At 37.6% G+C, this 72089-nt stretch overlaps 2 protein-coding genes across 2 annotated transcripts; one reads left to right on the top strand and one right to left on the bottom strand.

Annotated features, from left to right (window-relative positions):
• Positions 1 to 29452: 29452 nt before the first annotated feature.
• Positions 29453 to 54773, bottom strand: LOC114294465 (receptor like protein 27-like). The gene is made up of 3 exons (XM_082923138.1): positions 54536 to 54773; positions 33262 to 33405; positions 29453 to 30843 (listed from the first exon to the last, which is right to left on the bottom strand). The coding sequence occupies exons 1-3, from the start codon at positions 54771 to 54773 to the stop codon at positions 29453 to 29455; spliced, it is 1773 nt and encodes a 590-aa protein (XP_082779264.1).
• Positions 54774 to 68821: 14048 nt separating this feature from the next.
• On the top strand, positions 68822 to 69941 carry LOC114294466 (uncharacterized). Its single transcript, XM_028238597.2, has 3 exons — positions 68822 to 69137; positions 69264 to 69329; positions 69448 to 69941. The coding sequence occupies exons 1-3, from the start codon at positions 68822 to 68824 to the stop codon at positions 69939 to 69941; spliced, it is 876 nt and encodes a 291-aa protein (XP_028094398.2).
• The last annotated feature ends 2148 nt before the right edge of the window (positions 69942 to 72089 follow it).

Genomic DNA, 72089 nt, shown 5'->3' with positions numbered 1-72089 from the left:
ACAAGGCAAGACAAGGGAGATATCTCAATTCAATGGTGTCGTTGCATTATAGTCCCCTGACACTAAGGACTTGTGCTACTAGTGCTTAGAGTCCCCTAGCACGTACGGACTTCCAAAACTTTGTGCTACAAGTGCTTATAGTCCCTTAGCACGTACGGACTTCCAAACTTTGTACTACAAGTGCTTATAGTCCCTTAGCACGTACGGACTTCCAAGAATGTCATCAAAACAGGATAATATAATGTATGTATTTTCCAATTAGGAATAACCATTCATGCTTACAAATACTTTCCAAAATGAAGCAAGACAAGACTTTTATCAAAGCATTATAACATAACTTTATTAAAAATACCACTCACATGGTTCTTCAAACGTCGGGGTCAAGGCGAGTCCAAATCCTACAACACATGGCAACGTCTGTTGAATGCACTTTCAAACAAGTTTCACATGCATGTAGATGATCTCGGCATTCCTCAAGACTAAGTCGAATCAAAACAAATACAGTTCTTTATCTCGGGGAAACATGCTGGGCAACTACCAGATTTAGGCCGAGGTTCCACATCCCCTGGCCGAGGTGTGGCCTCGATGGCCACATTCAAAGGAATGAAGTCGGGAAAAATCTGGTTTTCCCTCTCTAGAAGAACATGAACATAAGGAAGATGAATGCAAAGATCGTAATTTGCTATTACAAATCTGAGATTTCATGCTATGAGTTCAAAAACATGGACCTGGGCACCCATATCCAAGGATCTTGTGAGAACAAACACAAAAACATGAATCTTAATGCAGACTTTCAGATCAAACAAGACTTTTCTTTCAAAAACACATGAACACCATTTTCTCTTTCTAAAACCAACTTTAAATCGATGCATGACATGCAAAATGGGTTCGATCATGCAATGCAGCTAGATGATCAATAAGAATGACAAGAGTAGATCAAGAATCTAACCTCAGTACGCGAATCTAATGGTTTGATCTCTAGGAATCAAGCTCGAAACTCACTCTCTCACTCTAAACTTCATCTTCTCCTTCTAGAGCTTCTCTCTCCTCACAAACAAGAACATATAGCAAATGACACATTTTCTAAGTCTACTGGCTGACTTAACCCTCTACAGAGGCACGTGGCAGCAGCTGGTTGGTGCTACACAGAAAGGTGCCTGAGTGACAAGACAAAACTATGACAAAGTGCGTTCAACAAGCAATACAGCATGGGCACTCTGGCGAGTAATGATCTCGGCTAATAACAAGACATCGGCAAGTAGGGAATAATGACCTCGGCTAGGAAGGACAACATTTGACTAAGCTGTGCCACACCTTGGCCTAGATGTGCCACACCTCGGTCTAGGTCATACCTTTCCGAGACAAGATCACTTAGGTGCAAAGGTAACATCTCGGCCTTGGTGATGAACATCTCGGCCTAGATAATGACATCTCGGCCAGTATGTCAAAGCGAAGGTAGAGGTCAAACAAAGTGGTTCCAAGGAAGTTCTAGACTAAAGACACCCTCGGCTAAACTCACACCAAGCAGGGTACAAAACATGTTGTACCACTTAAACGAACAAGGACAAGACTCGAAATGCAAGTTTACAAGGCAGAATCACATGAATGCATATAAGTATGGTTAGGATAGCGTGACGGTTATTACAGGTAAAGTGCGCAAAACAGCGCGATGCAATGCACAAACAAGTGCAGGAAAGCTGCGCGAAATAGCGCGAACAATGCACTAACAGGTGCAGGAAAGGTGTGCCAAACAGCGCGAGCAATGCACTAACAGGTGCGGTAAGGGTGTGCTAAACAGCTCAAGCAATGCACTAACAGGTGCAAGAAAGGTGTGCAAAACAATGCGAGCAATGCACTAACAGGTGCAAGAAAGGTGCGCCAAACAGCGCGAGCAATGCACTAACAGGTGCAGGAAGGGTGCACCAAACAACGCGAGCAATGCACTAACAGGTGCAAGAAAGGTGAAAAACAATGCATGGGAGAAGGTGCATAACAATGCAGGTGAAAAGGTGCACAACAATACAACTGGAACGTGCATGACAATGCACGTGAAAAGGTGCATAACAATGCAAGTAGAACGAGTGCATAACAATGCAGGTAGGGTGTGCATAATAATGCAAGTGAAAGGGTGCACAACAATGCAAGTGAAAAGGTGCATAACAATGCAAATGAAGTGTGCATAACAATCCAGGTGTAACGTGCATAACAATGCAAGTGGAACGGTGCATAACAATGCAAGTGTAACGTGCATAACAATGCAAATGAAGTGTGCATAACAATGTAGGTGAAGTGTGCATAACATTGCAACTAGAACGTGTATAACAATGCAAGTGAAAGGGTACATAACAATGCAAATGAAGTGTACATAACAATGCAGGTGTAACGTGCATAACAATGCAAATGAAAAGGTGCATAACAATGCACGTGAGACATGCATAGCAAGACAAGTGCAAGAAATGTATGCCCCATCCAACATTAAGATGCGCATTTCATGCCAGGGTAAGAAGTGCACATTCTATGCAAGCAAGGTTAAAACGTGCTCCATGCAATGTACATACTCTATGCAAAAGGATCAACGACGTACATCCAATGTAACGTGTATATTCTATGCGACAACAAGAATAAGTATAGTACAAGATGCATTTATGCAATATGTGTGATGATATGATACATGTTACAAGCAATGTAGAGCATGATGTCTAGGGAATGCAATAAAGAAACAAAGCGGCGCTTTAGAAAGCACCTCATGGGGTGAGTGGCGATGAACCGCTCTACTCTGATGGGGATCTCCCCTTGTGTTCCTCAAACTCTTACCTTGCGTTCTTCGAACTCTTACCTTCAACTCACAGTACAAAGGTCCTGAAATGCTGACAAGGGATAACCTCTGCATGTAGAAGCTACGGATGCCGCTTCTCTTCCTGATCATATTCACAGCTTTCCCTATTCTCCAATGGGGTGGGAGACTAGGTTGGTTCAGTATCCAAACTTGAGGCGCATACCCACTACCTCAACCTATGAGGCTTCCATATAGATTTCAAGCCGGGGATACACCCCTAGGTATTTAAAACCAGGCTTTAGTCTCAGAAATCCCGAACCTTTGCATTCTAGGCAACAACCATTCGAACTCTAGTTTCAACCGTCACAGTTGGTCTCCTAGGAACTCATTGCAAACACAGCCAAAATGCCCCTGGCAAGGAATGATATTCAGGGAGAGCACTTTTGATCACCATTCTGGCTCGAAATAGGTTTGAGCTTGGAGTAGAGGCACACTTATACTTTGGAGCATTAACAAGGCCAGAAGGGACACATTCGGAGTACAATCCCAGAATCTGAAACAAACTTGGATGCTCCGATTTTCCCTCTTTTCTTTTGCTTTGCAGTCTGGAACTTATGTAGCTTCAGATAGGTCCTGGTTTTATTGTTCTCACATGACCAGGGTTGAACCCTACAGGTTTATGAAAGAACAAATCATGTTTTGCATACATGTAGAGAATGACACAGCACTCTGAGCATAAAACAATTTTATTTTTGAAATTGAAATGAGTTCTCGACCGGGTATTGAGCCTATGACTGAACACAGCGCACCACGACTCAATAAAGGAAAACAAAGGTAAACAACCTAAACACATCTATTGACACTTAAAATGACTCAAAATAAGAATCGAGACAATCAAAACAACACACACGACACTCAGACGTATTCCAATGGCAAGAGACCTCTCAGTTTACGAGAAGCCAGTTTCTTCGGGTATTGTTTCCCACTCTTTTCTCATTTGTGACTCTAACATCACTCTGTCATTCAATCTCTTTTTCTCTGAAAACCCCTTTCCTCACTTTTCTCTCAGTGCACATCTCTCTATTCTTCAATCTCTTTTCTTTTTTATCCCTTCCCTGGGTGGTTGATGAATAAGTAGGAAGTTGCGGGCTCTTGCCCCGAACATTCTGCTAGATTCTCCTTCTTCTGCTCACAACAGTGAACTTTTCCACAGAGGGGTTGTGCTACAACTGGTTGTGTAGCAAATCTGCAGCTGACATCGGTTGATGATGCCCTTGGCTAGTTCGGATGTGACCAAACCTGTCCAAATGAGGGAGTGGAATATCTTGATCCATTCTAGTTCGTGCTTCACATTTAGCTTGATACCTCGCTGCTTGGAGCATGAGAGAGCTTTCAGCCCTTTGTTGTTAGCTTCAGTAGTGCCCTTTTCTGGCAAGTGCAGTGCCCTTTCTGGCAAGCATGGTGCCCTTCCTGGCAAGTGTGTTGACAATGGGAAAAAGACAGAACACCTGACTCAGTTGTGCCCCTAGTTCATCATTTTGAACATTTTTTGTTTTTGGTTTTCTACTAAAACAATTTTGACCAACATGAGAGTAAGATTGACATGCTTGTTTGATTTTCTAATTTAAAATCATGCAAGTTAGGTTATGAGCACTGGAAATTTTCCTTTTTTGGGACCAAGAAATGGTCTAGTTTTGGAAAGAATGGAATAATTTTCGAGAAAATTAGTTAACCTCATTAAAAAAAATCTCAAAACTTGTTTTTACCAATGGCCACTGCTCGACCAACATAGAATTTACTCTTGAGATGCACAACCTCAGATCCAAAACAACAGAAAATTGCCCCTTGTCTACATGGCACAACATGGCAACGGAAAGTTGCCCCTTGTCTGAATGGCACCACAGCGCACTGTAATCAGTCCTCAAAGTGACGATCATAACCAAACTCTCAGATACAGAGAAGACAAAGATGATCAGAACCATTATATGGACACAGCCGATTTGGCAGTGTTTATGGCTGAACTTTAGAATGAAGTTGCCTACGTATCCCAAACATGGGAATCAAGCCTAACGTAGTTCCTGGTTAAGGTACTGTCATGACCCGAACTCGCCTCCATGAGTTTAGGACATAACCGACCAGTAATCACGAGATTACCTACGACCTCAAACCAAATAAGACATAACTCATCAAAGTAAAGGGGCCAAACGGAAGCAAATTTAAAACTTTGTCCTTAGAGCTGCTCTTCTATGGCACGTCATAACAAACCATACATATACACGTTAATAACTCACATCAAAATATGTACTAACACAAAGTTCTGTACATACAGGATCATTCAAGTCTAGGTCACACAATCAAAACTTTATACAAACGTATCCAAAGTCTTTGCCAACATGACAAAATAAAACAAGGTAGCAAAAGAGCGAAGGCGAGTCTCGTGCGTGAGACGTAAGGGCTGACTCTTCAAAACCTTGGTTGTTCCATACAAACTTCACCGAGGCTGAGTTTGGACCTCCCTTGGCTCACCTACAGACACATGAATGAGCGGAGCGAAAGCCCAATGAATAATATCAATAAAGAAGTTACACAAACGGTATTTAGAACAACGTGCTTCAAATGGCCTTGGGCCCAATTCGTATTTCTATCTAGCATATATATAAATATAGGTCAAGTGACTGTGGTTTCAAACGCATCATACGGCCTCGGGCCCAATTCATTCCTGTCATACATGACATACGGCCTTTGGCCAATTCATTCGTATCATTCATGTCAAACGGCCTTTGGCCCATTCATTCTTCCATTCATGTCAGACGGGCCTTTGGCCCAATCATTCTTTCATTCATGTCAAACTAGCCTTTGGCCCATTCATTCTTTCATTCATGTCAAACTAGCCTTTGGCCCATTGATTCACATCATACGGCCTCTGGCCCATTCATTCATGTTAGACTATTATTCAAGTTAGACTATCATTCATGTCAGACGGCCTCCGGCCCATTCACTTATAACGAACGGCCTTAGGCCCAACCTTATGGCATAGCAAACATTTGTCCACAATTCAACTCAACAAACTCATAAGACTTATAGAGAAATAAGTAGTTGGACAAATAACATATTTCAAAATATCTTTATTAAGATATTACTCATAGTGATCGGCTGGATGATTTGCCCTGGAGCTCGACCCTACACATTCCATGAACACAATGGGTCACAAACAATTCAATCATTTCCTAATTCATACATCCCTCTTAGGCTTCTTTCTTATTCTTTCAATTCCTTCATAATGCTCAATGCATGCCTAAGAGTACCTAGAAGTAAAAGAGAACGGAAAATGAGACACAGAACACATTTTCAAAGTTTCAGAAACAGGGGTCCCCGATCGAGCAGACCCATTAGGTCTGCAAAAGTGCTGGTTACCTCATTTTTATGCTCGAGCGTGAAGTCGGGCGCTCGAGCTGAAAGTCTCACTACATGGCTCCTTGCTCGAGCGGACATCCATGTCTGCCAAACTTCTGGGAGCTCGCATTTCCTGCTCAAGCGGCGACTTCCCCGCTCGAGCGGACATGCCAAATTCTGGAAAATCCAGAATTGTTCCTCAAGTTCAAACTCAACCTCCAAAGGTTCAAAACTCATAATTTTCGTTCCAAAACATGCAATTACATTATATATCATGAGTAGATGAGGTCAATTGCTCAGAATCTTAGTCACAGTCCCAAATTATTCAACACTTCTTTTTGTATAATCAAACTCATGCCTTCAAATCTCATGTAAGCTCCGTGCCTTCAATAATCAAACATGCATGTCACAAATATGGGGCAAATGGTGTTCATTCTTATGAAACTCAACTAAAACCATGCTTGCATGTATGATCCAACCCACAATCTTTCATAATTCACATATTACATGCTAGATTACGTAATTTCATAGGAATTCTTTACATGTATGCACACATGGACTTCAATCTCAACTTAATCAACTCAATCATGATCTAACTCACCATTTAATCTTCAATTCATAAAATCACAACCCAAACTCATGAATTAAGGGTTGATTGCTCACCTAGGAGCTTTAATCTTCCAAACTTATGCTTAATTCTTGAGTTGGTCTTCAAATTATTCAAGCTTCAAGATCCAAACCTCAATTTGAGCTCTCTCTCTCTCTCTCTCTCTCTCTCTAAGCCGGCCTCACTCTCTCCCAAAGATATACAAATCTGATTTGAGCCTCCAAAACAACAAAATGAGAGTGTAGTTGGCCCTTTATAAGCTCATTCTCAAACACATTTCTTTAATATTAAATAATTCAGCACCATTTCATTAATTTAATCTATTTAATTTGATCCGAATCAATTTTCAATTAAATTTCACCGTAGGTTCTAAAATTTATGCAAATCACAATGGCGTAATCAATTTTGGGTTCTGCAGCTGATAGGGCCTTCAATATAAATTCCAAAGCAGATAATCAAACAGATATTCCAACGGTGAACAGATAAAAATTCAAAACTACATATTTTCAAATAAATGGCACACAAAATCATATCAAACACATAATCACATTCATAATAAAGACCAATTAGCATAATACAGAACAGGGTTGTCACAATCTTCCCCCCTTTAGGAAGTTTGGTCCTCCAAACTTATTTTACCTTTGTTGGGAAACAAATGTGGATAGCGTAGGCGCATTTTATCCTCATTTTCCCACGTGGCATCCGCCCCATAGTGTTCTTTACATTCCACTTTCACCATTGGGATGGACTTGCTTCTCAATTGTTTCATCTGCCGGTCAATCATTCGTTCCGGCCACTCGGTGTACTCCATATTTTCATCAGGAGCTACCCGGTGACAGTCAATCACATGAAACGGGTCTCGAAGATAACCCCTCAACATCGACACATGAAACACATTATGGATTTGTTCGAATCTCGGTGGCAAAGCGACTCGATAAGCAACTGGGCCAACCCTTTCCAGAATTTGAAACGGCCCAATGTAACAGGGCGACAACTTATCATTCTTTCCAAATCTGACTTGGTCTTTCATTGGAGTCACGTGAATAAATACATGGTCACCAACCTCATACTCAAGAGGTCTTCTTCGAACATCTGCATAATTCTTTTGTCGGTCCTGAGCTGTTTTGAGCCTTCACTGAATGGTTTTGATCTTCTCAGAAGTGTCTTGCACAATTTCAGGCCCAAGTAAAGCTCTATCCCTGACTTATGTCCAACAAATTAGTGATCTACACCTCTTACCGTACAAAGCCTCGTATGGTGCCATACCGATGCTGGAGTGGAAGCTGTTATTGTATGCAAACTCTGCTAGTGGCAAATAGTCTTCCCAACTCCCCTAAAAATCCAAGGCACGCATCGTTAGCATATCCTCCAAAGTTTGTATTGTCCGTTCTGATTGTCCGTCTGTCTGTGGATGGAATGCGGTACTAAACCTCAATTCCGTCCCCATAGCCCTTTGTAAACTTTACCACAATCTATATTAAAATTTCGGATCTCTATCCGACACAATAGATACCGGAACTCCGTGTAAACGTAAAATCTCATCAACATATATTGTAGCCAGTCTATAAGCATCAAATGTAGTTCTAACAGGTAAAAAATGTGCAGACTTAGTCAGTCTATCAACTACAACCCAAACAGAATCCATACCTCGAGGAGTCCGAGATAGACCGACAACGAAAGCCATAGTCACATACTCCCCCTTCCATTCAGGAATAGGGACAGGTTAAAGTAGACCGCCCAGTTTCTGATGTTCAGCTTTAACTTGCTAACATTGAAGACATTTGGACACATATTTTGCAATCTCTCTCTTCATTTTAGGCCACCAATAGCTTTGTTTCAGATCCCGATACATTTTATTGTTACCCAGATGCATAGCAAACACTGATTTATGGGCTTCATCTAAAACCCTTTTCTTTAGTTTCGGGATATCTGGGATAAACCTTCGGTTTCGAAATCTCAACACTTCGCCTTCGATGCTGAACTCTGCTTTTGGACTTGTCTCAAATTCATCAATCACTTTCTTGAGGAATTCATCCTCTTTCTGTTTCTATTTAATTTCACCAATGATTGCCGGTTCGGCTGGAATAGCGGCTATCAATCTGCCCTGTTCACACAATACCACTTCAATTTCAGACTTCTCAAAATCTTGCAAGATCTCTTTCTGTTCAGTAAGCAACCAAGCCATACTCCCCGTTGATTTTCTGCTCAAGGCATCAGCAACTGTATTAGCTTTCCTGGGGTGATACTGAATCTCAAGATCATAGTCTTTTATCAGTTTGAGCCATCTCCTCTGTCGCATGTTCAACTCCTTCCGCGTAAAGAAGTATTTCAGACTTTTGTGATCCGTGTAGACTTCACACTTTGCCCCAAACAAATAATGCCGCTAGATTTTAAAAGCAAAAATAACTGCGGCCAATTCTAAATCATGTGTTGGGTAGTTCTTCTTGTGTGGTCTCAACTGTCGGGAGGCATAAGCAATAACCTTTCCGTTCTGCATTAGTACACAACCTAAACCTTTATAAGATGCATCACTAAAAATTACAAAGTTTTACATACCTGTGGTCATTGTCAATACTGATGCAGTGGTTAGTCTTGTCTTTAGTTCATGAAAGGCAGATTCTCTTTCGTCATTCCATTCAAATGATTGCCCCTTGCGTGTCAACTGGGTAAGAGGTACAACTATCCTTGAAAAGTTTTCCACAAACCTCCTGTAATACCTGGCTAAGCCCATGAAGCTGCAGACTTCTGTCCCATTTGTCAGTGTAGGCCAATTCACAATTGCCTCTATTTTCTGTGGGTCCACTGAAATCCCTTCCTTATTGATCACATGACCCAGAAAGATAACTTCATCCAACCAAAATTCACATTTCTTTAGTTTGGAAAATAAGTTCTTTTCTCTAAGTGTTTGCAGGACAGTTCTCAAATGATGTTCATGTTCAAGTCTATTCTGGGAGTATATCAAAATGTCATCAATAAAACCACAACAAATTCGTCAAGGTAGGTTCCAAAAATTCGGTTCATTAGGTCCATAAATGCTGCAGGTGCATTAGTCACTCCAAATGGCATAACAAGAAATTCAAAATGACCATACCTTGCTCTGAATGCGGTTTTCTCAACATCTTTTGCCTTTACTTTCAACTGATGATACCCGGATCTGAAATCAATCCTGGAAAATACTTGTGATCCCTTCAACTGGTCAAACAGATCATCAATACGCGGTAGGGGATATTTATACTTTATTGTTTCCTTGTTCAGTTCTCGATAGTCGATGCACAAACGCAAAGTTCCATCTTTCTTCTTCACAAATTGGACTGGCGCACCCCACGGTGAAGTGCTGAGCCGGATAAACCCTTTGTCAAGCAGGTCTTGCAACTATTCCTTTAGCTCTTTCATTTCAGTAGTAGCCATTCTGTAGGGAGTTTTAGAAATAGGTTAGGTGCCTGGCATAATTTCAATCGCAAACTCTATCTCCCTGTTCACCAATTCCCCTGATAATTCATTTGGAAACAAATTTGGAAATTCTCTAACAATAGGGATACTGTTCAATTCGACATTCACAAATGGTTCAGACAACACATAACACAAATAACCGTGGCACCCTTTCCTGATCAGTTTACAAGCCTTCATTGCAGATATTAAATAAGGTGGAGGTACTACTCCGTTACCCACAAATACAATTTATTCCTGTTCTGCTGGTTTAAGCACAACCCGTTTTGTTACACAATCAATGGTAGCACAATATTTGGTTAACCAATCCATGCCCAGAATTATATCAAAGTGCCTATAGTTCAAGGGAAACAAATCCACATACAAAATGGCATTCCCAACACGCATGTCACAAAAACGATATACAGATTCACACAACACAGATTCTCCGAATGGAGCAAACACACATAGCAGATATGACAATAATTCTTGAGGTCTACTTAGTCTAGATGCAAATGCACATGTCACAAAAGAGTGTGTTGATCCGGAGTCAATTAACACAAAAGCATCCTGCTTACATATAGAAATAGTACCTGAGACAACTGAGTTAGCATTCCGTGTATTGCCCAGAACAAGCGCAAAAACTCTCCCTTGCCTCACGGTATCTCCGGTGGTAGTAAATCTCATAGTATTTCCCGATTTTGGGATCGATGCAGTGGAACTAGCAGCTATCTTTCCACTGTTCTGGTTACAATCTCTGGCCATATGCCATTGTTTACCAAATTTAAAACAGGCTCCTGACACATGGTAACAAACCCCACGATGCCTTTTACTACAAATATTGCACATAAGAGATGTATCTTGGGAAGAATTTGAAGTACTTGAGGAGCCCGTGTTTTGCTTTTTCGAGAATTTCTTCTTTGAGAAGAAGCCTTGTCTTTTGTTCCTTTCCAGTCAGTTGTTGACTTAGCCTGTCTAGCAATGTTAGATTCTGCTATTATGGCCCGGTCTAGCACCCCAATATAGGTTTCCAGCTTCAGGACATTCACCCTTTCTAAAATGTCGCTTCAAAGCCCACCTTCAAAATGCCTCGCTTTCTAATAATCAGTATCAATCACATGTGGTGCAAACCTGGCCAATTCAATGAATTTGGCCTCATACTCAGCCACTGTCACGCTGTCTTGTTTAAGTTCCATGAACTCTGGCACTTTCCTGTCCCGGACACATTGCGGGAAGTACTTACCATAGAAAATTTCTGAAAATTTGGTCCAATCAACATCCTTATGATTCTCACGCTTTAATATCCACCATCTTCTTGCTTCATCTTCTACAATAAAGGTGGCTAGAAGTACTTTATGTGTCTCCGAGCAAGGGACCACTTCAAATAGCTTTTCGATGCCGATGGCCCATGCTTCGGCTTTCAACGGATCTAATCCCCCATGGAACTATGGTGGATTCATTTTCTTAAACTCTTTGGTGAGAGCTATTATTCGGTCATCATTCTGATTATCTGGCACGGGTGGGGCCGGTGGAGGAGGTGGAGAATGTAGTTGCTGCCACTGTTGTTGCCACTTTTGTTGTTGCCTCAATGTTTCTGCCATTTCCTGAATCAACCTTTCCATTCTATCCATTCTAGCAGTAGAAGACTCCACTATTGCATCACCTCTTGTTCTCACCATCTGATTAAACTTGCATTATACTTTATACAAAAGATTCACAAGTATGCATACATCTTAGTACCTCCCGGATGCACCGCAAGGCGCGAATGATGAAACTCTCGGAGTACTTCCTCCCGGCAAGACTCCGGTACAAACAAACGGTCTCGGTATCTCACACTCAGGTCGGGATAAACCGTCAAACCCTTCTCAACTGTCCCACTGGAGATCTTCTCTCGGAGGGATTCTACCTCAAGGTCACCTCTCTGTGCCTCTAACACTCTAGTCACAAGTGTAGGCTGCGCAACAACAGAAAACAAGGCCGCAGCCTCAACAGATTCGCCCAGTAGCAAATCAAACTCGCCAAGTGCTCCCAACATCTCCCATTCCCGGATGGCTATACTAGCTACATCACTAATGGCTTTCCTACTAAGGGCATCGGCCACAACATTGGCCTTTCCCGGATGATAGTGCAACTCAAAATCATAATCCTCGATGAACTCCATCCACCTCCTCTGCCTCAAATTCAAGTCCCTCTGTGTAAACAGATACTTCAAACTCTTGTGGTCCGAGAACACCTCGAACCTCTCACCATAAAGGTAGTGCCTCCAGATTTTCAAGGCAAAGATCACTGCCGCTAACTCTAGGTCGTGTGTGGGGTAATTCTTCTCGTGTATTTTCAATGGACATGAGTCATAAGCTACCACTTTTCCTTCTTGCATCAACACACAACCCAAACCCTCTCGTGAGGCATCACAATAAACCGCATAACCCAACCCTCTCTCCGGAATAATCAACACCGGAGTGGTGGTCAATCTAACTTTCAGCTCTTGGAACGACTTTTCGCAAGTCTTACTCCACACAAACTTGGCTCCCTTCCAAGTCAATCTAGTCAACGGTGACGTTAGCCTAGAGAAATCTTTCACAAACCGACGGTAATACCCAGCTAATCCCAGAAAATTGCGGATCTCAAACACACTCTTAGGCTGTGCCCAATCCTGCACTGCCTCAACCTTGGATGTATCAACAGACACCCCTTCCCCGGATACCACGTGACCTAAGAATTTGACTTCCCTCAGCCAGAACTCACACTTCCCAAACTTGGCATACAACCTATGGGCTCTAAGCAACTCAAGCACCACTCTCAAGTGTTCCTCTTGCTCCTCCTCTGAAGGCGAATAGATAAGGATGTCGTCTACAAAGACGACCACAAATCGGTCTAAGAACTCCCAGAAAATCCGGTTCATCAAGTCCATAAAGACTGCCGGTGCATTGGTAAGCCCGAATGGCATCACCAGAAACTCGTAATGGCCATACCGCGTACGGAATGCCGTTTTAGGAACATCCTTCTCCCTGACCCTCAACTGGTGGTAACCCGATCTCAAGTCTGTCTTAGAGAAACAACGGGAACCCTTCAACTGGTCAAACAAATCATCTATACGGGGCATAGGATACTTATTCTTAACCGTAGCCTGATTCAACTTCCGGTAGTCAATACACAATCTCAAGGCACCATCTTTCTTTTTAACAAAGAGGGCCGGTGCTCCCCACGGCGAAACACTAGGGCGAACAAAGCCCTTATCTAGCAATTCCTGGAGCTGAACTTTCAACTCAACCAACTCTGCTGGAGCAAAACGGTAAGGTGCCATAGAAATCGACGCTGTACCAGGCACTAAATCAATAGAGAACTCTATCTCTCGGTGAGGTGGCAAACTAACAAGATCTTCGGGAAAGACATCCGAATACTCACAAACCACCCTCGGCAATACATGCTGGGTCTCACCACCCTCACCACTCTCAAAGCTGGCAAGTAGACTACTAAGCTCACTTCGCCCTCGCGAATCATACCCCGGTGGCAAAACACTACCAACCCGGTCTCCCAAGAAATGGAACCACTCCCCGCTCAAGGTACATAACGTGACCTTCTGGCGGTAGCAATCGATAACAGCCCGGTATGACGATAGCCAGTCCATACCCAAAATAACATCAAAACCCTTCATGGGCATGACAACAAACAGAAAAGGAAGCCTATAGTCGGCGACCTCTATATCACAACCTCTAACACCCTGTTTCAAGATCAACTCACCACCCAAAGGCGATACCACACAAATAGGAGATGCAAACTGTGCTAACTCTAATTCCAAAACAGATGCAAATGCAGCAGATACAAAAGAATGAGATGCACCCGTGTCTATCAACACACTAGCAACCGAGTTGCAAAACAGAAAAGTACCTCTCACTACTGATGGAGCCAGTACTAAATCCTGCGCGGTAACAGCATACACGCGCCCCGTAGGCCCCTGGTCTACCTGCTCACCTCTCGGAGCAAAAGACTGCTGCACAGACTGGGATGACGAAGCTCCCGGATTGGCCCTCGAGGCCTGCACAGACTGAGCTGGCTGAAAACCCTGCGTCTGCCTGGAACCAGACGCTTCCGAAGTGGCACTCAACTGTGGGCAAAACCTCTTCAGGTGCCCAGGTTGTCCACACTGATAACAAGACAAGGGCTGCCCCCTGCCCAAACTCTGACTCTGCGGTCTAGCTGAAGAAGAAGCAGCTCTCTGACCCCCACCCTTCTGCGGGCAAACAGAAACCTTGTGACCCAACTGGCCACACTTGTAACAGGTGAAATCCCCCTGACCAACTCTCCCGGAGCCTGCACTCGGCACTGGGAAGGTCAATCTAGCAATACCACCCTGCGACTGCTGAGGGTTAGGACCCCTCTGCCTCCTACCATCGCCCTGACCATCTTGGCTCCTCTTGGAGCCTCTCTGCCCCTCATCCTCCTCCTGCATCATGAGCTCCATATGAGCTGCAGCGTCCACTAGGTGTATGTACTCCCGGATGTAAGACCCAACAACTCTCAACTTGAGGCCCCGCCTCAACTTCCGCTCAAACTCATAGCAACGGCGTTCCTCAGACGCCACCAGTTCAGGAGCAAACCTGGACAGACTAGTAAAGGTAGCCTCAAACTCGGCCACTGACAAGCCCTGCTGATTAAGCCGGCTAAACTGATCCCTCAGCTTCTCCCTAGCTACTGCAGACAAAAACCTCTCCTGAAAAGCATTTACAAACGCCTCCCAAGTACCACCAACACGAGCCTTCTCGTACTTCCACCATTGACCCGCATCTCCCTTTAGCTGGAAGGATGCCAAGGTCACTTTCAGTGCTCCGTCCTCGATGCCAAGCATCTCGAACGTGTTACTCATTTGCTCAAGCCACTCATCAGCCTTCAGTGGCTCCTTCGGATCCCCAATAAACTCATCCGGATTAGACCGGAAAAACTCCCTCTTCAAGAAGGAAGGCCCTGCCTCAGCTGCCTGATTCCCAGCTCTAAGAATACCCAAAGCTCCTGCTATCTCTCTGGCCAAGGCACCCATGGCCTGCTGACCCACTGGCTCGGCCACATTGGCCTGACCAACTCCTTCCTGCACTGCCGGAATCTCACCCGGTAACGGTGCTTCCTGCCTCGCAGGTCTACCACGCCTAGCACCTCTTCCTCGTCCTGACATCCTAATAAAGGTAACACAGAACATTAGCACATTCACAATTGTGCCGAAACTAAACACTCACGTCCTAATGCATGGACAACTGTAATTCACTCCACGTAAGCACATAAACACATAAGCACTTACGAATTTCATTTCCGGATAATGATAGTCCCAAGGCGTTACTAGAGTTCCGGTTAGAAATAACATTGATCAAGTGCTTTTCCAACAAGACTCCCAGAAACCCAAGGATCCAATCAACATCCTAGAAACTAAATCCCATACCCACATAGTCACATAAGCATGTTATCAATTAAGCACATAGCATATGATACTACATCTAAGTCTCTATCAAGCGAGACAAACCCATTATGATCCTAATCACTTCCCACGTACCCAAAGTATTCAAACCCGGTACGCTCTGATACCAAGTTGTAACGCCCTCAAAATAATAACATTAAATCCAACAAATAAGACATGCATTGATATGTAAAAGTTCCACATTCTTCCATTTATCAGAATTTCATTACATAAGTATTACATGTTAACAACAAAAGCAAATGCCCTATGGGCTTACAGCTTTCCAAGTTAACACTTGGTTACAACAAAAGAGTACTAACTCATTACACATTAAGCCCTTGGCTTGAAATTACATGTAATACATCAAAAAGGAAATGACAAAAGTATGTCCGCCTCTAGCCTCCCAAGCTATGTCCTTGGAGGTGGCATGCTACCTGTACCTGAAAATGATATTCCCATATAGGGTGAGCCACGGCCCAGTAGAAATATACTAAACCAACCATGAACAATGACAAAAATATTAGCAATTGATAGATGACCAACACTGATACATTCACATAAATCACATATTTATGTCATACGACTGATGAGTCCAAGTTACCTTTCATTTTTCCTTTTTCAACAGATAGGCATATGAGCTCTACCCATATTCTCAACAGATATGTATAACAACAATATCCACATTCTCAGATAAGCAAATAAGCTATATCCACATTCTACAACAGATATGTATAACAACAATATCCACAGATAAGCATATAAGCTATATCCACACTTCACAAAGATAAGCATATGAGCTCTATCTTCACTTCTCTAGACAAGCATATGAGCTGTATCTACGGAGTTCATCCCCTATCTTCTCCCAACACTATCCGGTTTAGAGGTACATCCCCTATCTTCCCCTAAACCGCGGAGTACATCCCCCATCTCCTCCTCTACACATAACGTATACAAACACAATGGTTCTATATACAATCACTCAATACATACAGTTAATGTATTCTATCAATCGTCAAGTTCCATGACACATTCCATTGATTAGTTTCCGTTTGCCTAATCATCATGCATTGTCTACAACAATCACGACTATCCTCTACCGATAGCCCAAAGCAGTTATTTCTATACAGAAAATAAATGCACAATGGATATTCAATCAACATTTCATTTCCTCATTTCTCACAATTAATTATCCCAATTAATTTAACAGTGTAATTAGGTCAATTCCCATAATTAACATTTCAACCCTTAGGTCCCATTTTCGTCAATGATTTAACATTTATTCCATTTCTCTAAGCCAAACATGCATCTAGGTTTATTATGAATAAAACCCCAACTTTTGTAAAATTGCACAAAAGCCCCAAACTTTTACCAAATTACCAAACCAACCCCAACATCTCAAAATACTAAAATTTAAAGACAAAATCCATAGAGAGGAGTAGGATATCCCTACCTCGAAGTTTGAGCCAAAAAGGAGATGAAGAGTCGAAGATCAACGTGCTCCAAATCCAAACTTTTTCAGATTAAAACAAAGCTCTCAACGCCCTCTATCTTTTTAACAAAGGCCCTAGGCTAGATTCACACTCTAGGGAGATCAATTCTTAGAGAGAGTGTAAGTTTAGAGAGAGAGAGTCTCGGATCTAGGTTTGAAAGAAAAATAAAGTGAAAAAGTGATGTTCAAAAATGCTACTGTCCGCTGATATAAAACACGCTCGCTCGAGCGAAGACTTGGTCGCTCGAGCGACCAGACACAAAAAACTCTCGCTCGAGCCAAGAAGCTCTCGCTCGAGCCAAAAACTCAGAAGTGCGCTCGAGCGAAGGAATGCTCGCTCGAGCCAACAACTCAAACCCTCAGGTCTGCAACCAGAAGCACGCTCGAGCGACAGACCTCTCGCTCGAGCGAAGAACAAACCAGACCGCTCGAGCCAAGAAAAGCTCGCTCGAGCCAAGAAATACAACTCTCAGGTCCAGAACCAGACGCCATCACTCACTCGAGCGAAGCCACTCTGGCTCCACCCACCAGACACAAACTCATATCTCGCTCGACCGACCAACTCCTCGCTCGAGCGAAGGTCCAAAAATCTGGGCAGCAACACTAGGCTCCCAAGCACAACCAACCTGAAACAAACCTGTCCAACACATCCTATAACTCAATATACAAAGTAAAGAGGATGTAAACAAGATAATAAACAACTACCAACATCCACGGACACATGTCCGGATCACTGTACAACAAGGGTAAACCCGGGATCGCTATAGAACCTGAAAATGATGTTCCCATATAGGGTGAGCCACAGCCCAGTAGAAATATACTAAACCAAATATAAGCATTGAATAAAGCAATAACATTCAATAGATGGTTAACCAAGATAATCAATTACATCATTATCCAATCTCATGACACTATTGTCAATGACACGTTTCACTTTCCAACATTATCAATATGGCTCAGAACCTGGCCAAACTTACAATAGTGAATTATATATATATATCAAATTCACATTCTTCCAATGTCAACAAACAAATGAGACTCAAGCTCAAATCAAAACACTTCATACTTCCAGATTGATACACATTTTAGTGTTGTATCAATAAAACACTTCTATATAAATAAGCACACATAAAAGTGATGCTAATGGAGTCCATCCCCTATCTCCTCCCAAACAAAATCCGGTTTAGAGGTCCATCCCCTATCTTCCCCTAAACCGTGGAGTACATCCCCTATCTCCTCCCACACAAAACAATGTATGCAAACACATAACGTATACAACACACAATCAATACACATAATGTCTGTATTAATTCAGCAGTCAAAATTGATGACTTAATCAATGATTAGTTTCAGTTATCCCTAATCCACATGCAGTGTCTACAACAAGCACGACTATCCTCCACCGATAGCCTAAAACAGTTATTTCTAGACTTGGAAATAAATATACCAACAATTCAATAGACGAGTGATTTAAATTAACCAACTACGCCATTTAATCAATGAATTCCCCAATTCCATGAATTTAACCATATTTTCCCAATTTCAAGAATTAATTATACAACTAGGGTTTTTCCCAAAATTACCAAAGTATCCCCAACATATCAAAATACCAAAACTTAGAACAAAACTTATAGAATGGAGTAGGAAATCCCTACCTCGAAGAAAACAACCCAAAAGAGAAGATGGAGATGAAGACCCAAACTCCAAAGTGCTCCAAACTACCAACAATTCAGATTAAATGGAAGCCCTCGACCCACTCTATCTTTTTAATAAAGCAACTAGGGTAGAAACACACTCTAAATAGATCAAACCTAAGAGAGAAGGTGAGTAGGGAGAGAGAGAAGTCGGACCTAGGGTTTGGAATCACAAAGAAGATGAAAAAGACTGATCAAAACCCGCTGCTGCGTATATAAACTGGACAGGCTCGCTCGAGCGAAGACTTGGTCACTCGAGCGACCAGAAACAAGAAATCCTCGCTCGAGCAAAGAAAAGCTCGCTCGAGCCAAGAATGCAATGCTACAGGTCCATACTGGACGCAGTCTCTTGCTCGAGCGACCAAACCCCAGCTCGAGCGAAGAACCAAAAACAACAGCTCGCTCGAGCGACCAACTCCTCGCTCGAGCGACCAACTCCTCGCTCGAGCGAAGAACCAAAATTATGGACAGCAACACTTGGTTTCTAAACCCAACCAACCTGAAACAAACCTGCCCAACACATCCTATAACTCCAAATAAGAAAATATGGGACAACAACAACAATTATATAATGACAGAATCTACGGAACCTAAGTCCGGATACAATGATCAAATGGGAAAAGACCAGGGTCGCTATATGGTGTGTTTACAATGTGACTTACCATGCGGTATGAAACGCGTCACCCCTCAGATCCACTTCAAATGACGTGTGGGTCCTACTAGAATTCGGACTCAAAGTTGACAAAATTAAGATTATAAAAAACCAAATTGCAAAAAAATATTTCCACTGATATGTTATTATTCACCCCCAAACACCACTGATATGTGATTTGGCCTATTTAATATTGTTAATCCCTATCAAATTATCATTTTCTTAGATGCTATATAACATTTCTCTCTCCATGTCAAATTTGACATACGAGGAAAGCGATAATCTATTTATTTTTTTATGTTTTTTAATGTGTGAAACACACAATAAAGAGTAATTAATCAACAATTCAAAATTACCATGAGGCATTGGTCATGTGGTGCTTTTAATTAATGATATAGTGAAAAATTTTACGAAAATTACGTAACAATGGTGCATATGCTACGTATCTTTTGAGCGATGTGTACCATAGTATTACCCTAAATTGCAACATAATGTTAAAAAAAAAAAAAATTCTAACACCTTCAAATTGAAAATTTTGATTGAAGATCAGTAAACTGCGCAACTATAGCTTAGGAACCAATAAGCTGGACATTTCATTAACGTCCATAGCATATCCCATATTGAAGATACATTACAATCTGAGGCAGAGGCTAATTTTCTAATACATGCTTCTTCCATCTTGTGATGTTTGTAGAAATATGAAATCTTATAAGTGACACTTATAATTCTCTAGTTGCCTCTTGTGTTAATTTGGTATTTGTGATTTTAAATATATGAATTTTATTTTTGACATTTTCGCATTTAAACAATTTAGTGCAATTAATAACACATTTTTAGAAAATCAGAGGGCAAAATAGTTCATGAGCTCTACACTCATAGGTTGTATACTTTGTCACTTGTGACAATTTGGTATTTGCAGCTATAATTGTATCATTTCTACCCTTAAATTTTGTGCATTTAGGAAATATAATCCAATTGAAAATGTCCATTTAGAAATTGGACCGAAATCAAGGAGAAAAATAATTGGTCCACTCCCCTCAGAGTGGTTGAAGGGCAGATATTGAATTTCAAACGATTCATTCTCTTTTGAATGAAACATTTTGTTCATAATTTTTGTTCAATTTCTAAACAGTTGTTATCAATTTGACTAAACTAACATTGTCACACCCCAAATCCGAGTATGACGGGCCGTGGCCCACAGGGACTAAGCCCAAGGCATACATAAGCCTTAAACATGAATCCATAATCACATTGAACAACTATACAATAGTCCAGTAACAAATAACCAAAACTCAATCCAGTGACATGCCATAATTATAAACGGCAAAACTAACCGTAATCAAAACCATCCAAACTTATGGGATATAAATAACCTACATATCAAAATAATCTTAAATGAACCCCAATAAAAAAAGAAAAATAAATATGCACAAACTTGACTTAACAATCTAAAATAATATAAATGAATGTCCTAGAGGTCCATGCAATTGAGTCCCCACTACACCACAAGTCCACTCTAAGTCCTTCAAACACCTGGAAATGATAAACAACTAAGTCAGCTGATAGCTCAGTGAGTAGCAACATGGATAGTATACACAGTTTTGAACACAAGAATCAATTCCAAAATAAGATATATATCACAGAAACTAGATTGGCATACACTTTTGATAAAGATAATTTGTTTCAACAAGAAGGTTCCATAGTTCAACAGTTAAAATACTCATGTCTCTCAAGAACATGATAAATGACATTTTCCAGTTAAAACAAATTACATCATGAACATCAATAATTTTCTGTGTACCAAGAAATAACAAGTAATATGCCACACAGTTCTCATGGCTATAAGCCCCTTTGGATCCAATACCGAACTAAGAGTCATCCTCATGGTGGCAACCCGGGGCCTTTTCTCTAAGACGATCTGATTGAAGGTCACCTAGCCTAACCTAGGTCTTTTCCTTGCAATCGTTGAGCACTAGAGTCATTACGGCCCAACCCGAATTTGTTCCCTAGTGGCCAGAGTCACCACACACAGTGGAATAATTTCCCTAGACTAAAATATACAGATGGTCGCCATAATCAATACGCATCAATTTTGCAAAACATGGTAGTTCACCATTATAAACATGAGACCAAAAACAAATAATTTACAGTATGCCAAGATTACACATGTTTCATAAATAATTTAATTCCATTGATAATATAATACATTATCAAAACAGTTTAGTCTTGAAAGAACAATTTAATTTTCCAACAGTTCAGGGTAGGGGATCATTTATAAAAATATGTAGCATGCAACTACTCACTTGAACACGGTATAATATAATCCTCGAATAAAGTATGAAAGTCTAACTAGTGCCCTGAACAAAGTATTAAAACTACACGTCACTACTAATTCAAACATACTGAAAGAAATAATAAATTAACCTCAAACTAAAGCGCACTAACACATCTCAACTCCATTCACTGTTACTCTTAAATAATACCTAAGTTCATGTTCTTCAAGATCTAAAATTACCCAAGACATGGGTTCAGATCGAAACTTACTTAAAGTAACTTTAAGATAAAACAGAGATTTAAACAAGTTTTCCCAATCTATTCGCTAACTTTGAAAATTAAAAACCCACTCCACGCTGTTCAAAAAATTCAAAAACCCTCCAGATATCAACTAATATATCCTAGGTTTCAAACCCAATCGGTTTTACTTGATTTTCTTATCAAAATAATTATTTACAATTAATTACACCCAAACAGGTTGTTTTCTGCAGCACTTAAAGAAATTAATGGTTCTCTTAGTATACACGAGCAATCAATGCAAGGCCAAAAATTTAAGAAACTAGACTCGTATTCGGTTCTAATGACACTGATTTGAAAATTTTTGGATTTATACCCAAAGAGAACAACACCTTCGAAGTCACTACTTTAAACCAGTTTTCGGGATAGATTTGAACGCACTGGTTAACATAGATTTTGACTCCCAAAAATTATGAGAAAATTCATATATGCAATTCAATAAGTAATTAATCTACTATAAAACGTTCAGTTCAAAATTCATCCATTTGATATGATTCCTCGATTTTTAAAGTTTGTGGTTCTGTGCAGAATTTTTGGACTAAGAATTACACTCGTTCTTTACACACAATTTATTTCCTCAGGTTTCTTAAAACTGTATATATATGCAAAATACATAAACCTACAACCTCTCCATCAATGAACTAAATAATAGAGTAAAGATAAAAAACAAAAACAAAGAGAAGAAGAAAGATAGAGACCTACTACACACCCAAAAATCCTTCCTTGTTTGCAACCCCTTTTTTTTTTCTTCTTTTCTTTCAACCTCTCTCTCCCCGTGGCTGCTGTTGCTACTGTTATATATTGTATTAGGCAACCTAGGGTTACAATATGTATCTAAACAAAAAGGGTCTAAAATATTATCTTTTGTTTTAATTTTTTTTCTCTCCCCATTAATTTAAATAAAATACAAATATTATTAGATCAAATATGCTAACTAATTTGACACTTAATTTTAGTTTATTTTTATTTTTTAAATAACAAATCTTGCCTTCAAATTAAAGACTTTCACCATAAATTTATTTTAGGTTTTAAAATTAATTAAAAAACCCTCCAAATATTCAATTTGCACTTTAGGATTCACCATCAAAATATTTGAGATTTATAAAATTATTATTATCTAATTATTTATTTTATTTTTATATTTGGGTTCTCACAAACATAGTTTTAAAAAAAAAAAATGAGGGGCACAATCGGTACAATTAAAATATTGGTTTCAAATTGACAAGTGACAAATTAAGCAAATATTATTAATCATAACAAAGAGTTTCTAAAAATAAAAAATAAAAATTCTTAGAGCACTGAACACTAAGGGTGGGCATCAGCCTACTAGCCCGTCCAACCAAGCCCCAGTTTTGTAGGAGTTGGGATATTATTTTAGCCCATAGGGCTTGGTTGAGCTGATATTTTCAGCCTGATAAATTAATGGGTTGGGTTTGGGAAATGCATTTCTGTCCCGGTCTAGCCCGCTACATATTTTATTCAATTAATGAATTAATTTATATAATATATTGAAAATAGATATACCTTTTATTGTTGCCATTAGGGTAGTTCTCAGAAAACTTTCTCTAAAACAAGTTTTTGTGTATATCAGTGGCTGCATTGATGTCTATGTATCACTTGGAACATGGTTCGTTGCTCTCCAGAGGGCTTTGTGTGTGTAATTTTTTCAATTGATTTCTTAAATTAGTTACCAATTATTGAATTCATTTATTTACTAAATTCATCTTTTAATCTGTATTTGTTTTCAACTGTTTGTAAGCAGCTTGCTGTTTTATATGCCTTTGATAGATATTAGATGTCTTTTATTTATTTATTTTTTTATTTATATGGCCTAATGGACGGGCTTAGGAATTATAATTTATTTAGAGCTGGACTTCGGTTGATTATGGAGGCCCAATGTTAAGGCCAGATGCGTTTGAATAGCTACAAAATCCCTTATTAACTAATGCAAGTCCAATCCAAACCTAACCCGATCCAGTGAATGACCACCCCTATTGAACACGCCATGATACATTAATATGCTAACTAAACTTTAAATAAAATATATATGCTTAAGAAGTTCAAACATAGCAGTAACAATTTATGACAAGTCATAAAGCATCAAATAAAATTCACTCCACTAGAAGATAATAATGTGATTTGAAACAACTCTTGATAAAGTGAGCAATGGTCCTAGTTAAAAATATATTGGGTCTGACTGAATTTAATTGGATTCTATTAAAAACTTCTTAATCTTCAAAATAACAATAAATCATTATTTTCGTACTAAACACTATTAGAAGTTGTATGTTGGACATGATATATTTAAGAATTGCATGAATCGTAAAAAGTAAATCAAATCGTGAGTCAATTGTGAATTATGCGATTCACTATAGATTCACTTCTAAAATAGATTCATCCATGGATTCATATCAATTTTGTAAAATTTATGAATTGAATCATAACTCAAATCACGAATAGTAAGATTTTGATAACAGAGGGCTTTTTGACACTCAAGGTCCCTCAAAATAGTGTGCTTGGGACGTAGGGTTCATGTTTTTTGTGGCAATCATTTTTTGAGACAAATTTGCTCTTACAGTGTAAAGATGCCAAAAATCTATGCAACATTCCATAGTCGTATTATCCATAACCATAAAATTTGAATTATTATTTTATTATTATTTGTTTTTAAATATTTTTTGTTAAGATTTCAATGCTTGCTATAGTTGTTTCCTTCTTGTCAGTTGTAACCTTAGTAGCTGAATTGGAAGCCTTTTAGTGACATTATCTTAAGTTGTTTTAATCCTAGGCATGAATGTAACATATGGTTTCTTAAATGGCTTGTTCCTTTCCTGTCGTTCCTAGCTAAATATTTCCTGCAATGCTTACATGTAGCTATGTGTCCATTCAGTCATTTAAATTTTTCAATGTCATTCCATACTTTGACGTTGATATTCAACTCCTCTTTGTAGCTTCTTGAGATGCATCCTCACCCATCTCGACCACATCATCCTTGCCAAAAAAAAGTTCATTACAATCCTTAATGTTGTGTTTGGTTGAGGGATTTGAGGAGGGATTTGGAAAGGGAAATGGAAAAGGTAGGTGAAATGTGAAAAAAATATACATACATTTCACATAGTTTCACACACCTTTTCCCTTTTTCTTTCCAAATCCCTCCCCAAATCTCCCAACCAAACACAGCGTAAAACATTTTTCAGCTCAAGAAATCAAATATGCAATGCCCAAGAAGTCAAACACAAAGCCCTTCAACGAGTTTACATTCAGTAAACATTTGGATTCAGGTTGCCATGATTCGATCTTTTTTTTTTCATTTTTTTTCCTTGCTATGATTGGATCTATTAATTTCGAATTTAGATGGATGACTAATTGATTGGATTTTTTTGGAGCTATCTAATTGATTTGTGTCTGCCTTTACAAAAATCTAAACCTTCAAAATACTAATTTTCTTGTACATATTTGGAGGGGTTATAGAACTAAAGGAAAGTTCAGCTTACACTAAATTATGCACAAAAAAAAAAAAAAAAAAAAAAGTGACCGGGTAACTTTTTAACCTAGTCATGGGAGCTAGTGACACAACATGTCTGCCTTTATGAAAACTTGAACCGTCAAATGACTTGGTTGCTGTTGACTTTATTTTCTACATATATTTCTCTTCCACATTTTCACATGGTATTTCATGCAAAAGATAAATAATTTGAAATGGTTATTTCTTCTAGAGGTGATGATGATGGTTTGAGTGGATCACTATTTTTACATCTGGCTAAATGATATTCTACATTACGTAGTGAACAAGAATGACATGGAAAATTTTGATGTCCAATTTTGTAAATATTTGCTCACCTAGTCTCTGATTTTTGTTGAGGCTCGGCTGTATAAGACTAGACGAAGCAAATATGCATGTGGATATGCTTGGTTCTCTAATAAGTCTTCATTTCATATATCAAATATCAAATAGTTATGAAGTACTGGTTCTAACGCTAAGGATATTATGAAGTTCATGTGACATAAAAGTACCTGAACATGATAATGTGACATGAAATGCAAGATACAATTGTTCCATATGCTTGAACAAGAATTTATATTTTCTATGTCTTGTCAATTTTCATGAAAGAACCTCATCATATATTATGACATAATAAATAATAATGTTTAAAGTATTTATTACAGGATACATTTGGCATTTTTATATATATACATAGTATTGCAGAGTTGGTTATGCTATACATTATCGTATATGATAGTTTAACACATTTTTATAACTAAACTGGACTTCAAGAAAGTTAATGAGACCTAGATTGCGTATCTATTTTATCAGCTAGAAGAGGATGTGGTTTTCAATAACTTGTGTAACCCTTTGTGCTCTTTAAAGTTGGTTTTAGAATGTACTTCTGAAGGGGAGTAAATACATTTTTGATCATTGGAGGATTTCAATACCAAAAAAAGAAAGAATTTGTAATGAGAATTGTTATTTTGGTAATGAGAACTTGGCAACAAAATATTTCTTCAATATATATGAAAAATCTAAAATCCCCGAAATATTGATTTGTGATTATGTATCAAGTTTAAACAATAAAAAACAATCCCAATCAAACAATCAATGACAAACCAACACAACGATTTAACATGGAAAAGTCACAATTGGAGCGCCTCCAATCGTGATAAAAAATCACAGGAAAAAGCCGCAAAACAATCCACTAAGAAGGCATAAAGGAATTACACAAGTGTACTCTCAATTACCTAACGAATCCATGTCCAAATCAAGTTGACCCCTATGTGCCTCTTCCAGCCCTGTCTTCACCTCAGAATTGTCTTGCCCAACGTTGAATCCACAACGCCGATGTCGAATCCACGACGATGAACCACTCAGGAATCCACCAAAGCTTCATGCCCAAATTCTCTAGAATCTACCGAAGAACAACTCTCTCTTTTTAAATAAAACAAAATAAACAAATCATTTGATAGAATCTACTCAATTCATGATATAAACTCTCACAAATATCACAGGAACAAGACAATAAGCTCTAGATGAAAACCCTAATACCGAAGAAGAAGATCTAGAAGTCGTACCCTAAAACCTGACTGAACCGTAGCTTTTATAGCAAACAGATCAGTGATCTCTGCTAAAGCATATGAATGGCCGCTCGAGTGGACTGACTAAAACGCGTGTTTTAGAACAAAGGTTTATGCTCCAGCGCAAGAAAGGCCGCTCGAGCAGAAAAAAACAACTCCCAGTACTTTTGCAAGTGAGTGAAACTTCTGAAAGGTCGCGATCTCCACTCAAGCGCAGGGATGGCCGCTCTAGCAGAAAAACAACTTTGACTACAATTTTGTATTTTCCTTTGGGGTCACTGCCCCAAACCAGCCAAGGGGCGCTACCTCCTGGACCCCCGCGAGTTGACCAGGCAGCTTGATCCCTCGACATAGTCAGCAAAGTGGCAAATATGAAAGAATAAACATCACAAACTTCTCTGCAAGGCATAATTCGGGTTGGATTCGCATCTAAAAATTCATAGCATCACTAAAATAAAAGTTGAACAAAATTACAATTGAAAGGAATTTTGTCAAACGAGATAGCCAAGAATAAAAACCTAACAATATATTTATATATAAAATACATTAACCCTTCCTTAGGCGCTTTCAATCTTAGACTATTTTATGTGTTCCCAGTTCTGCCTCCACTTCATGCAACTAAGTATTGCCTATTAAGACACTTTTCTAAACAAGATTTTCATAATTGGTTTTAATCAATTATATGTTTTATCTAATTGTAATGACTAGGGCATTGGTCACAAGGGTCGAGCTTTTGATCTCCCTTGCGGCATTATCTTTTCCCATGGTAAATTTTAACTAATTATGCATGTCAATTCCATTGTTGTTTTCCACTTGCTACATAAAACTCTTGAATAAGATATGGTTCGACTTCCAACCCTAGTTTCTCCTTTTCTAGGTTGAATTAGAGCTTTGTTCTAGTAGATCATCAAGTGCACCATGGTTGGTTTAAAAAATCAGGGCATTTCTACATGGCCTAATCTATATTGTTATCAAATTGATATACTGGAATCTTGCATTATACAATTGATGTATTTTGACTATTATATCTCCATGATGCGGTGCATATATTCCAGTGCCAATAACCAAGTTGTGTTTCATTGCTACAGGGATCAAGAAATCTTTTGGTGTTGATGACATGTTTGTTATGACTCACCATGAACTTCTTGCTAAAAATCTGTATTTGTATTAGTGAGGCATATTTTGCAACCTATTCCGGGGAATATGCAGTTCTCCACAAGAAGAAGAAGAAGAAGAAGAAGAAGAAGAAGGGAAAAAAAAGAAGAAGAAGAAGAAGAAGAAGAAGAAGAAAAAATAAGTAAAAAAAAGTTTTGCTTGTTTTGGTGTATTATCAAAACCTCTCATCAATTGGGTTATTTATGTATTTATTTATTTTCATGTTGCAAAACTATACAGAGATGTTCATTTTTTGCAACCCATTCCTAAACAAACTTGAGCTTTATTTTTAGGTTGAATGAAATATCTACTTAGAACAAAAACATTGTATGTTGTTCTTTTACTCACTGATTGTTGATATACTTTCTATAGGGCAAGTCCTTGGCATCTGAAATCGCGTCAAGAAGAAAAACATAATGTTAGATTCTATTTGAGAGTTGGAACTACACTTTTTGGTGACTTCTTGTTCCCTATCCTTCTGTCCTTAAAGAGTTCATTCAATGCAAAGTAGTTTTAATTAAAAGCTTTGATCTGTTAAGCATTCTAATAAGTCCCTGACCATAATGCTTCTCTTGAGTTAGTCAATTAAACCATTTTTTCTCTCTTCGCCATTGAAGAACCTAGTAATTTATTTAGAGAATAATGTTTCAATGATGACTCTAGTGTTGCCTTGTAGTCTTATGTAGAGAACAACAAAACCAAGGGACTAAAGTGACCTTAGGCCATATTAGGAGAATTTTCATGATAAAATGTACAGGATATTTGATGAATATGGTATGTTTGGCAGCGATCAATCTATTGTGTATAATGTTGATTCATCAAACCAGGTCGTATATGATCATTATAGCATAACACTTCATTAATAGTACACACATTGTTCATTCACTAATTAAAATAAAATTATGATTTGGCTTTGTTTCCAAATCAATCTAATAACTCTACGCATTTTAATTACCTTGTGCAAAGCTTGCATTTCAAACTGCTTTATCAGTAAGCTTATTTAAAGTTACTCAAGTGAATGGAGAATTTTTTGCACAAATCTTACTTATTTCTGTAGCATTGTACAATGAGAGAAACATCACTTAAGCTTTATGCCATTATAAAAAAGTTCTCTATTCATCTAACAATGAAAAAAAAAGGTAAAACACTACCTACCTGACATGACATTTGTGTTTGCTACTTTCTTCTTCCTCCGTGTCTGTTACCACCCTTGTGTGACCTTTTCACTTTCTTCTGTTGTTCTCCTTCAGCAATTCTTACAAACCATTTTGGTTTTCCAATTAAGAATATAATATATCCCATTACCAATCCCAATACCATTCCACATCCGTACCCCATTTGTATCGCTTTCCAACTAAATCCACGTGCAAAAGTTGGATCATCTTCCTTGTGCAACATAGGTGTTGGATGTAGTGGTGTCTTATTATCTTCACATTCCTTTGATAGAGGAAACCCACACAATGCCAAGTTCTCATTGTACGAGCTATTATCAAATGTTTCAAATTGGTTGCCACGAGGTATGCAACCCTCAAGATGATTTTCTGAAAAATTTAAGACTCCAAGAAATGTCAGACTTGTCAATTGGCTAGGAATCTTACCAGAAAGTTGGTTTGAAGAGAGGTCCAAGGATTCAAGCGAACATAGATTTCCCAATGATGAAGGGATATTGCCAACAAGGTTGTTGTGAGATAAGTTAAGCAATCGAAGTGCATGAAGCTTTCCGATGACATTTGGAATCTCTCCACTAAATTTGTTGTGTGATAAGTCAATCGTCGTGAAAATTGTTAGAATTCTTGGTAATTCAATCTCAAGACCCTTTATCATGATTGTCACTGAATCACCATAATAAGATTCCCTCATATATCTCAGTCCCACACTTTCATTGATGATTCTCATAGCTTTGAAATTCTTGAAATATGTTGTTGGCAAAAAGCCACTAAACTCATTGTGAGAGAGATCCAAGATTCGAAGTTTACAAAAGGGTAGTTGAGTTTTGGAAAAGCCCATGGGACCGTGAAATTTATTGGATTGAAAGACAAGGACTTGCAACTCTGGAAGAGTTTCCAACCAGTAGGGGAATGTGCCATTTAAATTGTTGTTCCCGAAGTCTAGAACTTCCAAGTGTCTACATGTTGCCAAGGATCGTGGTACTTTCCCTTCCAAATGATTCCTGTTTAAATCAATAGTCCTCAACTTGTTTCCCTCTGCAAATGAGGTCGGAATTCTGCCGTGAAAGTTATTCATACTAAGATCTAACACACTTAGTACATTGCTGAAGTTTCCTAAACATTGTGGAATTACACCACTCAAGTTATTATGAGACAAATCAAGGATCTCAATGGAACTCACATTGCAAATCACTGAAGGGATCTCTGTGAATTTATTATGTGAGGTTAAAAAGTTTGTCGCCACAAGTGGTGGGATGCGGCCACTTAGTTCATTGACGCTCAAATCTAACAATTGCAATGAATGATTTGGGAATTCTTGGAGTTGACCATTGAGTCGATTAGCACCGAGGATTAAGTACGACAATGACGAAATATTAAACAACCCTGATGGAATTGGACCTGTAATATTTGAAAAGTTTAAATAAATAAGTTGTGATTGAAATTGTTTCGTGACAAATCGAAATAAACAATATGTGTAATGTTAGAAAATATATATATATATTTCCTTGAAACATTCAGAACTATTAATTGTGTAAGGTTAGCAACATTAGGACTATTTAGCGTTCAAACTTGTTACAAGATAAGTCTTTATAAGTCATATGCATAAAGTTCTCAAGAGACTCAGGCATCTACCTAAAAAATTTGCATTGACATTATTTTTCACGTCTTGTCATGGAAATAAGTTTAGAAAATATATATATATTTCCTTGAAACATTCAGAACTATTAACTGTGTAAGGTTAGCAAAATCATTAGGACTATTTAGCATTCAAACTTGTTACAGGATAAGTCTTTATAAGTCATATGCATAAAGTTCTCAAGAGACTCAGGCATGTACCTAGAAAATTTGCATTGACATTATTTTTCATGTCTTGTCATGAAGATATGTTTATCAAGGAATTATGTACAATTTTTTTTTTTTTTTTATCGGCAAATGTTAGCTATTAGTTGTTAGATTAGCACCTATGGAAGAAGATCTCCCCACCCTTGGCAAAGCACCTAAATGCTAGCACTCCCTTAATTCAACCCCCCTAAGGGGAATTGAACTCATGACCTCCTTGGGACTAAGCCCTAAGGAAGGCATGGTGGCCAACTAGACTAAGCCTAGTTGGTTAGGGAATTATATTCAATTTAATACATGTTGATGTTGAAAATGCAGTTATTATAACCATTAAAGATTTTGAGGTCACATGATCCAAAAGTGCTATTTGATTTTGCCATTTTTCTTACAACATTTACTTTATTCTCCATATAACTAACACTACAAAGTAGTGTAACAATTATTCAAAAATGGTAGGAACCTCAAATGTTTACCAGTATATCGATCAAATGTCTCACATGAATATGGGATCCACACCATGTGAGTCACATATGGGCCCCACGTCTATGTGAGACATCTGATAAAATATTTGGAATCACTAGCATTACTCACAATTTTATTATCCCCTTTTAAGGGTGTACATCATAGAACTATCGCATCTAATTTGATACATTCACATTTATTAGATATTAGACGATACGCGTGAGATCCATTAAACCAACAATTATGTGATAAGCAAAATATGATCAAAAATTTGATAAATGTAACATTGTTGTAATAAACTATGTTAATATTGACAAGTTCAGTTGAGTTTTCAAATTGTGTTTATCAATTTAAAAACAAAACAAAACAAAAAAATCTCATCATTTTCTCTTTTTAGGGGGTAAAAATAAATTTTAAAAACTTCAAAAATATTTTTTCTGGTTTTTTTCTAACTGGTTTCTAGTTCAAATAATTAAATAAATAAATGAAGAGGAAGAAGAAGAAGAAGAAGAAGAAGATAGATTTGGATTCTCTCAAGTTCTAAGAGGGTGTTTGGGGTGCACTACAAATTTGTCTTAAAAAAATAGATGACAAATATAATTTTAAAAATAACCATTCATTTGTTATAATAGAAATATGATTGAAATATATAGCTATCGATATTCGATCATCTTAATTTTTTGTATGATTATTCTAGTCAGTGATTTTTAAAAAGTGAACGGTTTAGATTACTGAAATTGGCCCCAAAATAAATCCATCGAATCTAAACTGTTCATTCAAGTTGGCCATCCAACTTGACAGAGCAGTTGGAATTAGTGGTTGAACTCAATCATCCGAACTGTTCACTTTATACAGACTATGAGAATCAACCAAACACGATAACGTCAAACTCCCAAGGTTCTGGCTTAAAATCTTCAACAATTTGAGGGAAGTAAAAAGAAATGTGTGTGGGTTGTGATGATCTTAATATGTTTTCAGGCATTTACATTTTGGATGATTTAAACTGTTTTGATGACTAAGGGTCATATTTCAATGATTTAAACCATTCATTTTGTATGGTCCTCAGTTTATGCCACCATGGAAAAATTAAGTTAATGTGATAATCATAATCTTTCTATTTTATTCTGTTTGTCTCATAAAAAATGAACGACAAATATGTTTTATAAAATATACCCTTTTTTTTTTTGAGACAAATAACATAAAATGAAAAGGTTACGATTATTTGATTGACTTAATTTCTTTCGTGGATGATAAGCACAGAAAACTTTATAAAATAAACGGTTTGGATCATCGAAGCGAAATTCATTATGGGTCTTACAGGCCCTTCAAGTTCATAATTAAACTTGAGAGAAGTCATACTCTATATTTTCATATGTGCCCAGTTAGTTGATTGACTTGCAATTCGAGCTCTACAAGATGAGATTGCAAGACTTCCTAAAGAAAGACATTAAAATTCAAGTAAATTTCAATGATTATTGAAGAATGCTAATTAAAAATTGCGAAAGGTTATCGAACCTGTGAGATTGTTGGAGCTCAAGTACAATGTCTGCAGATTAGGAAGTTGTCCTAATTCAGTTGGAATTCGTCCATGAATGTTGTTCTGTGCTAAGCCAAACCATTCTAAGCTTGAAGTGTTGCCAAAGAAAGACGGAATTGTACCTGTAAAATTATTTTCTTATAGTAAAAGAGTTCTCAAAAAGAGTAAGGTAATCAACTCTTTTGGTATGTCGAGTCCGATTTTGATTTTGTTTACAATTTGAAAGATGTGTAAACAATATACACATTTTGATTGGTATAAAATGATAAAACCTATCATTTTGGGTGGAGTCATTATACTTTTAACAGTTTGGATTATCAAAGTTGGCCCCACAAATCAAAGTTGGCCCCAAAAATATACCCGCCAAACCCAAACTATACTCTCAAATTGAATGGTCATCCGAAGTCGGCCCCAAAATATACCCACCAGCACTCCAAAAACCTCCCATACCAGTCTGCTTTACCCAAGCCCCATCAAAGTTTTTCTTGAACCAACCCCCCAGCGGGGCTTACCACCGAATTTCTTGCCCATTAGTTGACAGATCTGACTCGGCCCATGCAACAAGAATAGGTAAATTTGCTTCCTTAAATTGCTTCGCTCTCAACACTGCTCCCTGCGTGACATTGATAGGATCACCTTTGCCAGCATTAAAATATGTGTCTTTCCGGCCCTTTCACAAACTCCAAACAATAGATGCTACCAGCGCTTGAAAAGTAGCAGAGCAACTCCGATCAAGAGAAAGAGTGTCCAACTGGAGTGGGGAAGCATACCAGACTATAATGACGAAAGGGCATTCAGCAATCATATGCATCAGATTCATTTTTCCCTCCACAACTCAAACAGGTAGCCTCCACCGACAGCTTCTTACATTTCATTCAAGCTCCCAGTGGTACAATGTCCAAACTACACTTCCAGAGAAAAAGCCGAAGTTTACCATTAATGGGAATTTTCCAAAGTTTCTTCCAGTACGACTTCAATTATCGATTGCTACTATCTACCCCTCTTAGACTACCACTCATTCCATTTTTCCTAAGCATAAGAGCACACTCATACCCAAACTTGACTGAATAGATACCCGTTGTTGTGTAATGCCAGATCAGTTTGATTTAATGAGCCCATTTTGGAGCCAACCTCGATAATTTGAACCGTTTACTTTATACATAGTATGAGAATCAACCAAACATGATAGCTTTCGAACTCCCAAGATTTTGACTCAAAATATCATGAATTTGAGAGAAGTAAAAACCAAAATGTGTCGACTGTGATAATCTTAATATGTTTCCATCCATTTACATTTTGGAGGATCTAAACCATTTTGATGGTCAAATGTCTAGTTTCGATGATCTAAATTATTCATTTCGTAAGATTCTTAGTCTATATCATCCTGGAAAAAATTAGGTTGAGTTGATTTTTTGAAATCTTTCGATTTTATCACGTTTATCTCTTAAGAAATGAAAGACAAATATGTTTTTTAAAATAAACCAATTAATTTTTTGGAGACAAATACAATAAAATGAAAAAGCTATGCTTATATAATCGGCCCAAATTTTCTTTTATGGATGATATACGCGGAAATCCTACAAAATGAATGATTCAAATCATTCATACGGAATCCATGGTGGGCATCACGAGCCCCTCAATATATTTTCATGTGTGCATAGTTAGTTGATTGACTTGCAATTTGAGCTCTAGAAGATGGAAAACCCAAAAGTTAAGGTGTCAAAAAAAAAAGCAGTGGAACTGGTAGACCGATCCAACCACGACCAAATTGCTAGTATGGTCTAATTTTTTTAATTTTGGTTCTGGTTCTGAAAATAGTGGAACCATTCAAATCGGTCTAGTTTTCAGTTCCAAAGCTTTAGTTGCGATTTCGAACCAAACCAGACCGTGGCAAAAGCCCAATAGTCGTTGGAAGACTTCCCAAAGAAAGGCATTTTAATTGAAGTAAATTTCAATGATTATTGAAGAATACTAACAAAATATTGCAGGTGGTTATCTAACCTGTGAGAGAATTGGAGCTCAAGTCAAATCTCCACATATTAGGAAGTCGTCCTAATTCAGTTGGAATTCTTCCATGAATGTTGTTATGTGCCAAGCGAAAAAATTTTAAGCTTGAAATATTTCCAAAGGAAGGCGGAATGGTACTTGTAGAGTTATTTTATTCTAGTCAAATAGTTCTCAAAAAAGAGTAAGGTACTCAACTCATTTAGTATGCCACCGAGTCCCATTTTGGTTTTGTTTACAAATGGAAACATTGTGTGAACAATACAGACATTTTGATTGGGTGGAGTCATTACACTTTTTGGGTGTAAAGTTTGCATATTTGGGCTAATCATATTTTGTATATTGTTTATATAAAAACAGTATGAACAAATTTATTTTCATATGCCATTACTAAAATTGTTAGCTTTAAGAGATATAACACGAAATATCAAACAAAGGTGCGAATCCACAAGGATGAAAACAAATAAAAATAGAGAGCAGACACAAAAATAAATATGGAGAAATATATAATTACTTTTTCATCCATATGTTTAGGGTTTACTTTTCCAGCCATTTATATTTTCATGTGTGGCTAGCTAGTTGATTGACTTGTAATTTGAGCTATGCATGATTAGAAAGCCAAAGCCTTGTGGTCGTTGGAAGATTTCCAAATGAAAAGCATTAGATTGCAAGTAAATTTCAATCAGTGAAGAATACTAGTTTAAAATTGAAGGAGGTTAATGAGTTTGTGAGATGATTGGAGCTCATCTTAATTCAAACATATAGCTATTGATATTTTCATCGTTATTTTTTGAATAATTATTCTAATCAATGAGTTGTAAAAACTGAATGGGTCGGATTACCAAACTCGGCCCCAAAAAAAAACCACTATGACCAAACTGTTCTCTCAAATTGGATAGCCATCCAAATTGAGAGAGCAGTTAGGCTTAGTAAACTCATTTTCGAGATGACCTTAATGATCTAAATCGTTTAACTTATAACTATGAGAATCAACCAAACACGAAAGCTTTCAAACTCCCACGACTTTGACTTAAAATCTTCATGAATTTGAGGGAAGTAAAAAATAAATATGTGCAGACTGTGATAATCTTCATATGTTTTGAAAGATCTAAATCATTTTGATGATCAAGGGTCTCATTTCGATTATTTAAATAGTTCATTTTATAAGATCCTTAGTAAATATTATCATGAAAAAATTACGTTGATTTGATAATCACAATTTTTTCATTTTATCGTTTTTCACTCCAAAGTAATGGACGACAAACATGTTTTTAAAAATACACCATTTGGTTTTTTGGAAACTAATAAATTGAAAAGGTCACAATTATATGATTGACCTAATTATTTTTTTTCATTAATGATATATATGAAAAGTCCTACAAAATGAATGGTTCAAATCATTAAAACGAAATTATGTTGGGCCTCCCGAGACCTCAATATATTTTATGAAAAGCCCAATAGACGTTGGAAGACTTCCCAAAGAAAGACATTAGAATTGAAGTAAATTTAAATGATTATTCAAGATTACTAATTAAAAATTGCAGGAGATTTTCGAACCTGTGAGACGATTGTAGCTCAAGTAAAATCCTTGTAGATTAGGAAGTTGTCCTAATTCAGTTGGAATTCTTCCATGAATTTTGTTACGTGCCAAGACAAACCATTTTAAGCTTGAAGCGTTGCCAAAGGAAGGCGGAATGGTACCTGTAAAGTTATTTTCTTCCAGTAAAAGAGCTCCAAAAAAGAGTATGGTTCATGATAACTCTTTTGGCATGCCACCGAATCCAATTTTGATTTTGTTTACAAATAGAAAGAGTATGTGAACAATACACACATTTTATTTGGTGTAACATGATAGATCCTACCATTTTGGGTGGGGTTGGTACACTTTTTGGGTGTAAAGTTCACATATTTAGGCTAATAAGATTTTGTGTATATAGTTCACACACAGAACGTGTGTGAACAAATTTAACTTCGTATGCCACCACTGAAATTATTAAGCTTTAACAGATATGGCATTAACCATCTGACTTCAGTGCAAACCCATAGTGATGAAAACAAATACAAATAGGAAGCAGATACACAAAAAATAAATAAGGAGAAATATAAAATTCAGTGTGAAATAAATGACAATTTTACTTTCTAATCCATAGGATTAACTAATCATAACGAAGGATTAACTAATCATAATGAAAATGAGGCAAGATGTGATATGAAATAAAATTGTAAGATAGCTCGGCATAATTATGTTAAAATTATGGGGGTCAATGTATTTTTTTCAAACCTCAAAGCAGGTTAATATAGTTTTTCACCTTTTTCCTTGGTTGAAAAAAGAAGAAATAATTATGAAAATCAACTAAACACCGTAAATGACTTTCAAACTCCAAAGATTTTAATGAATTTGAGGGAAGTAAAAAAAAAAATTGAAAAATAAAAGTTCACTATCTTAATCCAATGATATGCAAGAGAGATGTTTTGTTAATAATTAAAGAAAATATGAGTGAGGAAACTATATTAAATATTCTAATTGATTGGCACATCATAGAATTTGAAAATTAATCTTACTTTTGGGCTTAAATGGCAATGCTCAAAAGAAATACATGTAGGCTATCATGACCTTAATATGTTTTCAGCCATTTATATTTTCATGTGTGGCTAGTTAGTTGATTGACTTAATATTTGAGCTCTGCAAGATGGGAAAGCCAAAAGTCCGAATTATTGGAAGATTTCCAAAAGAAAGGCATTAGAATTCAAGTAAATTTCAATGATTACGGAAAAATGCTAGTTAAAAATTGCAGGAGGTTATCGAACTTGTGAGATGATTGTCGGTCAAGGTAATTATTTGCAGATTTGGAAGTTGTCCTAATTCAGTTAGAATTCTTCCATGAATGTTGTTCTATGCCAAGCCAAACCATTTTAAGCTTTAAGTGTTGCCAAAGGTAGTCAAACAGTTCTCAAAAAGAGTAAGATACTCAACTCTTTTGGTAAGCCACCGAGTCTGAGTCCGATTTTGATTTTGATTTTGTTTACGAATGGAAAGAGTGTGTGAACAATGTATACATTTTGATTGGGTGGAGTCATTACATTTTTTGGGTGTGAAGTCCACGTATTTGGGTCAATCATATTTTGTGTCTTGTTCATATACAAAAATTAGGAGTGATCATTAGTTCAATAGTTAAGACTTGGCTAATAACTTTGAGGTTATGGGTTCAAGTCTTGGAACAATTACTTTGTGAACTATGCCAAAGGTTAAGTGTGCACTCAATCTTTTCTCTCCTAAACACACTTTAATGTGTACTAATTGGACCTTTTTTTTTTTCATATACAAAAATTGTGTGAACAAATTCATTATATGACCTGATAAATAAAAATAAAAAATAAAAAATCCATTTTATGGCCCCTCTAAAATTATTAACTTTACGAGATATAACACGAAACATCAGACAAAGGTCCAAATCCACAGGGATAAAAACATATACAAATAGGGAGCAGATACAAAAATAAATATGGAAAAATATGCAGTTCAGTGTAAAATAGATGTCAATATAACTTTTTCATCCGTATGTTTAGGGTTTACTTTTCCAGCCATTTATATTTTTTTGTGTGGCTAGTTAGTTGATTAACTTGTAATTTGAGTTATGCACAATTGGAAAGCCTAAGCCCTATGGTCGTTGGAAGATTTTCAAATGAAAATCATTAGATTTCAAGTAAATTTTATTCAGTGAAGAATGCTAGTTAAAAATTGTAGAAGGTTATCGAACTTGTGAGATGATTGGAGCTCATGATCTTGATTCCAACATAATTCATACATGTAGCAATTGATATCCGATTGTTTTGATTTTTTGAATGATTATTCTAATCAAAGAGTCATGAAAAATGAATGATTCAGATAACCAAAATCACTTCCAAAATACAAACTATGAGAATTAACCAAACACGACAGCTTCCAAACTCTTGAATTTTGACTCAAAATCTTCATGAATTTGAGGGAAATAAAAAATAAATATGCGTGCACCGTGATAGTCTTAATATGGTTCAGCTATTTTCATTTTGGATGGTCTAAATCATGTGATAATCAATGGTCTTGTTTCAATGATCTTAATCAATCATTTTCTAAGATCCTAAGAATATATATCATCATCAAAAAAAATTAAGTTAATTTGATAATCGTAGAATTTTATTTTGATCGCATTTGGCTCTTAAAAAATCAACAAACATTTCTTAAAACAGACCATATAATTTTTTGGAAACAAATACAATAAAATAAAAAAGATATGATTATATGATTGACCTAATTTTTTTTTTCAAGGATTATATATATGCAAAGCTCTGCAAAATGAATATTTTGGATAATTGAAACATAATCCATGATGAGAGACATGGGCCCCTCTATATATTTTCATGTGTGCCAAGTTAGTTGATGGACTTCCAATTTGAGATTTACAAGATGGGAAAGTCAAAAGCCAATAGTCATTGGAAGATTTCCAAAAGAAAGACATTAGAATTCAAGTAAATTTTAATGATTATTAAAGAACGCTAATTAAAATATACAGGATCTAATCGAACCTGTGAGATAATTGGAACTCAAGTCAAATGTCTGCAGATTTGGAAGTTGTCCTAATTCAGTTGAAATTCTTCCATGAATGATGTTTTGTGCCAAGTCAATCCGTGTTAAGCTTGAAGTGTTGCCAAAGGATGGCGGAATGGTACCTGTAAAGTTTTTTTTTTTTAGTAAAAGAGTTATAAAAAAGAGTAAAGTTTCTCAACTCTTTTGGTATGCCACCAAGTCCAATTTTGATTTTGTTTACAAATACGAAGAGTATGTGAATAATACACACATTTTGATTGGTGGAAAACATTTGATTCAAGCAAAACAAAAGCATGACAAAATTTAATCAACAAAAAAGTAGATTAAAAAAATAGGCATTGAAATTAGATTTAAGGCACAAATCAAAATTGAAACCAATGCAATCAATAATTTTTTTTTATAAAAAAAATAAACTAAAAGAAAAAAAAAAAAGAGATTAAATTGAAAAGCACAGTTCTCAAATCAAATAAGAGAAATGAATTTAAAAGAGCACCGCATCAACTATGTCGGGGCCTAGAATTTGGACTGGACGTTTGCTTGGTCTCGGCACAATTTGCTTCCAATGCTTACAGATGGGAAGCAATAGAAAGCACAAGGTTTAATTGATAGATTTTTGTTATTTACATACTTTACCCAATATATTATTGTAATTCAATTTGGAACCCCGCAATTTTTTCTGGTGGCATTTTGTCTGGACTGTGTGGTGAAGTTAAGAAACTTGGGTTGGGCCTTAATTTAGAGCTGATAATATTACATTGATTAAAAGTATTTTGGGACCCTTAAATTTGATTAAATTTTGGGGGCCAGGGCGGCAGGCTTGCTTGCCTTGGGTTAGGGTCGGGTCTGGTTCACACACAAAAGCTGTGTGAACAAGTTTATTTTCATATGTCACCACTGAAATTATTATCTTTAACAGATATGACATAAAGTATTTGATACCAATGCAAACCCATAGTAATGAAAACAAAAACAAATATGGAGCATACACAGAAATAATAAATAAGGAGAAATATATAATTCAGTGTAATGTGAACTAGAATTTTAATCCATAGGATTAACGAATCATTAATGAAAATGAGGCAAGATGTAATGTGAACTAGAATTTTAAAAGAGTTTAATATAATTATGTCAAAATTGTGGAGGTCAATGTATTTTTTTTTCAAACATCAGAGAAGGATAACGTAGTTTTTCACCATTTTTTTTTATTGAAAAAAGAAGAAATAATTATGAAAATCAACTAAACACTGTAAAATGACTTTCAAACTCCCAAGATTTTAATGAATTTAAGAAAAGTAAAAAAAGAAATGAAAAATGGCATACAAGTTCAATATAGAAATCCAATGATGTGTAAATGAGATGGTTGACTAATAATTAGAGAAGATACGAGGGAGGAAGATGTCTTAAATATTTTAATTGATTGCCACATCGTAGAAGTTGAAAATTAAGTCTAACTTTTGGGTTTAAATAGCAATGCTCAAAAGAGATACATGTAAGCTATCAACATCTTAATATGTTTTCAGCCATTTATATTTTCATGTGTGGCTAGTTAGTTGATTGACTTGTAATTTGAGCTTTGCTAGATGGGAAAGCCAAAAGTCCAAATCATTGGAAGATTTCCAAAAGAAAGGCAATACAATTCTAGTAAATTTCAATGATTACTGGAAAATACTAGTTAAAAATTACAAGAGGCGATCGAACCTGTGAGATGATTGCCGCTCAAGGAAATTATCTGCAGATTTGGAAGTTGTCCTAATTTAGTTGGAATTCTTCCATGAAATCTTGTTATATGCCAAGCCAAAGTATTTTAAGCCTGAAGTGTTGCCAAAGGAAGGCGGAATGGCACCTATAAATTTATTTTCTTCTGGTCAAATAGTTCTCAAAAAGGGCAAGGTACTCAACTCTTTTGGTATGCCACCGAGTCTGATTTTGATTTTGATTTTGTTTACAAATGGAAAGAGTGTGTGAATAATATACACATTTTGATTGGGTGGAATCATTACACTTTTTGGATGTGAAGTCCACATACTTGGGCCAATCGTATTTTGTGTATGTTCATATACAAAAATTTTGTGAACAAATTCATTATATGACCTGATCAAAAATAAAATAAAATCCATTATATGGCACCTCTAAAATTATTAACTTTAAGAGATATGACACGAAACATCAGACAAAAGTGCAAATCCACAAGGATAAAAACATATACAAATAGGGAGCAGACACAAAAATAAATATGGAAAAATATATAATTCAGTGTGAAATAGATGTCAATATAATATTTTCATCCATATGTTTAGGGTTTACTTTTCCAACCCGTTATATTTTCATGTGTGCCTAGTTAGTTGATTAACTTGTAATTTGAGCTGCTTAGTCTTGGTTTTATATGTTTTGTTCTGTAGATTGTTTTGCTGCTCTATTTGTTGGTTTAGTCTTGTTCTTTCTTGTTTTTCTCTGTTTGTTGGTTCCTCACCAACTAAGAGGTTGATGCTTGTTCTAGCTCCAAACTTCTCTTTATTGATGTTTTCCATTGTACTTTGTACGTGCTTCATCAATAAAGTTTTCTTTGCCGATCAAAAAAAAAAACTTATAATTTGAGCTATGCACGATTGGAAAGCCAAAGCCCTGTAGTCGGAAGATTTTCAAATGAAAATTAGTAGATTTCAAGTAAATTTTAATCAGTGAAGAATGCTAGTTAAAAACTATAGGAGGTTATCGAACTTGTGAGATGATTGGAGCTCATCTTGATTCAAACATAATTCATAAATGTAGCAATTGATATCCGATCGTTTTGACTTTTTGAATGATTATTCTAATCAAATAGTCGTGAAAAGTAAACGATTTAGATAATCAAAATCACCTCCAAAATTTACCCACCAAACCCTTTCTCTCAAATTGGATGACCATCCAACTTGAGAGAGCAATTGGATTTAGTGAGCCCAATTTGTGGTCAACCTCGATGATCCGAACCGTTTACTTTAGACAGACTATGAGAATCAACCAAACACGATAGCCTTCAAACTCCCAAAATTTTGACTCAAAATCTTCAGGAATTTGAGGGAAATAAAAAATAAATACGTGTGGACTGTGATAGTCTTAATATGTTTCAGCTATTTACATTTTGGATGGCCTAAATTGTTTTGATAATCAATGGTTTCATTTCAATGATCTTAATCGATCATTTTCTAAGATCATAAGTATATATATCATCATGAAAAAAATTAAGTTGATTTGATAATCGTAGTATTTTATTTTAATAATTACATTTGTCTCTTAAAAAATTGACAAATAGTTTTTTAAAATAGACCATTTAATTTTTTTGATAGAAATACAATAAAATGAGAATGATACGATTATATGATCTACCTAATTTATTCTTTCATGGATTATATAAATAGAAAGCCCTACAAAATGAATAATTTGGATCATTAAAACATAATCCATGATGGGACTCACAACCCCTCAATATATTTTTCTGTGTGCCCAGTTAGTTGATTGACTTGCAATTTGTGATCTACAAGCTGTGAAAGCCAAAAGCCCAATAGTCGTTGGCAGATTTCCAAAAGAAATTCAAGTAAATTTTAATAATTATTAAAGAACACTAATTAAAAGTTGCAGGATCTAATTGAACCTGTGAGATAATTGGAGCTCAAGTAAAATGTCTGCAGATTTGGAAGTTGTCCTAATTCAGTTGAAATTCTTTCGTGAATGATGTTATATGTCAAGTCAAGCCATGTTAAGTTTGAAGTGTTGCCAAAGGAAGGTGGAATGGGTACCTGTAATTTATTTATTTATTTATTTATTTTCCCTAGTAAAAGAGTCATAAAAAAGAGTAAGGTTCTCAACTCTTTTGGTATGTCACCAAGTCCAATTTTGATTTTGTTTACAAATAGAAAGAGTGTATAAACAATACACACATTTTGATTGGTGTAAAATGATAGATCCTACCATTTTGGGTGGGTTTATTACACTTTTTGGATGTAAAGTTCACATATTTGGGCCAATTATATTGTGTATTGTTCACACACAAAAGTTGTGTAGACAAATTCATTTTCGTATGCCACCACTGTAATTATTAGCTTTAACAGATATGACATGAAGCATTTGACACCAGTGCAAACCAATAGTGATGAGAACAAATATAAATAAGAAGCAGACACAAAAATAATAAGGAGAAATATATAATTCAGTGTGAAATAGATGACAATATTACTTTTTAATCCATAGTGTTAGGTTTTTATTCTTGGCAATCCCATTTGACAAAACTCCTTTCAGTTGTACTTATTGTCGCATTTTTACTTCAGTGAGGCTATGAGTTTATTAGATGTGAATCCAACCCGAATCGTACCTTCCAGAGAAGTTTTTGGTGTTTGATTCTTTCAAGATTACCACTTCGCTGACTATGACGGGGATCGACCTGGTCTGGGGCAGTGCCCCCGAAGCAAAATGCAATAGTGCATTCAAAATTGCTTGTCCGCTCGAGCGGACATTCCCCCACTCGAGCGGAGAATGGTGAGTTCCAGAAGCATGAGTGTCTGCAAAAGTACTCAGTATCGTGTTTTTACGCTCAAGCGTACATCCTGGTTTGGAACACGTCACATAGAGTCCCCGCTCGAGCGTCAATTCCCACGCTCAAGCGGACCTCGCGATTTTAGATTCTATAAATTCGCAAGTTGCTCCAAATCTAGGATTACTTCTCCAAATCTTCTTCTTGGCTTCTAGGGTTTGTATCTGGGGATATTTTGCTAGTTTTCTTTGATGTTTAATTGAGTATTCAGCTCATGGTTTAAGAAGAATACATCAATGGTTTGTTTGTTCATTCTATACAAAAGAGAGAGTTGTTCTTCGGTGGATTCTAAAGAATTCGAGCCTGAAGCTTTGGTGCATTCTGGAGTGCCTGATCGTCAAGACAATTCCGAGGTGAAGATGGGGCAGGAAGAGACACATAGGGGTTGGTTCAATTCGGTCATGGATTCGCTAGGTAATTAAGAGTATACATGTGTAATTCCTTTATATCTTCTTAGTGGATTGTTTTGTGGCTGTTGCCCATGGTTTTTTTATCACAATTGGAGGTGCTCCAATTATGGTTTTTCCACGTAAAATCATTGTGTTGATTTGTCTTTGATTGTTTGATTGGGATTGCTATTTAATGATTAAAATTGATACATAATCACAAATCAATATCTAGGGGATTTCTAGATTTTTCAATTGGTATCAAAGCAGGTCGCTCTTGTGTTTTTTTAAAATCTTTTAGAGCGAGATCTTGTTTGATTTGTGATAATGGATTCAATTCGTAAGGGAAATTCTATGGTTCGACCACCCGTACTTGATGGATCCAATTATTCTTTTTGAAAAGCTCCGATGAGATCATTTTTGAAATCTATTGATGAAAAAGTTTGGCAATCTGTCATGTATGGGTGGATTGAACCAACGATTACCGTTGATGGAGTAACTTTCCCCAAACCAATTGATAAGTGGGACATAATTGATTACCAAAATAGTAGCTGGAATAGTAAAACTATCAATTCCCTCTTTTGCGTTGTCACACCTGAAGAGCTTAGTCGTATTTGCAATTGTGAAGTCGCAAAAGAGGCTTGGGATATCTTACAAACTATTCATGAGGGCACTCATTCTGCTAAACGCTCAAAACTTCAAAGGCTCACGTCTAGTTTCGAAAACCTTTCAATGAATGATAGTGAGACCTTTGATGAATTTTATGTGAAGTTGAGTGACATTGTAAATTCCAACTTCAATCTAGGTGAAAAAATACCGAAATCCAAGATTGTAGGAAAAATTTTGAGGTCCTTGCCCGATCGGTTCCAACCAAAAGTTACGGCTATTGAGGAGGCTCAAAATGTTGACAACCTCAAGCTAGATCATTTGGTTAGAAATCTCCAAACTTATGAGGCACATAGGATTTCAATAAGAAACAAAAAGATGCTATTGCTTTTAGTAGTGCTCATAGAGTTGGAGTAGATTCTGATGAAGATTGTAAGATAGATTCCAAGATTACAGATGTTTTTGTAAAACAATTTAAAAAATCTTTTCTGAAAAAGAATCCTAATCTTTTGGACTCTACTCATACTCATAAATCCAAAGGCAAAGATAAACTCAAAATTAATTCTATAGCCAAGAAGGAGAAAGGAAGGATACAAGGGAACTCTGAAAGAGTCCAATGCTATGAATGCCAAGGATTTTGGTCACATTGCTCAAGAATGCCTCACTCGTTTGAGGAAGAAGAAAACCCTCGCTATCACTTGGGATGATGAATCAGAATCTGATGAAGACGAAAGTGACAATGAAGATCAAGGTGGAGAGGGACACAAACAATTCCTTGCCTTCATGGTAGCTTCTGAAACTGATGGACGAATAGAGTATCCGAAGAGCCCGATTGAGAATGCCACTGATGATGAATCCTCAGGGAGTGAAGATGAAGAATTTCAGCAAGCATATCAAAAGTTGTATAAGGAATCTCTTAACTTATCCAAATTGAATGACAAACTCACTACGAAACTCAAAGCATGTGAAAGTGAGAATGCCAAATTAAAGAAAGAGATTTCCAAGGTTAGGAATGATGCCCTTAAGATTTCTAATGATCGACAAGCTCTTTGTGCAAAACTCTTGACATGTGAGACGAAGAGGAATGAGCTACAACAAATCTCTGCAACTTATGAAGAAAAGATTGAAACTCTCGAGATATCTCAAGTTGCTTCGGAAGAACCAATGATCAAGAAAGAGGAAGAACTCAAGTGTGCTATTGCTACCATTGGTCTTTGGAACAGAGGATCAAAGACTTTGGACAATATCATTAGGTCTCAACAAATTTGTTCTGACAAGAGTGGCATTGGCTTTGGTGGTAAGAAAGAGCAAAAACATAGTGCATCCACATCTCATGATACAAGAACTTAAGGGTAGGGGGAGCACAAGATTCAACGAGAGGAAAGACTTCTCAATCTTCCTAAAGTTGGTAAGGTCAAAGAAAAGAAGGTACATCCTATTCACCCTGTTTTTGTTGGTCATCATTGTGGTATGTATGGGCATATTCACTCTTATTGTTATGAGTTGCATGGGAGAGTGTCTCCTAGAGACAGAAGAAATTCCAACATGTCGTGGAGTACGAGACACTTCACTGGTGGTAATGAGGTTAAGGGTCAGATTAGACCTCGTTATTTTGATTTGCTTGAGACCAAACATGAACAGAGGTTGTGTTTTCCTAGACCTAGAAATAGGAAGTTGGAAACCAAGTCGAGATGGGTTCCCATTGAAGGAGAAGGGAACCACAACGTCAAGACACCACCCAAGAACCGCAATTCTCGCAACTTTGTTCATACTAAAGCAGTTTGGGTAAGAAAACTTGACTTGTGTTAATTTGTTTATTCGTTTTAGTGTTTAGGTTTTTGTGTGTTTTCTTCCTTTTTGGGTCATTTAATGTGTACTATCATTTAATGTGTGCCTATTTGTTTTTGTTTCTGTCCTGTTTTGTTTAAAAAAAAAAAAAAAAAAAAAGGAAAAATCCAAAAAGATTTCCGTAGTATGGTTTTGCAAGATTGAAATTTTTGAATAGTCATTGGTGCATATTGGAATTGATGAGAATATCCATTACATGTTAATATGTGTGTGCTTTCTGTGGTCATTACTCATTTTGGAGTGTGTGTTTTTTGATTAGTATGTCTCATTCTGTACACACTCTTGGATTAGCAAATTTTGGAATCTTCCGCCTTAGTGATCATTTTTCTCTATGGACTTCTGGCATTGATCTTTTGCTTTTCTAGAGGAATTGACCTATACTAGCATATCATGGGTGATGTTGAGTCTCTTAAACCACCTTCCATCTTTTTTGCATCTCCATGGCTTTCCTCTCATATCTTTGTAGTCTAGCCATGAGGAAAAGGCTACCTCAGAGTCACCAACCAAGCTATCCTTATTATATCCATGCTTCTCTGGTTTGGTTTCCATACTCTTGAGCATGTCAGCCGCCAATGAGTGTGCAAAAGAAAAAATAAAAAAAAAATGTGCAAGAAAAAAAAATGTGAAAAAAAAAGGATTCATTGATTGAGGGGGAGCCTCCGCTATTACTCAACAAATACCCCTTGATTTCTAGTGGTTGGACATTCCTTACTTGTGCTTAGATTCTCTTGTCGGAGGTCCAGCTTTCAGATCACTACTAGGATTTGAATCTAGTGTTTGTCGAACTCTAAGAGTCACACACACACTCTTTTCATGAGATCTATGCTTTCCACATAATGCATCACTTTCTTTTATGAGGAATCTTCTAGAGGCTGTGCACATTGTGTTTTCAAGTAATTGTGCCTCTTAGATAATCTTGTGTGTTTCAAGGTATAAATCTGAAATTTCTTGCTTGCTCCACCTTATTATTTTTTGTCATTTTCTTCTTATTCATTGGTTTTAGTAAGGGGGAGTTTGGTTTATCATTACAAGAGTTTGTTAGCATGAACACTTTGATTTGTTTGGTAAGGGAGATTGGCTTTAGTTGTTTTGCATTTTACTATGCACTGCTTGCTTATTATTTCTTTCTTGCAAGCTCCTGATAGTTACATCATCATATCATTGCTTGTGTGGTTTATGATCTTGCTTTACTTGATTGAGCTTCCTTTGTCATGGCGGGCGCATTTGTGTTGGTATTGCCATCTATTCATGCCATATGTTCTTAAAATCTCCAATTTATATGTATTCATATTTTCATATCATGCTTCAAGATAATCTTATCATATGTCTATTGCTTTTTCATTTACTCTTGCGGGACTAATACTTGTTTTGGAGATTGTGGCACTAATAACTGTTTTGCAGATCATGACCTTGAGAAAGAAGTTGGCATTTGTTGGCTGTAATGGGTTGGGGTGTTTAGGATTTTATTTGTTAGGTGTGTTTTGTCACGGCATTGCCAAAGGGGAGATTGTTAGGTTTTTATTCTTGGCAATCCCGTTTGACAAAATTCCTTTCAGTTGTACTTGTTTTCGCACTTTTATTTCAGTGAGGCTATAAGTTTATTAGATGTGAATCCAACCCGAATCGCGCCTTGCAGAGACGTTTTTTTGTGCATAATTTTTTCAAGATTGCCACTTCGCTAATTATGATGGGGATCGAGCTGCCAGGTCAGCTCACGGGAGTCGAGGGGGCAGCGCCCCCTGGTGGGTCAGGGGCAGCACCCAGGCGGGGTCGAGGGGCAATGTACACCGCCCGAACTCTCTCTGCGCGCCCCCCTTTCAGAGAGGGCGCGAATTGGGTTCTAGTAACTACAGTTTGGACTCCTGTCAAGGTTCTAAATCTAATCTCACAAAGTGCAATGTAAGACTGATAAATCACCAAAGTGTCCAAATCTGACAAATCGTTTTGAAAAATCAATTTTGAATCAAAAAGCGCCAAACATGGACTGCTTTCCCAGATTTCAAAGTTGCTGCCTAAATATTTTGTTTTGGGAAATTTAGGAAACCCTGACTCGTACCTAAGGCCACATGTCCGTCATCACCAAAGTTTCCTTGACTCGGGAACTTGGGTACGAGGGGGGAAGGTCCTGAAATGAGCACCCCTGCTCGCCCGATCAAAGGATGGGCCTTCACTAAGCATGATATGTTATTTTATAAACCTCATGTGTTCTTATCCGGTTATTAATCTAACTTACTATGTGATGCACGCAACATACAAGTATAGACTCCATCGCCAGAATTAGAAAAAAAAATTCATGTTTGTTTTTTAAAATGGTTTGAAAGTGCTACTCGCAAGTAGGCTAAAGCGCGGATTTGCCACCCTCAAGTGGGCTAAAAACATGATGATTTGCCATCCTCAAGTGGGCTTAAAACATACAATTGATGAATTGTCCCAATTCACGCAACAAAGCCTTCATCCGCAGGCATTCATGCAGTTATAGCAGTTAAGCAAATAGCCTAATGGCAAGCATGTTGTCATGGAAATCACTCGCACACATGTAGTATGCTAAATCGTAAACACTTACAGTGTACTAGTTATTTTAAATGCCTAATGCAACGCATGCAAAATTCAACTAAGTAGGCTCGGCTATCTAAATAGCATATGAATGCAACACATGATAACATGCTTTAGAACACGTATTCAAGTAGGTACTGAAATGCAATGCAGTTTGAATGATACGCCGAGCCCGGTGCATGCAAGCCAAATGATTAATGCACGCATGCAAGCATAAGGTATGTTAATTGAAATATGCCCTAAACTAACCATCAAAAGTTGATAAGTAAAAGAGAGAAAGAAGTGGGGTTGGAAGACATGCACACACACACGCACCCTTATTACAACATTGTGCCCTCTCGACGGAGGGTCCGAATGAATAAACTAGCTAGCTAGGCTAAGCTAAGCTACTTATTACAAATTAACTAATTAACTAACTATTCTGGCTAATCAATTATTACAACACAAATGAAACTGAATAATTAGCTAATTTAAGCTAATTAAAGCAATTAAATTAATTAATTATCTAATCTCATTAATTATTACAACACATGTAATTAACTACATCTAGCTAACAAAGCGATAAATGGCCTCGCGGGCAAGGGAGATATGCATGCTCGGATGTGTTTCAATGAATTCTTCGGGTATTATTTTCCACCCATTTTCTCATTTGTGATTCTCACATCACTCTGGCACTCAATCTTTTTTTCTCTGAAAAGCCCTTTTCTCACTTTTCTCTCAACGTACATCTCTCTATTTTTTAATCTCTCTTATTGTTTATCCCTCCCCTGGGTGGTTGACGGATAAGTAGGAAGTTATGGGTTCTTGCCCCTAGTATTCTACTAGATTCTCATTCTTCCACTCACAACAGTGAGCTTTCTTCCACGGAGGAGTTGCGCTACAACTGAGTGTGCAGCAGATCCGCAAGTGACATTGATTGATGACGCCATTGGTTTAGCTTGATCGAGGTGAGTTACAACATGTCCCATCTTTCAGGCATACGATCGATTGGTCTCTCACATTGCATTTTCTACATCCCCATTCCGAGTCAGAAGCCAATTTGGGTGTGATCGTCCCAGATAAGGGAAATGAACATCCCGCTCCATTTCTAGTTCGTGCTTCGTACTTGGCTTGATACCTCGCTACTTGGAGGATGAAAGATCTTTCGGTCCTTTGTTGTTAGCTTCAGTTGTGCCTTTTCTGGTGAATATGGTGCCCTTTCCGGCAAGTATGGTGCCCTTTCTGGCAAGCAGAGTGCCCTTTCAAGCAAGTATGTTGACAATGGGGAAAAAGACAGAAAACATGACTCAACTGAGCCCCTAGTTCATCATTTTGACCATTTTTTGTTTTGACTTTCTACTAAAACAATTTTGACCAACGAGAGTTTGATTAACACACTTGTTCGATTTTCTGATTTGAAATCATGCAAGTAAGGCTATGAGCACTGAAAATTTTCCTTTTTTGGGTCCAAGAAATGGTCTAGTTTTGGAAAAATGAAAGAATTTTTGAGAAAATTAGTCAACCTCATTAAAAATCCTCAAAAACTGTTTTTGCAAATGGCCACTGCTCGACCAACATGAAATCTACTCCTGAGATGCACAACCTCAGATCTGAACTTGAATTGCCTTGTAGCTGAATCTTCTAACAGAGTAGGACAACTGAGTCCGAACGAAGATGATCATGAAAATGAGCCACTTCACATGGACAAGATAGCTGAGTTGAACAAGGATAAACCAATCAACATGGATGAGCCAAGCAAGCTATTGAGGTCAGACTTCAGGATGAAGTTACCTACGTATCCCAAACATAGGAATCAAGCCTAAGGTAGTTCCGGGTTAAGGTACACTCGGGTATTAACCTCTCCTTTTGCGCTCTAACTTTTGTCAAAGCCGCCCTTTCGGGTTTTCAACCTTGAGAGCTCCGTTTTTCTTTTCTTTTCATTTTTTCTTTGTTCTTCTTTTTTCTTCATTCTTTGCATTTTTTTTCTTTTCTTTTTTTTTTCTTTTCTTTTTTTCTTGCTCTAACTTTTTCCTGGGTCACCCTTCTGGGTTTTCGACCCAGCGAGCCTCTCAAGGATAGAAAAGTGTATCTTTGTCCATGCTGATTGGTCATAGGATCTCAAAACCATCTTAATCCAAGAGAATGGATACGGTTCACTGATGATGTAGAAGTCCATCCAATGGGGGCTGAATTTGCCCCTAGTATTGTGGATAGGAACTCAATCATCCTTCAACAATACTTTTCTTCTCTCCGCTGCTGGAATTTGGCTTTCTTGCTGGTCTTCATTGGTTTGTAGAATGACCCATCTTTTAAATCTTTGAGCACATCTAATAATTTTGCCCCTAGTTCAAGGGCTACTTCTGATATAGCATTACAAGCTTCCTTTGATAACATCTGATCTTCTTGATCTGACTTTGTTGCCCCTAGTTTAAGGGTTGCTTCAAATCTGGTCTGGCGGGCCTCCTTTGATGTCATACGACTTTATTGCCCCTAGTTTGAGGGCTGCTTCAAATCTGGCTTGGTGGGCTCATTTGATGTCATACGACTTTATTGCCCCTAGTTCATGGGCTGCTTCAAATCTGGTCATACAAGCCTCACATTGTGATTGATCGTTGAACAATCTGAATCCAGGTTCAAGGTTTGAAAGTAAAAGGGGTTGAGTCTCGAAGTTGAGAGTGATCTTATGCTGAACAATCTCAAGAGCGATTCCACACAGGTCTTTGCAGAACCACGCAAAACATTTTTTGAAATCATTTAAGAAAGCGACTAGTCGCTCGCGCCGAAGACAATGTAGAACCAATCTGGATCAAGCCAGGATCCTTCTCAGTACGCACATTATCAAGCATGATCTCATTTATTAAGGCCTTAGCACGCCTCTCTTTCTCTCAGTTGGTCAAATTTTTGCAAATCCTGAGGAATTCCTCCCTCTTTGTTTTCATCACAATGTTAAAAAAAATTTGAAAAACTTAGGTCAATGCAATGATTTAAAGGCACATAAAAGTAAGTGAAAATCTCTGTCATTTCATTCAAAACTCAGATTTACTGGCACAACTGGCTTCAAAGGCAGAAACAGACTCAAAGAAAGATTGTAAAAGACAAACACAAAACAAGATAGTGATGTCCGAGGTAACAGCCCCGAAATTACCCGACTCTAACACAACAAGACAAACTCGATACAACAAGACAGACTCGATTGCCTCAGTGCAAAAAGACTGACTCAACACAACATAATAGAACTGACCCAATACCCAAGTCAGAAAGTAAGGTAAACAACATTCGCGAATTGCTCAAAACAGTGCGTGTCATTCTCATATCTAAAGTAAACTGAGCACAACCAGCAGGTGGTTCATCCCCCGATCACATAATCACATTATCCCCCAAGTTCACTGATCCAGTGCCGATAGACTTTGCAGGACTTGGTGCGACAATGACCCTGTTATCAATCAAATCTTGTATTTTGTGACGAAGACGAAAACAAAGGTCAGTGTCATGACTGGTTTGCTGATGGAAGGCACAGTACTTGCAAGCATCATGCTTAGCGAGAAAGGGATTCGGGAGAGGCCGAGGCTCAAGGGGCTTGAGATGGCCTTGCCTAACGAGGATTTGGAAAGCTTTGGACAAAGTCATGTAGAGGGCATGGAAGACCCTCTAACCTCGGGGTTGGTACTTCGAGGTTCGTGGAGTTTTGCTAGATGCACTAGCAAAGGGATTGATAAGTGCTGACTGGGTTTGCTGATCTCTTCCGAGTGTAGGATTAGAGCTGAAAGGAACGTTTCTGGTATGATGGCCATTCTCCCAGCTTGCCCCTTGACTCAAAATGCTCTCATTCTGAATGGCAAAAGTGTCATCCACAATCTTTGCAACAATTGCAATCACTTGCTGTTTGTTCAGCCCTTCGGCTTTCAAAGCCTCAACAGCCTACTGAAGGTGTTCATGGGGACCAATGCCTGTCCCTACCTTGTTCTTTCCATTTGCCTCCTCTTTGCCAAAGGATTGGGTCGTTATATCAGAGCGGAGCCCAGTTGTTGTCGACATGTCATTGCCCAGACCTGGGATGGCTTTAGGTTGGCCATTTTCAATTGCAGCTTGCCCCAAGGTTGGAGAGCCTTTTCTGGTATGTGATATGGTCGATGACGGAGCCAATGTCCCAAAGACCAGATCTGCCACTATTCTCTAAAGATCTTTAATCATTCTCATCACCTCAGAAGTAGTGGGTTCACGGGTTTGAGATGATTAGGGTTCAAATGCATCCATCATACATAAGTCCATGTTGATTGGAATGAACACCTCAGGCTTTGGAAAACGAGTCGGGGTAATGTATATGTTGGGATCATAAATAGATGGCAATACGTGGATTAAAGTGAGGTGTGGATGAGGTGACGGGTCAGTGGTGGCCTGAGGTCCCTTTGGTGGAGCTATGATCTCTTCGTCAATAAGATCCTGAATCTTATGACGGAGGCAGATGCAACGATTCGTATCATGATCGTGTTGTTGATGATAGTCACTGTGTTTAACTAGGTCATATCTTAGTGGAAGAGGATTTGGAAGGGGTTAGGGTTCTAGGAACTCTAGGTACCCTTTTTCTTGCAGCATTTTCAAAGCTTATGAGAGACTCATGTAAAGAGGATGGAAATTTCAGGCTTGGGGCCGAGTTGAAGTGGTTGGTCTTTGGCTATTGAGCGAAGTAGTGATAGTGTCTACTTTTGAGCATTTCGCAACTGTGCTACCATCAGTAGCAGCATTAGAACTACGAACAACATCCTTTTTCGAAGGCTCATTATCTTCCACAAAGATCCCTTGTCGGATGGCCTCCTTGATTTGAACCCCAATGTCGTGGAGGTCCTTAAAGTTGAATACCATATTCTGCAATGTCTTGGCTTGCTTAACCATATCTTGCTGCAGCGAATCCACTGATTGCTGAAAATGGATCAGCAAATCCTCTATATTTATCGGAGGCTGCGCCATGATAGATGTAGATGCTCGTGCTCTGAACAGAGGTGATGTGACTGGTGACTATCGGATCAGTTGAACCGGTGAGCCTTGACTAGCCTTTCTTTGCCTTGCCTCAACAAAGGAAACACTGGTTGCCCTGAATGGAATCTCTGACCTGACAAAGTCTATCAACACAAGTCCAATGTACCCAGGGGATATCGGAGCCTCTGAAGCAATGGTTTCAGGACTACCCAGCAAAAGAGAAAACAGACAACATCTCAGCCTGGTCTCACTAGAACAGATATGAGCATAACTGAATGACTGTGCTCTCTACTGGATTCTGCCCCAAAACAGATACCAACCGATATGCACATCCCTATACAGTTTCACTGTAAAGCACATACCAGTTAATTGAGAGTCAAAACACTTCTATGAAGGGTTAGGGTTTCCCTGTCCTATTTTGTCAAGAACTAGGGTTTCACTACGCACACATGCGGTTTCAAACAACCTACATTCGGGTAAACAACCAGTCCTAGTTTCGAATAGTCTCTAAGGCTTCCGATATGCAACTGGGTCGAATGGTCAAATAGGGTGCCTCGGTAAAACCAAGGTTTGTGTTCCCATCGTGGCAGAGCCCGTAATCGGTCATCCTTATGGCACGCTTTTCCAAGCAAGCCTCCGACAAACCGTTCAGGAATAGTAGATGGCAAACACTGTGACTTAAGCACACCAATGCAAATGCAATGCAAAGAAACACATAAGTGTAAACAAAATAACATATCATGATGTACGAGTCAAGTTCTCTAAATCCCCAGCAAAGTCGCCAGAAACTGTAGACTGCCCGAACTCTCTCCACGCGCTCCCCTTTCGGAGAGGGCGTGAATTGGGTTCTAGCTACTACAGTTCAGACTCTCATCACGGTTCTAAATCTAATCTCACAAAGTGCAATGTAAGACTGATAAATCACCAAAGAGTCCAAATCCAGCAAATCGTTTTGAAAAATCAATTTTGAATCAAAAAGCGCCAAACATGGACTGCTTTGCCAGATTGCAAAGTCACCACCTAAATATTTTCTTTTGGGAAATTTAGGAAACCCTGACTCATGCCTAAGGCCACGTGTCCATCATCACCAAAGTTGCCTCGGCTCGGGAACTTGGGTACGAGAGGGGAAGGTCCTCAAATGAGCACCCCCGCTCCCCCGATCAAAGGATCAGCCTCCATTAAGTATGATATGTCATTTTATAAACCTCATGTATTCTTATCCGGTTATTAATCTAACTTACTATGCGATGCGTGCAACATACAAGTGTAGACTCCATCGCGAGAATTGGAACAAAACAATTCATGTTTGTTTTTTAAAATGGTTTGAAAGTGCTACTCGCAAGTAGGCTAAAGCGCGGATTTGTCACCCTCAAGTGGGCATAAAACATGATGATTTGCCACCCTCAAGTGGGCTTAAAATATACATTTGATGAATTGTCCCAATTCACGCAACAAAGCCTTCATCCGCAGACATTTATGCAGTTATAGCAGTTAAGCAAATAGCCTCATGGCAAGCATGCTGTCATGGCAATCACTTACACACATGTAGTATGCTAAAGCGTAAACACTTACAGTGTACTCCGAGCCAAAACAAAAAACTCGTTAGAAATCAATCCATGATCCTAGCTATGTTAAATGCCTAATGCAACGCATGCAAAATGCAACTAAGTAGGCACGACTATCTAAATAGCACATGAATGCAACACTTGATAGCATACTTTAGAACACGTATCCAAGTAGGTATTGAAATATAATGCAGTTTGAATGATGCGCCGAGCCCGGTGCATGCAAGACAAATGAATGATGCACGCATGCAAGCATAAGGTATACTAATTGAAATATGCCCTAAACTAACCATCAAAAGCTGATAAGTAAAAGGGAAAAAGAAGTGGGGTTGGAAGACATGCACACACACACGCACCCTTATTACAACATTGTGCCCTCTCGACGGAGGGTCCGAATGAATAAACTAACTAGCTAGGCTAAGCTAAGCTACTTATTACAAATTAGCTAATTAACTAACTATTCTAGCTAATCAATTATTACAACACAAATGAAACTGAATAACTAGCTAATCTAAGCTAATTAAAGCAATTAAATTAATTAACTATCTAAGCTAATTAATTATTACAACACATGTAGTTAACTACATCTAGCTAACAAAACGATAAATGGCCTCGCGGGTGAGGGATATATGCATGCTCGGTTGCGTCCTCCCTGAAATCCACCGCCTTGCCTCAAGACGCCTCTGTTTGCACTCTTCTAGACCTCTGAAAATTGTGCCAACTTCCAGATTGCTTCTTTTTGATCTGAAGAACACCTTGAGGGCTGAAATTCCTCTTTTTGCAGCAATAGCGCATAGACAGAGGCAAGACAGTGTATTTGCAAGTAAATGTATGCACTTCCATACTCCTTATCATATCTCAAGCTCAAAGAAGTATGGCACTTGACACTCGAGCCACCAACCAAACATTTTCAATGCATGGTGGCCAAATGATCAAACCTATGCAAGTTTAGTGAATGCACACATAAGACTTAAAAGGCCTCCACCCTATCATGGATGATCGAGGGGGTTGGCAACCAAGAAATGAAACATGTTTCATCACTTTTAGTATGAAACGTCTCTCACTCCCCGTGTTTGGATTAATGTCTGATCCAAACACATGCAATGCAAACAACATGCTTATCTTAACATGTTTTACTTGGTCCAATTTTTTTTACACATTTTAAGCTTACCAATTAATCCTTTAATTGATTAAGTCCAAAAGTGAGAGTCCTCTAATTTTGAAAGAGGATTTAAGCCACAAGCACCTTAAGTATGGAAGAAGCTTCATGCCGTTGGTTAGTAGAAACCCTCAAAGGAAGGCTAAAACCATTAGGCATGAGCCTCAATTCCATGTTCAAGCCGACAAGGGGCTTAAGATTACTTTCAAAGCGAATAAGAGAGTGAAATAATGGGATGCAATGGCACATATTCCAACACTTAAGTAGCATGCTAAAGACATTAAATCATGTAGATAATGCATGCAAGACATGTTTAGAGCTAAGAACGCCAAAGCTAGTGAAGTGCATTACACTAGAAGCATGCCATACAATGCTCAAATGATTAACTAGCCAAAAATAGAGCTATAGCAAGCCAAAATAGTCGCTAAAATGAACTGAGAAGATAGCACAAAAAACAAGAAAATAATGTTCATGCATTGGCTCATAAACGAGGCATAAGGCTCAACTCTTAAAAGCACTCAAAGAGCAATATCTATGAGTGTATGATGAAAGTATATGCTCTGAAATTACATGCCAAATGATGCCATATCATGCAAATAGCTCAAATAAAACATGAAAAGGGTCTTGAAATACAAAGCTAGTCAAGGGCTTTACACAAAAACCATGCAAGGCAAGGCATATATGATCAAGACCACTCAAATCAGACCTAAAGCATGCTAAAACATAGCCACAAACATGCTGGAGTAGAGCATACACATGCTAGATCAATGGGCTAAAGCACCAAACATGCTAGGCTAGTGAACAAAATCACACTACAAGTGCAAGAAGCATGCAAGACGTAACCAAACTACCTAAAAACAGAGTCATATCATGGCAAATTAGTGGCAAAAACATGCTTAAACCAAGCTTCAAAAGGGTAGAAAAGCATGCACATTTGATAGGCCATCAACACATGCAAACAAGAGAAGAGGAGAGGGGACTATCCCCACCTATTTGGGACCTCAAAACCACCTTTTCACCACTGAAATTCCTCTAGAATTCAGTGGTTAAAGGGCTAAAAAGAGATGGTTTCAAAAGCTTTAAAAGATAATAAGAAGCTTAGCAAATAAGGCACAAAAGGGGGTGAAACACCCCTAACTCAAACAAGGCATCAAACAACCATTTTAAACACTTAGAAACAAAGGTTTTTGTAGTTTCAAGCAAGGTCTAAAATAGCATGCAAAGGTGGCCAAATAAGCAATTAGAATAAAGCTTTAAAGAGGATATAGGCCTCACCCTTGAAGCACAGCAATAACAGCAAGTTCTTAAGCCCAAAACCAACTTTTAGAACTCAAATATGACCTCCAAGAACCTCAGCTCAATGATGATGGTGTTTGGCTAAGAGTCCCTTCGCAAAAATGTGAAGAAAGCTCACTTTCAAGCACTAAAAAGGAAAAAAGAGAGGATTCTAGAGAGAGAGAGAGGGGAAAATTTTCTTCTCAAAATTTTGAACCCTCAAGAAAGGGGAGGCACCTCCCCTTTTATAGAAAATGCAAGCAAAAGCTTGCTTGAATGTAGGGAGGATGCATTATGTGCCTAACAACTGACACAGTTGGCATCAAAAATATCTGCAGAAATAGAAAAAAGGCCGCCAACGAGTTAAAATGGTCGACCGACCACCTCCCCTAGTCGACCGACCACCTCAAGTGGCTGACAATGGAGAAAACTAGTCGACAAAGGAGAAAAGGGGTCTGCCAAGAGAGGATAAGGTGGTGGCAGGTTGCCGACCACTTAAGGTGGTCGACCGACCACCCATCCTAGCCGACCGACCACCATAAGTGGCTGGCAAGGGGAAAAAGTGGTCGGCAGGGGAGAAAAGGGGTCTTCATCCCTATCCCTCTCTCCAGGCAAATGGGCACCGAGGTTTGGCTTAAAACAAGCACAAAAACCAAGAAAGTTCAGAGACTCAGGGGCAAGGCGCGCAGCCGAAAACTCTAAAAACTCCAAACGAGCGTAAACATGAGAAATCACCGAGCGCTTAAACGATGACGTCCAAGTCTTTAGGACGATCAAAAATGGGGTGTCTACACGCAGCGCCCCCGTAGCAAAAGGCAAAAGTGCATTGAAAATTGCTTGTCCGCTTGAGCGGGCATTCCCCCACTCGAGCGGAGAATGGTGAGTTCCAGAAGCATGCGTGTCTGCAAAAATACTAAGTATCGTGTTTTTTTGCTCGATCGTCCATTTCCCAGCTTGAGCGTACATCCTGGTTTGGAACACGTCGTATAGAGTCCCCGCTTAAGCGTCAATTCTCACGCTTGAGCGGACCTCGCGATTTCAGATTCTATAAATTCGCAAGTTGCTCCAAATCTAGGATTCCTTCTCCAGATCTTCTTCTTGGGTTCTAGGGTTTGTATCTGGGGATATTTCGCTAGTTTTCTTTGATGTTTAATTGAGTATTCAACTAATAGTTTAAGAAAAATACATCAAAAGTTTGTTTGTTCATTCTATATAAAAGAGAGAGTTGTTTTTCGGTGGATTCTGAAGAATTCGAGCCTGAAGCTTAGATGGATTTTGGAGTGGCTCATCGTCAAGACAATTCCGAGGTGAAGACGAGGTAGGAAGAGACACATAGGGGTTGGTTCAATTCGGGCGTGTATTCGCTAGGTAATTGAGAGTATACATGTGTAATTCGCTTATAGTTTCATAGTGGATTGTTTTGTGGCTGTTGCGCGTGGTTTTTTTATCATAATTGGAGGTGCTCCAATTGTGATTTTTTCACGTAAAATCGTTGTGTTGATTTGTCTTTGATTGTTTGATTGAGATTACTATTTAAAGATTAAAATTGATACATAATCACAAATCAATAACTAGGAGATTTTTAGATTTTTCACATAGGATTAACAAATCATTAATGCAAATGAGGCAAGATGTGATGTGAACTAAAATTTTAAGAAAGTTCAGCAAAATTATGATGGTCAATGTATTTTTTCAAACCTCAAAGAAGGTTAACACAGTTTTTCATCTTTTTCTTTTGGTTTAAATAAGGAGAAATAATTATGAAAAATCAACTAAACACTGTAAATGACTTTCGAACTCCCAAAATTTTAATGAATTTGAGGGAAGTAAAAAAGAAATGAAAAAAGATATACAAGTTCACTATCTACACCCATTGATAAGAGAGATGCTTGATTAATAATTAGAAAAAATATGAGTGAAGAAGTTGTCTTAAATATTCTAATTGATTGTCACATGATAAGATTTGAACATTAGGTCAAATTTTTAGATCTGAATAACAATACTCAAAAAAAAAAAAAAAAAAAATACATGTCGGCCATCAAGACCTTAATATGTTTTCAGCCATTTATATTTTCATGTGTGGCTAGTTAGTTGATTGACTTATAATTTGAGCTCTGCAAGATCGGAAAGCCAAAAGTCAGTCATTGGAAGATCTCCAAAAGAAAGGCATTAGAATTCAACTAAATTTCAAAAATTGCAAGAGGTTATCAAACCTGTGAGAAGATTGCCACTCAAGGAAATTATTTGCAGATTTGGAAGTTGTCCTAATTCAGTTGGAATTCTTCCATGAATGTTGTTAAATTGTAACCCAAGTCATTGTAAGCTTGTAGTGTTGCTGAAGGATGGTGGAATGGTACCTGTAAGGTTATTTTCTGCTAGTACAAGATAGCTCAAAAAGGGTAATGTAGTCAACTCTTTTGTTATGCTACCGTTAAAATTATTTGCTGCAAGAGATATGTTACGAAGCATCCGACACCTGTGCAAACCCATTGGGATGCCCCCTTCCAACGTATTGTTCGTTAACAATAGACTTGTCAAGCGATGCAAACGGCCAACTTCATTGGTCAGATGACCATGGAAGTTGTTGTTGCGTAGATCGAGCACTTTGAGGAAGGAAAGGTTACCGACATGAGAAGATATGGTGCCTTGGAGACCCATGCCGCGAAGGATCAAACCCGTGACTCTTTGCCTACGTCGGCTACAAGAGACCCCCGCCCAGCCACAAAAATCGGTTTCTTGCGTCCAGTTACTCAACACATTATTGGGATCAAAGTTGATTGAGGATTTGAAGGAGAGGAGAGCCAATTGATCAGTGAAGTTTGAGGAACAAATGGCCAACTCAACCATGAGTGAATGCACTAGCAGGGCTCCCAAAAGAGGACTAATGTACAGTTTCTTCGTAGACATGATATGTAAACGGGAGTGGAAGAAATGAACAGCCTCTTCGCGCAATGATGATCCTTTTATATTATTTTTGATGTATCATCCGAATTCTCATTGATTTAATGAGTCATCACTTATATTTATTTTTAATAGACAACTGAAATACTTTTTTTGTTTCAAATTATTAATCCATTTTTATTATCCTAAACATTTTAAGAAAAATTGTTTATATTTAAAAGGGTAAATTATGTAAATGGTCTATATAGTTTACATGACGTGTCAATTTAGTCTCTATTGTTTTAATTTGTTTGATTTTGCCTTTTAATTTAACGAATTGTGTCATATTGGTCCAATAAATAACGGCCATTAAGTTTGGTGGACGGAAAGTTGTCACGTGCTCAAACGATGTGTCAATTTGGTTCTTATAGTTTATACGATGTGCCAATTTGGTCCCTACTATTTTAATTTGCTCGATTTTGACAATGACCAAATTGACATATCGTGTAAACTATAGGGACCAAATTGACTCATCGTTTGAGTTTCCGTCCACCAAGCCTAAGGACTGTTATTTATTGGACTAATATGACACAATCCGTTAAATTAAAGGGCAAAATCGAGCAAATTAAAATAATAGAAGCTAAATTAACACACTGCGTAAACTATAAGGATTATTTGCATACTTTATCTTATTAAAAAAAAAATCAACGATTTTGAAGTTTTTATTTACAAGAAGTAATTGAGATATTTTAATTTGTGATTTTAATTTTTTTTTTTTTTTTTTAACAAAAGGAGCACATTGTAAGAAATTTATATTTTTGTGATGAAAATTATAAATATTTGTGGTGTCTGATATGTCAGTTTATGGTAAGAGTTACGAAATGATGAATTTGTGGTGTGCTTCAAAAAATGATAGTTAAACTTTTTCTAGTTAACAACAATTTATGTTGATAAAATTTGTCATTTTATTTTTAGGGTTAAACTTCTACCAAGTTAGTAATTTCAACTTGACAAAACAGTTGGCATTGGTAGGCCCATTTTAAGGTCAACTTGGGTAATTTGAACTATTCTTCTTTACATTTCGTTGAATAGAATATTATATAAAAAATTAAGATGATCAGAGATTAGTAACTATATTTTTTAATCGCATTTGTATTACAAAAATAAATCGTTATTCTTTAAATTATATATGCCATTCAATTTTTATAAATAAAATGTTTAATTTCAATTCAATTATGTTTCTCCAATTTCAAAAATGAAACCCTACTATTTATTTATTTATTTATTTGTTTATTTGTTTATGTTTACTGAATTGATTCTAAAATAGTAAATAAAGAAAAAAAATTAGATTATCTCAAATGAAATATTACATATTTAATACATTATATGGGTTGCTTCCTCTTAAAAATAAATAAATAAATAAAAGAAAAAGAAAAGTAGAGTGGTTGGTGAAGCGTGGCCAGGACCTGCAGGCTAAGGCATTATAAAAGAATAAAGTGGACTTGACTCCCTAGCCTTCAAATAAATCAACGGCCTCCAAACAACACATCAATGTCAACAACAAAAAAAAAATATATATATATATATATATATATATATATTTTTGATAGGAGATTAGCTTCCCTTCAGTCTGTGATCGGACTAGAGGGTGATGTTAAGTCCGTGGAGGCCTGTCATAAATTTCGTTTTGATAATTTGAACCGCTCAATATGTAGTAATCGTTGAATGCTATATGCTTGTAAAAAATCACGTTGATCGGATATCAATAACTATTTTATCGGATCAGATTTCTATCAACCGTTTATTTTTTCACTGTCTATTTTTTTTATACAAAATTAATTTGATCACATAATTATCAATATCCGATCAATACAATTTTTTACAAGTTTATATTACTCGACGAGTTCTGCAATCGGTTCAGATGATTAAAACAGGACACATGGTGAGCCCCACGAGACCAACAACAACATCTAATCTAGACGGGAAGAAAGCCAGACCCTTTTGATAGAACCATTGATGAAAGTGCCAAATGGCACCTACTGGATACAGTTTAGGGTTAGAATCAGGATGAAAGTGCCAAAGTGCCAAATGACACCTACTTGTTTTGAAAGAAAAAAATAATAAAAGAAAAAGATTGTCGGTGGAACTATGTGATTGTTTCTTTCTCATAAATTTGCATAATTTGTATGTTTTTCTACTCCATATTTGAACCCATTAATTATCTTAATGTAGTTGAGTTTTCCTGAGACTCTCAGCACCACAAATACCATAAAGTGTTATAATCAAACATTGTTGAAGTGTAACAAAAAGTTTTTCAATTAAAACTAAACTCACCCATAATAGGTCATAAATAGTTTTTCAATTAAAACTAAACTCACCCATAATAGGTCATAAATGAGTAATAACCAACTAGTGAAAACATGTGCTATGCATAGGATGTGAAAAAATTAATAAAATATATTTATATGAAATAATATAAATACTTAAATTTTTGTATGTAAATTGTGAAAATAAAAAATATATATTATAACTTACAATTTAAGTTTTATAATTTTATTACAATTTATGTATCAATTTTTAATTTGTCATAACTTCAATAATGTAACTTTCAACCTCTTGTTAAAGTTATAAATTTGGACGAGTTAGAACCCAAGCAACTCGTGTCAAGTTTGTAAATTTTTATATATCGGTGTTGCTATATATATCAATTAATGTGCGCACTAGTGTATCAATTTGGTGAGAACCTATGTAAAATTTAAAATTTTGAATAAATTTTAATGGATTTGGACAAAGATACCAAATAACCTGAGCAATCGAAACAAAATTGTATATATAAATATGTAAAATTATTTGTTAATTTATTTTTTTAACAATAAATAAGATTAATTAAAATTTTAATATTAATGAACAAAAGTAAATATATATTTTAGAAAGAAATCATTGAATAAGTTGATATTTAAAAAAAAATGTATTTTATAATGGCATAAAATAATTTAAATATGGTTTTTCAAAAATTATTTTTAATTTAAAAAAGAAAATAAAATATTGAAATATCATAAAATTAAATTTCTACAAAATATAAGTATCTATATGAAAAAGAAAAGTAGGAAAAAATTTAGAATGATATACTCATTTGATTTGAAAATAATTATAGATGGCCAATTAATTATCAATTATAATCTTTTTTTTAAAAAAAAAATTAAAAATGACATTTCGCAAACCACCACTTTTATTAGGAAAATAACATTTATTTCTATTTGTTTCAACAAAACTCACTTTTCAGCAATTTTAACCTAAATTTTTTCATTTTTTTTTATTTTAGTTTGTTTAATTGATAACTATGAATAAAAAAAACAATTAACATGATCCATCATGTTTCTCAAGTACTAAAAAATTCTAGATGAACAACATAAAAAAAAAAAAAATTGAGGCCGACAAAAAAACACTCACAATTGTGTTAACTCTTGATTTGTTATGCACTCAATGACATGGGGCCCAACTCCCTGGTTATACCATTATTTGTGAAAATGTAGGTCTGTAGCATTGATTTAAACGTAATTACCACATCTCTTCCCCCACTTTCCCTCACCATGATATCCTCCACTCCTATTGCTGTCAATTCCTTTTTCAGACTAACATCAGCAAATTGGGCCTTCAATCTTACAATGATACTCTCAAACAACCATCCATTTCCTGCCTCCTCTGCCTTTAGTAGGATGTTCCCTATTTCCCTTGTCATTTTTCCTTCCACAGCCTCTGCATAGGATCTCCTATCTCTGATGCCATGAGCCCCGGCTCTAACCACTCCAACTTGAACGGCATTTGCTACTGGTCTCTGCACTCGATTATTTAATGGTAGCCTTACATCTTTATCAACTACTTTTTCCTTCCCAAACTCTGCGTGGTTAACCTGTAATGGTCGATCGTCCAACCACAGGCCATTTTCCTTATGTACAGCTATTAAGGAGAATAGGGCATTGAAATTATCAGCTATTAAGGAGCTGATCTCGGATTGGTGTGAAGATATTGCTGAAGGACAATCTGGGCAGGTACTAGAGCAGGAAAGATGTGTATGGATAAGTTGCTATGGAATTCCATTACATTTGTGCAATAGTTCCAATCTCAGAAAGATAAGTGGTTTCTGGGGGCAGGCGCTGTGTTTTGAAGGTGATATGAGCCTACCACTATCATTTGTGTGTGCTAAGATTAAGGTCTCCACTAAATGGATGGATCCCATAAACTTAGTTGTAAAAATGGAATGCAGAGGTATGGTATTTCCAGTAAGAGTCTGCGAAGAACAGGTGGTAACTGTGAGAGCTTTGAAATTTACGTGTAGATGTCATAAGCATCAAGTTGTATATGAGCTTGGTAGTTCAAATGTGCTAGGAAAACAAGATGAGGATAGAAATTGCAAGAAGGAAGAAGATGATGCTGCTGACATAGAGGATGAGTCAGCTGCTGACCTGGAGGTTGGCTATGGGATGGACCAAGAAACCAGACCAAGTGGTCGTAGTGTGAGTAAGGAGGTGGAAAACATGGTATGCTGGAGGCGTGTAGGTGAAGCTGAAAATGTTCGAAGTGATGGGCGGAAAGTATTGAGTGATGAGTCCTGCAAAGAAATGATGGAAGTGTGAAGCCAGAGGATCGGCTCTAAGGAGGAGACAGTGGTCAGTGAGAGTATGGAGAACCAAATGTGTACGCCAGGTTTTGTTAGAAGTCTTGGAGGGTCTAGCCTTGAAAGGACTGGTGTGAATATAGAAGTAGTCTTGGGCCATAATAACATATTAAAGCAGGTGGGTCGGCTGTGTCAAGCAGAAATTGGACTGGGGCAAATAGAAACTGGGTTGGGGCAGCAAGAGTCATCTGAAAGAATTAGCTCTGCTGAAGTAGGGCCTTGTGGGAGACTGTCAAGCCTCTTTGAAGCCCAAGTGAAGGAGCCAAGTAATAGGCATTCAAGATGTAGGAAGGGGAAGGAAAAGGAAAATGATAGGAGTAATAGTAGGAGAAAATCTAATCAGAACATTTTAAAGAGAAAACCCTTTGAGATGATGAGGAAGTATGGGAGCAGAGGTGCTTCAACTAGTAGAGCCATGCCTAAGGCAGCAGCTTGGCAGGTAGCAGTGGCAGCAATGTCTCTATCTGCTTCAATAAAGGGTGGAGTTGACAAAGGGAGGTTTGTACTGAATGAAGCTGAAGCAACCGTAAAAATTGGAGAAATTCTCGGGATGCAGTTTAATGGCAAGAGAGCTGAAGTGGTGAAGGAAATAGTGGATCTTGAATTGAAGGATATGGAGCGTATTGAAGAGGGGAAGAAAGTTGGGGTATAAAGTACACCAGCAGGGGGGTAGATAGGTGTAAACATGGTTAATTATGAAGTTTCTTTCATGGAATGTTAGAGGGTTAGGGATGAAGGAGAAGAGATGCAAAGTTAAGAAGCTCTTAAAGGAGAGGAATGTAGACATGGTACTGTTCCAAGAGACAAAAAAGTCAGAGTTTTCAGAGGAAGATGTTAGATCTGTATGGGTTAGAGCCAAAATGGAGTTTATGGAGGTGGATGTTGTAGGCTCGGCAGGAGGTTTATTTTGTATATGGGACCCAGATGTATTCCAAGTGAAGGACTGCTGCAGTAATAGAAGGTTCATTTTATTATCAGGTACTTTATTTCATCAATTCAGTTGTGCTATTCTAAACATTTATGCACCTAATGATGTGGGCTTAAGAGGGAAGCTGTGGAATTGTTTATTGAAATTGAAGGAGGAGTTTCCTAATCCTTGGTGTTTTGGAGGAGACTTCAATGAGATTAGATAGTTTGGGAAAAGGAGAGGGTGCTCACGGAGGGATAGAGGAATGAAAGAATTTAATGAGTTCATTGATAAGTGTGAGGTTTCTGAATTACCTTTACTTGGAAGGAGGTTTACTTGGTGCAATTCATTTGTTGGGGAGAAGTGGAGCAAAATAGATAGAATGTTAGTAGATCCAAAATGGCTTGGGGTGTTCAAGTTAAAGTTATGGGGCTTGCCTCGATTGGTCTCGGATCACTGTCCTCTCCTTGTGATGGAGGTTGAGAGGGACTGGGGCCCAAAGCCTTTTAGGGTTCTAAATGCTTGGTTCCTGCACAAAAACCTTAGGAGTTTCTGGGAGTCTAAATTGGAAGAGGCCATTGTTGTGGGATGGGCTGGGTTTATTCTGGCACAGAAGCTAAAGTTCTTGAAAAATGGTCTTAAAAGTTGGAATGTGAAGGTGTGTGGTAATGTTCATAGCTTTGATCTATTGGCTGAGGTTAGAGACCTTGATGGAGAGGAAAAAGGTAGGAGAAGTAAAGCTAGAGCTGAAATGTAGAGGTTGAGTAGGATGGTTGAGTGGCTATGGCTGCAAAAGTCTAGGCTTAACTGGGCCACGAAAGGGGACAAAAATACAAGATTTTTCCATGTAGTTACAAAGTGTAGAACAATAAGAAATGAGATAAACTCTATTACAGAAGGGGAGGTGGTGTTTGAAGATTCAAGTCAAGTGAAGAGTAAAGTGCTGGAATTTTTTAAGTTGTAGTATGCAGAACTCTAGCCTTCAAGACCTGTGCTGGGGGGTCAGTTTCCATCAGTTGAAGGCAGGGTGTGTTTCGGATTGCTAGAAGCAGAATTTATAGAATCAGAAATTAAATCTATAGTGATGGATTGTGATGGGAATAAAGCACCAGGTCTGGATGGGTTTAATTTGCTGTGTTTTCAAAAGTTTTGGAAGGTTATGAAGGGCAATGTCATTAATTTTGTGAAAGAATTTCATACGAATGGTAAATTGGTTAAAGGTATAAATAGCTCTTTCATAACCCTTATTCCAAAGAGGGATAATCCATCACGACTTTCGGATTACAAACCAATAAGTTTGGTAGGCTCAATGTACAAGATCATAGCAAAATTGCTGGCAAATAGATTGAAATCCATAATGCCACATATTATTAGCAAGCCTCAGTCTGCATTCTTAAGCAGGAGGAATATTCTAGATGGAGTACTTGTTGCTAATGAGGTTGTCGAGGGTTGGAAGAATGCCAAGAAGAAGGGTGTGCTCATTAAGTTGGATTTTGAGAAAGCATATGACTCTATTAATTGGGGTTTTCTGTTTGATATGTTCTCTAAGTTTGGGTTTGAGCTAAATGGATTAATTGGATGAAGGAGTGTGTTACAACTTCAAGGGTCTCAGTACTCGTCAATGGTTCTCCTTCCGAAGAGTTTAGCCCTCAAAGGGGTCTAAGGCAAGGTGACCTCCTGTCCCATTTTCTGTTCAATCTAGTAGCTGAAGGCTTACACATGTTGCTGAGCAGAGCTTGTGAGTTAAACCTAATCAAAGGGGTAAAAGTAGGTTGTGAGGGTGTGGTGTTAACTCTTTTACAGTTTGCGGATGATTCACTCTTATTCAATGAAGCAGAGGTGGAGGAGGTGAGGAAATTGAAAAGGGTGCTAAGGTGCTTCGAAATCATATCTGGTTTGTAGATAAATTTTCACAAGAGCGTGGTATGTGGTATGGGTGTTTCTACGGAGATGATGAATGATATGGCTGCAATCCTAAATTGTAAAATTAAATTGCAATCTTTGCCACTTACTTGTCTAGGGATGCCATTAGGAGCTAATCCTAGGAGGTTAGCTACTTGGAAACCAGTAGTGGATAAAGTGAAAAGTATACTAGCTGGTTGGAAGAGGAAGATGCTATCTTTTGCGGGGAGGTTAATACTGGTTAAATCAGTAACTTTAGCTTTGCCTGTGTTTTATTTATCATTTGTTTAAAATACCTGAAGGGGTTGCTAAAGAGTTGGAGAAGCTTCAAGCCAATTTCTTATGGAGTGGTTCTGATTCGAAAAGGAAAATTCATATGATAAAATGGGAGGAAATGCCAAAAAGAATAGACCAAGGTGGTTTAGGCATTAGAAACTTGAGGGATGTAAATAAATGCTTACTAATCAAGTGGTGGTGGAGGTTTGGCAGTGAAAAGGATGCTTTGTGGAAAAGGGTCATCTGTAGTAGATATAAGTTGAAGGTGACTAGTTGGATTCCATCTTTAAATCCATCCAATGGGTACTCAGCAGTGTGGAATGGAATTATCTCGGTTGCAGAGCAGAGCAGAAGCTTGAAGGAGTTTTATTTGCATAACTTCAAATTGAAAGTAGGGGATGGGGTAAGGATTAGATTCTGGTCAGATGCTTGGTGTCAATCTGTGTGTTTAAAAGATGAATTGCCAACTTTGTATAGGTTGTCTTTGGAAAAAAAAGGAGTGCTTGAGAGTCTTGGTTGATAAAAAAAACCATAGCAAGGGCTTGGTCTCTTGATTTTAGACATCCCATTTTTAACCGTCCTCAAGACTTGGGCGTCACCGTTTGAACACTCGGTGATCATCCATGGTTGTGTTCGTCTTGAGTTTTCGGAGATTTCGGTCGCGTGCCTTGCCTCAAAACCCCTCGACTTGCTTGTTTTGTGCTTGGTTGTGCACCAAAGACTTGTGTTTTTTCTTCTGAGGGCAGGGAATGGCTTGTTGGCCATCCCCACACCTCATCGGCCTTGGCTTGAGGCCACCGGCCTTGTTTTCTTGCTACCGGCCAAACTTTTGGTCGGTCGGCAATGTTTTTGGTCGGCCGGTCACTTTTGTTGGTCAATCGGCCATATTTCCCAGCCGACCACTTTCCATCTGCTTTTGGCAGATATTTTATGCCAGCTGTCACAGCTGACAGCTGGCATCCACAATATACCCCCTCCATACACGTGTATGGAGGGATTTGCTCCCTTATGTTAGCTTCTCCAAGAAGCTTAGGAATGGAATTCCTATAAAAGGAGGGCCTCCCTTCCCTCACCAGAGGTTGAACAACTCTGAGATATATGATATGTATCACTCTCTCTCTATATCTCCCTCTCTCTCTCTACATTTGTGTGTGTAATAGTGTTCAAAAGGGGTTTTTGTTCTTAGTTTTGCACTAAGACACCTAGTGTTACACTATACTTTGGTTGCTGAGGTTTTAAGAGGTTGATCTCAGAGTTTTGAGTTGGTTTTTTTTATCAAAAGGAGGTGCTGAAGTTGGTCTTCTTGGAGTGTTCTTCAAGGATGAGAACTTACCCTTTTATTTCCCATTTTTGCTTAAGGTTTCAGGCCTATTTGCATATTGTTTTGAGCTTAGTGTATAATTGATAAAAGTTCTGTATTTTCATGCTTAAGATGTTTCATTAAGATCACTTTTGTGTTGGGGGTTGTCCACCCCCTCTTAGGCCTTGTTTGGTCTCTTTTTGTGCCTTCCTCTTTGGGCTTTGTAACCCTTTTGTTTTGGCCTTCTCACCACTGAAATCCAGAGGATTTTCAGTGGTGGAGAAGTGGTTTTGAGGTCTTATATAGGGGAGGGACACCCCTCTCCCCTTGTGACTCATTTGCTTGCATTTAGGGCTCATAAAGGTAGCATGTTTGGCTCCATTCAGAGGATATTCAGTGTTAATCTATCATGTTAGACCTCTATTTCATGTTGGTTCGATGGCATGTTGTTTGCATCATGCACTTGCGTTGTAATCCCCTCTATTGTCATAACGTGTATCATGCATTTAGACCATCATACTTGCATGTTTTAGCTTGACTTCATGAAGCTTTTAGCCATGTTGTGACATGATTAAGCTCTATTTGGTGTTGATTCAGTCATATTTGCCATGTTTTGTACAATCACCATGTATCCTAGCTTGTTAGCTTTGAGTGTGTGAGTCACGAGCATGCTTTATTTGGGTTATTTCAGTAATTTGGAATCATTTATCATGCCATTTCAGTCCATGCTCCATGCTTGTATGCTTGCATTCACCATTCTTTCAATGCTTTGAAGAGTTATTGTCTTATGCTCCATGTTTGGACCATTGTATATGCCTCCATGATTTGGTCTTTGGAAGGCCTTCTCATTGGGTTTTGGGGCTTATTTTGACATATTATAACTCTGATTTTATTGGCCTAATTCATGCCATGATTGGTTGTAGTAGGTGTAGTGCATTCCCCCTTTTGGGCTTTATATGCGTCTTGTTTCGTGCTCGCCTTTATAGCATGTTTTGGCCTGATCCCATGCGTGTTCTAGCCTTGTTTTGATCTGCCTTGGGACTGTTTTGGGTCATCTTGGCCCTTTGGGGCTTCATTGATATGGCCATGGTGTAAGCCCTTTGGCTAGCTTTGAGCATTAAGTCCATTGGCATGCTATGTTTCACTTGTGTTTATGATTTGGCATCATTCTTCACATGATTTCAGAGTTCATTGCATTGTCATGTTCTCATGTTTGTCCCATTTTGCTCATGTTTGAGGATTGTGTATTGTTGCATAGTGTTTAGACCAATATGTGTACATGTTTGTTTCGCTTGTTGGTGCCTTTTGGTTTAAGCCTATTTGGGCATGTTTGCATTCATGATATTTGCATGCTTGTATTGCATCATG

The sequence above is a fragment of the Camellia sinensis genome, chromosome 4 (genome assembly GCF_055761805.1).
Source record: "Camellia sinensis isolate YWXY chromosome 4, ASM5576180v1, whole genome shotgun sequence".
Taxonomy (NCBI): domain Eukaryota; kingdom Viridiplantae; phylum Streptophyta; class Magnoliopsida; order Ericales; family Theaceae; genus Camellia; species Camellia sinensis.
This window is presented reverse-complemented; position numbering and strand designations above follow the sequence as displayed.

What these genes read in the sequence shown, in the direction of transcription:
- LOC114294465 (XM_082923138.1), bottom strand. Translation starts at nt 54,773, where the DNA reads ATGGCGCAGCCTCCGATAAATATAGAGGATTTGCTGATCCATTTTCAG. An exon ending in TTCTAATGCTGCTACTGATG is followed by an intron (nt 33,406 to 54,535) that starts GTAGCACAGTTG and finishes ATAATTTTACAG; the next exon opens with GTACAATTCCGTCTTTCTTT. An exon ending in GAGCTCCAACAATCTCACAG is followed by an intron (nt 30,844 to 33,261) that starts GTTCGATAACCT and finishes CAAATATTACAG; the next exon opens with GTCCAATTCCATCAGGGTTG.
- LOC114294466 (XM_028238597.2), top strand. Translation starts at nt 68,822, where the DNA reads ATGAAGGAGTGTGTTACAACTTCAAGGGTCTCAGTACTCGTCAATGGT. An exon ending in GTGCTTCGAAATCATATCTG is followed by an intron (nt 69,138 to 69,263) that starts GTTTGTAGATAA and finishes TTACTTGTCTAG; the next exon opens with GGATGCCATTAGGAGCTAAT. An exon ending in AGTAGTGGATAAAGTGAAAA is followed by an intron (nt 69,330 to 69,447) that starts GTATACTAGCTG and finishes AAATACCTGAAG; the next exon opens with GGGTTGCTAAAGAGTTGGAG.